The sequence below is a fragment of the Populus nigra genome, chromosome 11, assembly GCF_951802175.1.
Source record: "Populus nigra chromosome 11, ddPopNigr1.1, whole genome shotgun sequence".
Classification (NCBI taxonomy): Eukaryota; Viridiplantae; Streptophyta; class Magnoliopsida; order Malpighiales; family Salicaceae; genus Populus; species Populus nigra.
The window spans coordinates 4,715,591-4,787,679 of record NC_084862.1 but is presented as its reverse complement, the minus strand read 5'-3'; the positions used below and the strand labels follow the sequence as shown (position 1 = coordinate 4,787,679).

General features: G+C 35.5%; 3 protein-coding genes across 3 annotated transcripts; all 3 read left to right on the top strand.

Annotated features, from left to right (window-relative positions):
• Positions 1–14,040: 14,040 nt before the first annotated feature.
• On the top strand, positions 14,041–24,729 carry LOC133668673 (disease resistance protein RPV1-like). The gene is made up of 7 exons (XM_062088626.1): positions 14,041–14,411; positions 18,660–19,037; positions 19,416–19,935; positions 21,644–22,189; positions 22,300–22,599; positions 22,682–24,064; positions 24,157–24,729. The coding sequence occupies exons 1-7, from the start codon at positions 14,311–14,313 to the stop codon at positions 24,727–24,729; spliced, it is 3,801 nt and encodes a 1,266-aa protein (XP_061944610.1). The 5' UTR covers positions 14,041–14,310.
• Positions 24,730–27,398: 2,669 nt separating this feature from the next.
• LOC133706298 (disease resistance protein RUN1-like) lies at positions 27,399–28,036 on the top strand (the record flags this gene model as incomplete). The annotated part of the gene is made up of 1 exon (XM_062131805.1): positions 27,399–28,036. A coding segment is annotated over exon 1 (621 nt), but the record flags the coding sequence as incomplete, so codon positions are not given.
• A 12,849-nt stretch (positions 28,037–40,885) lies between these two features.
• On the top strand, positions 40,886–47,234 carry LOC133668318 (disease resistance-like protein DSC1). The gene is made up of 7 exons (XM_062088097.1): positions 40,886–41,551; positions 41,866–42,955; positions 43,069–43,368; positions 43,451–44,905; positions 44,995–45,618; positions 45,700–46,320; positions 46,491–47,234. Exons 1-7 carry the CDS (start codon positions 41,073–41,075, stop codon positions 47,058–47,060), a joined length of 5,139 nt encoding a protein of 1,712 aa, XP_061944081.1. The 5' UTR covers positions 40,886–41,072; the 3' UTR covers positions 47,061–47,234.
• Positions 47,235–72,089: the final 24,855 nt, after the last annotated feature.

The window sequence follows — 72,089 nt, the reverse complement described above, 5'->3', positions numbered from 1 at the left end:
CCTAGTTAATTTAAAAAATAACAAAGGGGCCATGCAGAAAAACTTTAATGCTTTTGGAAGCCATTGCTAAATTTTCCTGGTAGAGGGTGAAAAACATCACTGCAGTATTCCAATGAATAATGCTCATGGTCTAGAGCTATAGTATTTTTCCGTAGGGTTTTAGATCTTTTTAATCTAGTTCTTAGAGGAGATGCAAATTACTTCTCTCGCGGGTTGAAACCATAGTTATCAGACCCGATCCAGGAGTTGATTCAACTAAGAAGTCGGGTCTCGGGTTACATAGATTGATCAACCCAAATCAACTCGAATTTAAAAAAAAATTAAAATTTTAATATTTCATATAAAAAAATTAAGAAACAATCCATGTGAATATAAACTATTAATTTTTATTACATGTATACCACTATTTTTTATATATAAAATGAAGGCTATGGTGGAAATACAACTAAATACAAGTCATTTTTTGCCCTCACAAAAATTTTAATTTATTCTGCTATATATAGATCGAGAGATATATATGTATATATATACACACACATCAATCTTGTCCGTTACCCTATAGATAATAATGTTGTTGACTCCCGAAAATTATGTTCATAAAATTGTGAGATTTCAAGAACAAATTAATTCCAATTAAGAAAAAAAAATCTCAACTGAGTTTTGCCGATCTTAATAAAAGATCAAGATATAAGCTGCTGTGCGAAGATAATTAATATATTATTAAACAATAATCAAAGCATGGATGGGTATTGCGACACATTCTAATGGCTAAAATGTCACCGAACTGTCCACGTGTTGATAATCCAGTAGTATCTTTCTAAGCTTCGAGGTACTTAACTTTTCTTTCCATCCAATAAGAAAAGTCTCCACCATAATTTCGCATAATCCAGTAGTATCTTTGTGTTTTGCCAAAATTGCTATTGTCATACGGGCTGCCACTGCCCTCTATGTCTCTCCACTAATTTTTTTTTGTCAGCGCAAGCTTGTGATATTTGAGACTGTGACAAACCACCCCTGTTAAAAGAACCCGACACCCTCGTCGGACCAGACCTGAAGTACCCTTGCACTATGTCTGTCCACTGTCATAGATTCATGCATATCCTTGCTAGATGTTGCCTAGATGAAGGCAATTGAGTCTTCAAGATCATATGCACGCAAGGACACGAGGATATGATGATGGAAAAAGAGGAGAGGAGGAGAGGGTCAGATGGGGACATCTAAGTGGGCAGGGGGGGGCCTCCCAAATGAGTCTTATCATAAAAAAACATTACCTTAAATTTAATTTTTATTATATAAATAAAAATAATGAGATTTAAATATATAATTACTTGGTTATCAAAATTCTAATATCATATCAAATAATTATTTTAAATTAATAATTTAAATTATTAGGTGAAATTTTATAATATAATTTATATTATTTTTGTGATAGATTTTATTATCTAGTGTGAGAGAATGAATTTGTCATACATTACCTTACGATATAGCTAACTATTCAATATGCTCATCACGGAATGATTGTTAGCAATATCAAAACAAACAATATCACACCTACACCTACACCTACACCATGTGCTTAGTGGAACATGCACTCAATCTCCCACTTAGCACAAACTTAGCACAAAGTAGATGACGTAAACTTCACTCCCATTTTGTATGAAGATATGCTCAGTAAAGAGCTGTGGGTTTGTGTGTGAAAAACACAAAGATAATAGAAAGAGTAGAGAGAGCAGTAGAGAAAAAGCTTGAGTGAGTTGAGTTGAGAACAGAAGAATAAGGAGAGCAATAAAGAGAAAGAACTTGAGTAAGTTGAGTTGAGAAGAGTTTTTTCCACCTTCTTGTTTATATTGTTTTTTATTTATTAATATAAATCAGTAGTTTCATGAAGTAGATAAGTTACTGAACCATATAAATTTATATGTGTTTGATTTCTAGAATTTCCCAGCACTAACCTTTCCGATTGCTGCAATTTGATCATTAAAGTCACCAAGTAGGCGGACTCCGACCAACTCATAAACACCATAGAGAGGAAACCGTTGCCATTGTTGCTACTGATTCCATGCATTTAGTCTGTTTTGTTTTCATGTTTTCAGCAACAATATTAATAGTTACATGACAGCAACATTAACACTATATGAGTCTGATAAGTTTGTTTCATGAACGTATTAAATCTTCCATCTGTAATTCTTTTTGCTCAGCTAGTGACTGTTCCTGCAATGAAAGTAATAGCAAGCTAGCATTGGTAGCTAGTGATCAAATTAATTAAGATAGATCATATCCATCGTTAAGAGGTTGAGGAATTTTCTGATAAATACAAGTTGTGTGGGTTCATGTACTTTTAGACTTCAATTTCTCTTAATGAATGTTCAGCAGTTGAAGTGGGTTCTCTTTGTTTGTCTTTAGGAGAAAAAGGAGAGCACTTATTGATTTCGATTCTTAGTGATTGAGGGAGACACGATCTTGTAACTGTATGATATGGCATCTTCATCTGCTGTTGCTCATAAATGGAAGTATGATGTGTTCCTTAGTTTTAGAGGCAAGGATACGCGCAATAATTTTACCAGCCATCTCTATGATGCTTTGTGTCGTGAGAAAATCAAGACCTTCATTGATAAGGGGCTTGAAAGAGGAGAAGAAATTACCCCTGCCCTTCTGAAAACGATTGAAGAATCAAGAATTTCTGTAGTAATTTTCTCCGAGAACTATGCATCTTCTCCGTGGTGTTTGGATGAACTAGTGAAAATACTTGAATGCGAAGAGACTCATGGGCAGATTGTTTTACCGGTCTTCTATCATGTGGACCCATCTGATGTTGCTGAACAGACTGGGGGTTTTGGAAATGCATTTGCCGAGCTTGAAAGAAATTTGAAGGTGAAGATGGACAAGGTGCCAAGGTGGAGGGCTGACTTGACAAATGCAGCCAGGATATGTGGATGGGATTCACAGGTCACTAGGTAACTATATATTCTCATCTTCAACCTTTTTTTCTGGAATTATAGCAATTAAAATTTATTTATAGCATTTAAAATTTCTTGTGCATATTACAGTTTTTTTTCTCTCCTGTAAATCATCTGTGCTTCTTAGTTCACAGTACTTGTTCCTTGAAAAGGCACAAGTCTGGGTTTTTATTATCATTTGCTTATAATAATAATAAAAAATCACTCCCATACATTCACCAGTTTCTTATAGATTTTTTTATACATTTTTTTGCAGTCCAGAGTCCAAACTAGTAAGACAAGTTGTGCGAACTATCTGGAAAAGGTTAAATTGTGCATCCACAACTGGGTTGGGCCTATGCCAAACCGAGCACTCCTCCCTTTCTTTCTCTTCTCTCGGCCAGGCCCAACAAACCCAATCAAGCTACAAGGTGGCTCAGTTCATCAAGCTCATCCCAATTTATTATTCGAGAGAGAAAAGATAATTTATTATTCATGAGAGAGAAAAGATAGTGAGATATTTATTACTATTTATGAGTAATATTTTTTGTTAGATATTTTTCTAGATATTTTTTAAGATTATATAATTTTAGATTTTAAGAAAATAAAAGAGAATTTATTTGAATAATATTAAAAGACACTTAGCTAATCTCTCCACGCAGAGAATGTACAGAGAACGCAAATTTCTCTACAGAGAACACAAATCACTTATCTACATACAAAAAACATATAGTTTATGCTCATGATTTTTACATGCTTGTCACCAAATATATTTGGATAAAATATCATGTCTTTCATAGATAGTTTGTACGTTGAGTTGAGAGAGTCGTCTCCTTCGTTGGTGTAATTTTTATTTTCTTTCCTGTGAGTAAAATTAGTTGTTTTGTGGATGTAATCAATTTTCCGAACAACGTGTATTCTTATAAAAAAAATGGCGTGCCTTGGCTTTATCAAGCCGAGAGCTGCTAATTCTTTTTCAATGAACATTAACTATTGAAGTTGATTGTTTTTACCAGTACATTTTTGTACTGGTAAATTTGTGAAAAAATATTTCGGTCTCGTAAAACTTTAGATTAATGATGAAATCTCTACAAATACATATATTTGGTACTTCATCTGATAATATTCTCAGTAAATCATAAAATACCAAGTGGTATTGTATAATATAAATATATTAGAACTTCCATAATTCATTAGTGCCTTGAAAGAAATGCATTTGCTGAGCTTGAAAGAAATTTTAAACGGAAGATGGACAAGGTTTCAAGCTGGAGAGCTGACTTGTGCGGCCAATATTTCTGGATGGGATTCACAAGTCACTAGTTAACCTTTTCTCTCTATTCTATACCATTTGCAGGTTTCACTTGAATACATGAATATAAGTATTATTTGTGCCATTTTTAGCATGCCCATTTCCTAATATAGCTAAAATTATGCATAATGTTAAAATGGCTGATTTCCAATGGGTACGGAACTAGCTAGGGTTGGAAAATAAACAAGAACAATAAAGTTCCCTTACTTTGCACTTTTAAGAATTTTGAAAGAATGCAAGTTTCTTTATTTTTAGCTGCCGTGGAAATGATGGAGTTACCGTTCCACATTAAATTTCAAAACACTAATTAGACAAAGGGGCTAAATGTTTTTGAACACGGTAATAGAATCTGCCGTTGTTCTTTACTAAGAAAAGTTTTTTAAGAATCAACGCTTGCCAATTATCGAATTACTAGCTTTGTACATTGTTTAGTTAGGTGAAGTAACTCGATCCTTTTTGAGGTAACACATCAATTATATCAGAATTAAGTGTTTCTAGCATTATTCAGTATGCAAACCAAATTATACTTGCTCATCATGAAATGGTCATTTAGTATAGTCGCTTAAAAGGGGCAGTCCTTTGACATGTTCTTGAGCAATTTAATTAGTTTATGTTTTCCAGTTCAGGATAATAACTTTAAAAAGCATAACTTTATTTCACTTAAAGGTTATAATATCTCAGTTTGAGCTTTTAAAACTGAATCCCATGTTAATTTGAATCCACAGAAGGACTATTACTGTGATGGAACTTAATTGCCCAGTCTTGTGTCACCGCACGTCTTGTGGGTTTACTTGTAAAAAATTATAACTTTTAAATTATATATGTTCCTGGGACTTCTAAATGAGCCTTAAAAATGCTATGCACTGGTGAATTTCAAGAAACATTATAAATTTAAGAAATTTGAGTTAGTTGCTACAAGCGTGATGATCACAAAAATTCCAAATGAACTCTGAACAAAAAAATAAAAAATAAAAAGATACTGCATCATCTTCATTATTCTATTTACTTTTTTTTTGGATAACTTGTGTTTTACTAACGCTTGTTCCTTGTATTTGGTAGGCCTGAGTCCAAACTTGTAAGTGAAATTGTGCAATTCATTTTGAAAAAATTGAAACCACACATCATTAGGTGACTCTAAGGGCCTAGTTGGGATAGATTCACGCATTGAACGACTCAAAACACTTTTATGCATTAGATCATCTGAAGCTCGCATAATCGGAATATGGGGCATGGGTGGTATAGGTAAGACAACCATTGCTGAAGCTGTTTTCAACAGTATTTCAAGTCAATATGAAAGCTGCTGTTTTATTACCAATGTAAGAGAGAAATCGGAAGAATGTGGTGGCTTGATTCGCTTGCGAGAGGAATTCCTTTCCAGAGTATTAGAGCAGGAAAATCTACGTATTGACACTCCATGCATGGGATCCACTTTAATCAAGGAAAGGATCCGGCACAAAAAAGTCTTAACTGTTCTAGATGATGTGAATGATGTAGAACAAGTGGAATGTTTAATTGAAAGGCATGATATGTTTGGTCCAGGAAGTAGAATTCTTGTAACGTCCAGGGATAGACAAGTGCGTGAGAATGTGGCTGATGAAATATATGAGGTTGAGGAATTAAATTGCAGTGTAGCTCGTCAATTCTTCAGTCTGTCTGTCTTCAAAGGAAACCACATTCCAAAAGATTATATGGGCCTATCAATCAGGTCAGTAAATTATCCTAAAGAAACCCATTGGCTCTTAAAGTTTTGGGTTCTTTCCTATTTTTTTAATTTTTTTTTTCAATTTTATTTTTGATATTAAAATAAAATAATCTCAACTAATGAGACAAAACTCACTCACTGAAGCAAACTGATTGAAAAACCTAAACCAAACACAAACAAGCATCCTTAGGGCCATACATTTTTAGGGCATGTGGCATCTCTTAGACGACAAAAAATGTTGCCTTTATTGAGGGGAGATTGCCTATATTATCTTAGCACAAACTCCTATTAATGACAATCTAAAATCATATATATGTGGTAGGAAGAATGTACTTTGTACCCATAACTCTAGGCAACTTGTGAGAGCTTATATATAAAAAATATTAAACCTTAGGGTAAAGGATTCTAAACACTTCTTCTTTTGCTTCTTCATCTTTTTATACCAAAACCTCTATAGTTTCCATATCATAACTTTTTTAGACTCCTCTCATTATCTATCTTTGTTAACTTAAGTATCCTTAACCCGAAAACCCTAAAAAAGGACTTCTTCTTTTTGCTAGTCTGCTACATATTAATCATCATCTAACAAGAAAACTAATCTATCTTGCCTGTGAGACGTGAGATTATACCTTTTGTAAAGGTTTCATTAGAAAGCTATTTTAGTAGTTCTTAGGTTTTATCTCTTATTTTAGTAGAGTGCGCCATAACTTTGACAGCCTTCTTGTTGTCATCACTGTGATGCACATTCATAAAAGCCTTTAATTTTCTCAAAAACCAACAATGACGTCTTTAAGTTCACTTTAGACCCTATCAATTCAAGATACTCAACAGTGAAAGCATAGCTTTCCGACACAAGAACAACATAAACCCATATCACAAAATCACTTCCTCAATTCTGTTTTGATTTTTACGCCTTTGTAAAAAAGAACCATCTCTATAATTAGAAATAACCGAGGACCCAACACTTTTAAAATCAAATATTATGGGTTTTTATTTTAGTTAAACTACATTAGGTTTAAATTTTTGTTTTAAAAAGAAATAGAGAGAAAATAATTTTTTGAATGGAGAAAATGGGACAGAAGAGAAAGAGTGATATGTTATTTCTCATCTATTATATGTAAGGGAAATTTTGTCTTTTAATTATTTTTGAAGTTTTTGTTTTATGCATGATGTAAAATATAATTTCTCAAAGTAGAAAAGTAAAATCACAAACAAATTTTAAGATTTTTTTTTTCTGTAACTATCCCTAAATCTATATTTTGAAGTATATATAAGTTTAGATTGCAACTAAATTGCTAGACCACATTACGCCATAGGCCAGACCAAATTTCTTCTAAGATAAAAACCAAATGCTTAGGTGATGCTAGTGTTTATTTTTTACTAGAAAAATACAAGAAGAAATTTCTCAGTATAGTGGAAAAGAAAAATCACAAACAAATCTTAAGATTTTTTTTTCCCTGTAACTATCCCTAAATCTATATTTTGAATTATATGTTAGTTTACATTGCAACTAGATTGCTGGCTCACGTTATGCTATAGGTCAAACCAAATTTTTTCTAAGATAAAAACCAAATGTTAGGTGATGCTAGTGTTTTTTAAAAAAAAACTAGAAAAATACGAGATACAAGTTATTTACTTGGTTGGATTAATTTAATAATATAATTAAAAAAACATAAACAACAATAAATAAATGAACTAAAACCTTTTGACAATGACTAACTTCAAAAAATAAAGGATTAATAATATCATGGGAAAATATCCTCCTAATAATTTTAAAAGGTCTCAATTATCTTATTTGATAAAAAAAAAATTAAATGAGAATGAAATAATCCATAGATAGAAAAATAAAGAAAGAATAAAACCTCAATTCCTAAAAAATAAAATGTTGAAGGATGAAATTGAAAATGAATATTAATTTCAAAAAAGAAAAAAAAATAACCCAGGTCCACCCCGAGTCCGCTAGCTAAATTTGTGACCTCGTTAGACCAGGATAACCCTATAAAAAATAAATTGAATAAAACTACAAAGCACAATTCTCAGACCAACACAATGTCAAAAAATGAAACTTAAAAAAATTTAAAAAGAAAAAAAGACTTGAGTCAATCTAATAAACTTACAATCCAAGACATGAGATTAAGATAGCCTATAAAAAAAAAGTAAAAAAGATTATGAAGCCTAATCCCCAACAAACCCAATATTTAATGATGAAGATGGAAAAATCAATTGCAAGAAAGGGCAAAAAAAAAAAAAAATTCGAAATCAATTTGAGCTAATCTTCCAAACCTATAACCCAACTCTTGAGGTTGAGATTGTTTTATAGAAGACAAGCTCGAAAAAATCATGATGTAAAATTTTTAATAAACAAAATATTGAGGGATGAAATTAAAAAAAAATTCCATTAAAAAAAAGATGCAAAACAAAATAAATAAAAGTTAAAACAATAAAAACAAATTTACATAAAAATAAAATGAAACCAAATGCTGAGCAATGAAAATGAAAAAAAAATCGATTGAGAAAATAATTCAAAATAAAACAAATAGCAATCAAAAGAATGAGAATCAAATTTAATATAAAAATCAATTAAAACCAAACACCAAAGGATAAAATTGAAAGAAAAAATCAAATAAAAAAAGGATTCAAAGCAAAAAAATAGAAATAAAAATTTTATAAGACCAAATTTGATACAAAAACAAAATGATATGACACTTTTCAATTTTGATAGAGTTAGCTTGAATCCTAGGAAGCACTATAACATTTAACAGTTTTACCGACAGACATTTTCCATCGGCATAAGATTACCATTCTGTCAGTAAATATTTTACCGATTAATTCGCCTATGGAATACGTCTGTTGGAATAACGTTCGTCGGTAATTCCATATTCTTCCACTAATTTTTTCGGTAAAAAAAAAACCGATGGTAAATCACCGATAAAAAATGACGTTGATGATTGTGGCATATGCAGTAAATATTTTTCAACTTCTGGAAAATACTGACGGCATAATTCCGTTTGTAAATCCATTGGTTAGAATTTAAAAATATTTTTTAAAAATAAAATTGTGTAGAATAAATAATATAAAATTGTATAGAATAATAGTAAAAAAACCAATTAAGCAAATAAAATTGTATAAAATATTAAAAACATAAAAATAAAATAAAATAATATTCATCAAAATATTCATTACAATTTTAAAGTGTTTCAAAAAAAAAAAAGTGTGAACTATAACAATGGCGGAGCGAAAGGAAGAGGAGGAGGAGGTTGGTCGTTCCCAGGACCATATGACCAAAAAGAGGATGCACACGTACCACCCATCTGTGATCTCATGTCCATGACGATCTAACAGAGTTGTTCATAATCCGCCAAGAGTTGTTGATGTTGTTGTTTCAAGGCCACAATCTCCTCAGACTGGGCGCTTGATATTGATTGGGAGCCCGCAAGTTCTCAGCTATAGTGTTGGAGAGTCCATACACCCGATTTTTTTGGGTCCACTCGACGAATCTGCCTCCATCCACAAATCCGGATCAAAATCCGGGTGGGTCGAGGGATCGTGCCCGTATCTCTCCCTCAACCAGCTATTTATATATCTCCTGAAAATTAAAAAAGAAATCATTATATTCAATTCAATAAAATAATAACTTACAAAATAAAATGGTTGAACGAATATATCACGAAGTGTTGAGCGCGATTGTCGACGACCTGTTGCCCCCCCTTTGGCGGTCTCCACTCCGCATGTGCGTCTCCACAAACAGCTCCATTGGGCTCAGCTTATGTCTAAGAGACGTAGCCTGTAAGAAAAAAAAATGTTGCAAGTTAAATATATCTATAAATAATAACAAATTAATTAAAGATAGATTTTATTAAAATTAATCTTACCATCCGCTTTGCATGTGCACTGAACGGAACGAAGCCGCCGATGTGAGTGGTCATCGAACCATGAATTTAAATAAAAACATTCTATTATGCTCGCTATAATATTGCAATTCTACGACCTTTTTTAATTTACCATAATAGTTAACTTTAACCTCACTATAAGTCGATCTCTTAACACAAACACCGTGTTTATATGTCTTTCTTTCATGCAAGTATTTTTCAGTATGAAATGCATATTTATTGACAAAATACTTGTTCTAGCATTTAATTTTTTTTCAGGACCCAAACTTGGTAAAGACAATAAAATAGTAGCATGAAGATGAAAAGCATGGCTGCAAATTTAGAACCCATGACTTAGGGTTCCTTGGAAGGTTACACTGCTAATTGTACTTGGGTTTTTTGTGAAGGGGTGTGATCCTAAGTATATATAGATGAATCTATGACCAACCCGTGACTGGTCATTTATGATATGAAAGCGAAAACTAGGCATATATCATCAATTTGTGTACAAAAATATATAATATTATGGAGATTTGTTTTTTTGAAAATATCAATGTCCAAAAAAAAAATTTTTTTCACAGACTAACATAAAAAAATATTTGAAAAAATAGAACTTCATAGTTATGATAATGAGAAAAACACAATCCATTAAACTGCCGGTAACAACTCAACATATTTAAAATGTTTTTTGGGTTGTGCTAATTTATTTTTAAAAAAATTCTAGCAGCTCGAAGTCCAAGAGACTTTGTTTTGTGAAACGAGATAGGAGAATTTGGAACGTTGTTGGTCCTTTGCAAACTTCAATGCCCCATCCGTGACTGTGGTTCAGTTCAATCCGTGAACTTGTTTAGTTAATTTCAGAGCCCTAGTCAGTGGTCTGACAGATTTCCATATGGCTCTTCCTTTGTTCGTTTCCTTCAATTTCATATTTTCTGTCCATTTTCCCCGTTTTTTTAGCCACTTGCTTTTCTTCTTCGCATGTCTCAGTGTACATTTCTTGCTCTTATGGGTTATCATCTCTTTCTTTTATTATATTCTGTCATTTGATATTTGAAGGAAAATATAGCGATGAATTATATTGGGTTCACAGCCGGGCATAGTTTTTTGTATGCATACCTAATTATTTATGAACCTTTTATATAGAAGATGTATCGTTACAATATCTAGATTACAATACTTTTTATTTTTACACTTCCTGTATGGACACCTAATATCACCTTCACTAAAATTTCTTGGAATAGATGTTGTCAAATTAATAAAACTCTAAACCCCATTACAACCTCGATAAAATAATGATGATAACATGTATTAATTAACTATGTTAAGTAAATAATTTTGCAAAAATATTGGTTTAGGTCGAAATTATCCAACAAACTAATTAAAACTTCTCTTAAATATTCATTATCAATTATCAACGTCCATACAAATTTATACACATAAATTTACAGAAATTACAACTAGCATTGATAAAAATTAAAACAGACCCGTTAAACAAACTATTATTTATTTCATCACAACACATCTAATTCAGTAATTCGACATAAGTTTCAATAATTTACAAACAAATATAATTTTACAAAATTTAAAACAAATCATAACAAGTACAAAACTATACTTTCATACTACAAGTTTGTTTGAGAAAAAACAATAAAACATGTACATACCCTAACAAAATACATATACTAAAAAAACATTAAATAATAATAAAATTGACATTTTAATGTTAAAATTAAAAAAGATAGATTTACTTATAAAAAATGACAAAATGCACAATAAATCAGAATACAGATGTTGTGACTACAAAATATAAAGAAGGATGATTTGTGTTGAGAAGTGAGGGATGTTTTGGGGGTTGGTTACTTGCAGTTTGGGAGGGGAGAGTTTGTTTAGATGCATGGATGGGGAAGAAGAAGGAGAAACAAGGGAGAGGAGGGGAGGGTCAGCAACGTGGTGATATATTAACTTTTACCGATAGAATCACCGACATAATATTTTCATCGGTGATTCCCTCGGCAATTCTGTCAATGAAAGGGACAAGTCACTGCACGGAGATCCCGGTTTGAATCCCTCTATAATTCCGTCGGTAAAATCGCCCACAAAACCTTCCACGTCGTCACACTGTTTTTTATTTTCTTCAAAATTCTACATATTTCGTCTAGAATTCTGTTGGTATATACCGTCAGAATAATTCTGTCGGTATATACCAACGGTTTTACCGACTATTTTACATCCGTCGGTAAATATAACCACAAATTACCAACAGAAAAATTCCGTTGGTAATTCTATTGGTTTTAGTTGAATTTCTAGTAGTGAAGAGAAGAGAGAAAAGAGGAAGGAGAAAAAAAGGTTATCAATGCCACACTACTACTCTGCCATTATCACGTGTCGTCCTAATAGGAAGGTCTTGGCGCAAAGCTTTAAATGACATGACAGAAGCAAGCGTTTAAGTGCCAGGAGATGCTGCACACGCCATCAATTTATCCTACCTATTTATCGAGTTTTTATATTTGTTTTATTTTTAATTTTAGTCCCTAAACATTTAATAATTCTATATTAGCTAAATTTTGTTTTATTTGTCAAAACTGAGTATCAACTAAGCCCCTTAAATTTTCCTTAATTTTATAAGATCCCCTTGTTGATGCATCCAAAACAAACTACCAAGTCAAATCTTAAATAAAATCAATGTAAAGGTATCAAATTAAAAAAAAAAGTTGAGGGACCATAATAATAATAATAAAAAAGAACATGAACTTCCCCCCTAGCCATGCAAATCAAATCATAATTTTGAAAAAAAAGACGATATATTTCTTTAATCTTCAAATTTAGTTCTTGAAGTTATAATAATTTGAAATCAATAAAATTTGGATCATATTAGAAATGAACTGCAAAATGAAAGAACAAGGCGGTCACTCAGGTCCTAGTTCATTGGGATGGTCTCTCTCCTGCTGATGCGCCTTGAGAATTCACTGATGAATTGAAGCTGCAGTTTCCACGATTCAACCTTGAGGACAAGGTCGGCTTCAAGGAGAGGCAATTGTTACCAGCTGAAGAAGAAGAAATTAATCCTTCAAATTCAAACTGACACAGCCGTTGCAGCCTCCTACGCACCGTTTCATTTATGTCCTTAAAGTGCACCGTTTCAATGAGCTAAATAGGGTCTTTTTCTCTCAGCTGATTTACGCACCGTTTTGTTAAAGTTACTCCATCTCCTGAAATTTCTTGGGAACAATTCTAGAAAGGGGTTTCGGCTATATATGTAACGAACTTGCCTGGGAAAGGCATCAGAAAAGAAATGAAAAGTATATTATGGAATTCAGGAAACCCAACAAACTCCCTTGTCCTGCTACCCGTCCTCCTCAGCTTCAATGGCTGAGCACTAAGAGTCACTGCTCTTTCTCCATTTCCTACCAGCTAACTTACCCACTTCCACCACTGGATGCCATCCAGATAGCTTCAAATCAAGTGTTGCACCAGCCATCCATATTATGGGATTTCTCTCTGTTTTGATTTTTTGATTGAAAGATATGGAATCTAATGCCTGTGGCTTTTCTTTTGAGGGAGGGATGGGACTTGGAAGTGGTATTGGGAATTGTGTGCTTGTAATGCACTCTCCCATAGAGCAAATGAGAGACTTCTTTGAATCCTCTTCTGCCATTTTCAGATTTTTTTAGCTTATCTAATCTGTTTCTATCCATGAATTCCTTTCTTCTTCTTTATATATAATAGTATTTCTTCTTCTTTTTTCAGTGATTTGTTGTTTCGTGGGAGAGTTTGGGAAATGATGCCCAGATTCAAACAGAGGCGCCAGCTGTATGTGCTGATTAATCAATTGCACGGCAGTCTAATCCAAAAAAAATTAAACTCTGCCATGACAGGGTACCGTTGCCATTGACAAGCCCATTGGCCAATGTATTTGGTATTGACCCCAAAGTCTTCTCACATTCACCTATTTCTTGATCAAACCATCTTTCATTTAGATAACGATGAGCTCGGATTGTCTGTAAGAATTTACGTGAAGGAGAAGGATAAGGCAATAGACAAGAAAAATCGTCTCTTATCATCAACTGTTTTTATGATCTGTTGGTAAGTCTTTCTGGTTCACGCTGTCTTCTATATTTAAGATTATATATACGAGTTTGATAAGTTTGTTTCATGAACGTATTAATTCTTCCATCTGTAATTCGTTTTGCTCAGCTAGTGACTGATCTTGCAATGATAGTAATAGCAAGCTAGCATTGGTAGCAAGAGACGAGTGATCAAATTAAGATAGATCATATCAAATTAAGCTAGTATATATCCATCGTTAAGAGTTTGAGGAATTTTCAGACAAATATATGTTGTGTGGGTTCTTGTACTCTTAGACTTCAATTTCTCTTAATGAATGTTCAGCTGTTGAAGTGGGTGCTCTTTGTTTGTCTTTAGGAGAAAAAGGAGAGCACTTATTGATTTCGATTCTTAGTGATTGAGGATGACACGATCTTGTAACTGTCTGATATGGCATCTTCATCTGCTGTTCCTCATAAAAGGAAGTATGATGTGTTCCTTGGTTTTAGAGGCAAGGATGCGCGCAATAATTTTACCAGTCATCTCTATGATGCTTTTGTTGAATACTAAACTCAATCTAGAAGGTCAAGGAAGGCAACCACCGGCCAGCCAGCCACCAGCTATGACCGACCAGCCGCCAGCCACCAGCCGCAACCGCCAGCCGCCTTCACACCACCGTCCACAGCCGCCTTCACACTTGAAGGTTGAATTTTCTTGTTTTGAATTCGTGTATAAATAGCAAGCTGAGCTTATGCTATTATGTGTGGGAGAGTAGAGAGAATAGAGAGAAAGAGAGGGTGTGTATTGTTAAGCTTGTTATCTTTATTTTGCTCCTGTAAGCTTGTGTTCTTGAAATAAAACTTTGTGTTTTATCCCCTCTGAGTGTTTTAAAGCCACCACCAGTGGTTCCTCCCACCAACAATTGGTATCAGAGCCCCGTTCGTCAGAAAACAGAAGTATTTTCTGGGATAGCCGAATTTTCAAAGTTGTCAAAAACAAGTTTTGATCATTCCACCGTGTAGAGCTCATCCATACGAACTCACTGCCACAAAAATCAGCTCAATCGGACACCGGGGTGATCCACACGCGCCTCCTGAAGTTCCGGTAACTGTAGCCCAGTCGCACCCACGCGCTCCAGAGGAAGAAGACGAGTGACGTCCACGCGCGCCATATTTGAGCCGTTTAAGCCGCGCCGCGCCAAGCCGAGCCAAGCCTCAAGCCAAGCCTCCAGCCGAGCCGAAGAATATTCCCGAGAATATTCCCTTTTCAAGCCAAGCCGCTAAGCCGAGCCACTATTAGCCGAAGCCGAGCCGATAGAATATTCCACAGAATATTCCCGGTTCAACCCAGCGAACCGCCTGACGCCCAGAATTGGTTTTTGGACCGGTTCACCCATTGTCTGACCCGATTTCTACAAAGTCAGACCGGTTCCCGACTATTTCGACCATTCCGGATCGATCTACAGTGTCCGTTTTGCCAAATTCAACTCCCAGAAGGAGATATAGTCATTAAAAGAGCAAAATGACTACAGAAAGTACACAAACACTCATCCCGAAGCTGACCAAAGACAACTATGATAGTTGGTGCATCAGATTAAAGGCATTCCTTGGTTCACAAGAGTGTTTGGAGATTGTACACTATGGTTATGATGAACCAGAGTCCAAAGAAGAAGAAGAAGCTTTACAAGAGGCACAGAAGCAAGCCCTGAAAGTCAACAGAAAGAAGGACAACAAAGCAAAGACCATCATCTACCAAGGTCTTGATGAAGATACATTCGAGATCATAGCTTCCGCTGAAACATCAAAAGACATATGGGAGGCTCTCCAACAAAAGTACAAAGGTGCTGACAGAATCAAGAAGATTCGTCTTCAATCTTTGCGAGGTGAATTTGAGTTATTGCAAATGAAGTCCGCGGAATCTATTTCTGATTATCACACAAGGATTATGGTGATAGTCAATCAGATGAGGAGAAATGGAGAAGCCATCGTCGATTCTCGAATTACTGAGAAAATTTTGAGATCCCTAGATCCAAAATTTGATTTTGTTGTTGTCGCTATTGAAGAGTCCAAGGAAGTGGACAAGTTGACAGTTGATGAGCTTATGAGTTCTTTGCAAGCTCATGAGCAGAAGATTGTAAAGCGAAATGGAGATAAGGCCATCGAGCATGCCTTACAAGCAAAGCTGTCTCTCAAGGACAGATATGAGCAAGGGGAGACTTCAACAAGTGGATATACCACTCAAGCAGGAAGTCAACAATCCAGAGGAGGATTCCAGAGATTCCAAGGAAGAGGTTCTTGGAATACAAGCTTCAGAGGAAGAGGTGGCAGAAATACCACCAGAGGAGGCCAAAGACAACAAGCATTCACTCCTAGAGGAAGAGGAGGCGGTTACAATAACCGTGATAAGAGAAATATCCAGTGTTATAGGTGCAATCAATTTGGGCACTATAGCACTGAATGTAAAAGGAAAGCTCCGTTGGAGATACGTGAGCAAGCCAACTATGTAGAGAAGGATGACAGAGAAGAAGCTGCATTTCTTGTCCAACAAGAACTTAGCGAGAAACAGGAGAATATATGGTATCTAGATACTGGAGCCAGCAATCACATGTGTGGCTACCGAGAGTTATTTAGTGATCTAGATGAGACCAAGCAAGGTCTAGTTACTTTTGGAGATACCTCAAAGGTTCCATTCAAAGGTAAAGGCAGCATCCCAATCAAGTTGAAGAACGGCGATTCCAGCCACATCGCCAATGTCTATTATGTCCCAGCCATAAAGCAGAACCTGATCAGCTTAGGTCAACTTTTGGAGAGAGGATATACTTTTTACTCGAAGAATTGTCATCTGACAATTAGAGACAACAATTGGAGATTAATGGCCTATGTGAAAATGTCCAAGAATAGGATGTTTCCTTTGAACATCCAGTATGATGCAGCAAAGTGTTTGAGTGCCATCACCAACAGTGAAGAATGGCTCTGGCACCTGAGGCTTGGACATCTGAATTTCACAAGTCTGAAGATGCTAGCAAGCAAGAAGATGGTCAAAGGTTTGCCTCACATTGATCATCCAGATGAAGTCTGTGAGAGTTGTGTCCTTAGCAAACATCACAGATCCAGTTTTGCCAAAGAAGTCAACTGGAGAGCAAAGAGGCCACTGGAGTTAGTGCACACAGATGTGTGTGGCCCAATAACGCCTATGTCTACTGGACAAAATAGGTACTTCCTCACGTTTATTGATGATTTTAGTAGAAAGACGTGGATATACTTTCTGAAGAGGAAGTCAGAAGTATTCAATTGTTTTAAAGATTTTAAAGCAATTGTGGAGAAACAAAGTGGCTACATGATCAGAACCGTGAGATCTGATCAAGGTGGAGAATATACAGCAAATGACTTTGAAGCCTATTGTACACAATAAGGCATCAAACATCAGACAACACCAGCTTATACACCACAGCTGAATGGTGTAGCTGAAAGGAAGAATCGCACGATTCTTGACATGGCAAGAAGTCTGCTCAAAGCAAAGAAGTTGCCCAAGCAATACTGGGCTGAAGCTGTATCATGTGCAGTGTATCTACTGAATCGCTGCCCAACCAGAAGTTTGCAAGGAGTCATTCCAGAAGAAGTATGGAGTGGTCACAAACCAAGTGTTACTCATCTACGAGTCTTTGGTTGTGTGGCATATGCAAAGATCCCAGATGCAAGAAGGAGAAAGCTTGATGATAAAAGCGAGAAATGCATCTTTGTCGGATATGGTGAAAGAATGATGGGATACAAGCTGTATAATCCCATCACGAAGAAGGTGATTATGAGTAGAGATGTTATCTTTGAAGAAGATAAATCTTGGGAATGGAATGATGATAAAGAAGCAGGCAAATGGATCAACATTGATTTGATCCTTGAAGGTGAAGAAGTACCAACAGTACTTGTCGAAGAACCGATTGTGCCAGCAGCTGAACCACAAAGTCCAGTGATTATGCCAGCAGCTGAACCACAAAGTCCGGTACACAGATTCCCTGTATTCAACAGGAGGAACACACCAGGAGCATCATCATCAACACCAGCAGCAACATCCTCATCGTCAGAAGGACCAAGAAGGATGAGAAATCTTGACGAGTTGTACGATGCCACGCAAGTCATCGAAGATACAACTCTATTTTGTTTCTTTGCAGATAATGACCCACTTAGCTTCAACAAAGCTATCACAGAAGAGAAGATAGAAGCAATGGATGAAGAAATGCATGTCATTGAAAAGAATGATACCTAGAAGCTGACTTATCCACCAGAAAGCAAGAAAGCAATAGGTGTCAAAGGGGTCTATAAGATAAAGAAGAATGCAAAAGAAAAGGTGCAAAAAGACAAAGCCATTGAAGAGGGAAACATTTATCAGAATGAAGTTCATGCTTGGCATGACATCCCTCGATTGAGTTTAAAGGGGAGATTTGTTGAATACTAAACTCAATCTAGAAGGTCAAGGAAGGCAACCACCGGCCAGCCAGCCACCAGCTATGACCGACCAGCCGCCAGCCACCAGCCACAACCGCCAGCCGCCTTCACACCACCGTCCACAGCCGCCTTCACACTTGAAGGTTGAATTTTCTTGTTTTGAATTCGTGTATAAATAGCAAGCTGAGCTTATGCTATTATGTGTGGGAGAGTAGAGAGAATAGAGAGAAAGAGAGGGTGTTTATTGTTAAGCTTGTTATCTTTATTTTGCTCCTGTAAGCTTGTGTTCTTGAAATAAAACTTTGTGTTTTATCCCCTCTGAGTGTTTCAAAGCCACCACCAGTGGTTCCTCCCACCAACAGCTTTGTGTCGTAAGAAAATCAAGACCTTTATTGATGATAGGCTTGAAAGAGGAGAAGAAATTACCCCTGCCCTTCTGGAAACGATTGAAGAATCAAGAATTTCTGTGGTAATTTTCTCTAAGAACTATGCATCTTCTCCGTGGTGTTTGGATGAACTGGTTAAAATACTTGAATGCAAAGAGACTGATGGGCAGATTGTTTTACCGGTCTTCTATCAAGTGGACCCATCTGATGTTGATGAACAGACTGGGAGTTTTGGAAATGCATTTGCTGAGCTTGAAAAATTTTTTAAGGGGAAGATGGACAAGGTGCCAAGGTGGAGGGCTGACTTGACAAAAGCAGCCAGTATATCTGGATGGGATTCACAGGTTACTAGGTAACTACAGATTCTCATCTTCAACCTTTTTTTCTGGAATTATAGCAATTAAAATGTATTTATAGCAATTAAAATTTCTTGTGCATATTATAGTTTTTTTTTTTCTCCAGTAAATCATTTGTGCTTCTTAGTTCATAGTACTTGTTGCTTGAAAAGGCACAAGTCTGTTTTGTTTTTTAGTGGAAAACTTACCTCCATCAACAGCAATGGACTTGCACCTTAATGGTACAATATCGAAGTGGGAGATCTTGAGTTCAAAACCTCACCTTTGACAACATTTGCTTATAATAATAATAAAAAATCACCAGTTTCTTATAGATTTTTTTTTCGACGTAAAGATGGAATTTGAGTTAAAGATGCTTCTTTCATTTTTTGCAGTCCGGAGGCCAAACTAGTAACAGAAGTTGTGCAAACTATCTGGAAAAGGTTAAATCGTGCATCCCCAAGCAAATTAAGAGGTCTGGTTGGAGTAGATTCACGCATTGAGCAAATCAACAAATTACTATCAACTAATGTCCGCAAAATAGGAATTTGTATAGGCAAGACAACTATTGTGGAAGCTTTCTTCTATAGCATCTCAAGTCAATTTGAAGTCTGCCACTTTCTTCCGAACATAAGGAAGGAATCAGAAAAGGGTCGATTAAATGATCTACGAGATGAACTTCTTTCTAAATTACTGGAGGAAGAAAATCTTCACATTGGCACACCACATATAGGACCTACTATCATCCAGGATAGACTCCGCCGAAAGAAAGTTCTCCTTGTTTTGGATGATGTGAATGATGTACGACAATTCCAGCATTTAATTGAAGAGCGTTCGTTTGGTGAAGGAAGCGTTGTTGTTATCACATCAAGAGACAAGCAAGTACTTAAGAATGTAGTTGACGAAATATACGAGGTTAAGGAATTAAACTCCCACGAAGCTCTTCAACTCTTTAGCTTGAATGCTTTTAAGGGAAACCACCCTCCAAAAGCTTATATGGAGTTGTCAATCAAGGCAATAAACTATGCCAAAGGGAACCCATTGGCTCTTCAAGTTTTGGGTTCCTTCTTATTTGGCAGGGAAAGATATTTCTTGGAATCTCAATTAAATGAGATTGAAAGCTTTCCTGAGCTGAATATTTATGACTTGCTGAGAATAGGCTTTGATGCGCTACGTGATAATAACACGAAGAGTATATTTCTCGACATTGCATGTTTCTTTAGAGGGCATCGAGTTGATTTTGTAAAGCGGATACTAGATGGCTGCGGTTTCAAAACAGATATTGGATTTAGCATTCTCATTGACAGGTGTCTCATTAAAATTTCAGATGACAAGGTTGAAATGCATGATCTTTTGCAAGAAATGGCCCATGAAGTTGTTCGAAAAGAATCTCTTGACGAGCTCGGAAGACAGAGCAGATTGTGGAGTCCTAAAGATATTTATCAAGTTTTGACCAATAATCTGGTGAGATTCATATACACGAAAGTTTTCCTTTTCATATGCAATGCAATATGGTTGTTGAGCTCTACAGCCTTAAGTTTAAAATCTTGCTTAAACTTTGTTTCTCCTTCACGGTTTTCAGGGAACTGGAAAAGTTGAAGGGATATTCTTGGATGTTTCAAAAAGAAAAGAAATAGTGTTGAGCTCTACAGCCTTCGCAAGGATGTATAAACTTAGACTGCTAAAAATTTATAATTCTGAAGCTGGAGTTAAATGCAGAGTGCACCTTCCTCATGGCCTCGAGTCTCTTTCTCAAGAGTTGAGGTATCTCCATTGGGATGGATACCCTTTGACATCTTTGCCTAGCAATTTTTGTCCAGAGAACCTTGTTGAGCTTAACCTTACATTTGGCAAGCTTAAGCAACTGTGGAGAGGAGACCAGGTATTATAAAAGAACTCTATGCATGCGTAGTTCTTTCTTTAATTGAAATTAAGTGTGGTATGCAAGTGTAATTTCTTTGTGTTGATTTCATTTTGCTTCAGAATCTCGGCAATTTAAAAGATGTCAACCTCAGTAATTGTGAGCACATAACTGTCCTGCCAGACCTTTCAAAGGCCAGAAACCTTAATTAATTATAGCACTCGATAACATTATCTATACGAAAAAAATTTAATAGGTTAGGAAAATTGAGTTTAAAATTTGAGAGAAATCGGATCATTATTTTATAAGATAGATCCAAGTATGATATGAGTATCATCATACAAATAATAAAACTCTTTAAATCCTCTGTCGTGGAAATTGGAGATAATACGAAAAAAATTTAATAGGTTACTAAATTTTATAGTAAATTAAAATAAATGGTAGTGATAATACTCTCTCACTCTCATATATATATATATATATATCTGTTCAGTTTAGCTTCACGAAGATCCATTCGAATGTGACAATTATTAAATTTGTAAAAGACAAAGTCATTGCCTATGGGTTGAATCCAAAAGGCAAAAAAATACAGTGTTGACTTTTAGCTGATGCAAGGCAGAGTTGACTTTGCAAATTTTAAAAAAAGATAGGGTCCTTCCAATTATACTTGGAGGATGTGATTCGTTTGGTCCAGGAAGTAAAATTATCCTAACATCTAGAGATAAACAGGTTCTTAAGAAATATGCAGACAAAATATTTGAGGTTGAGGGACTGAATTACCGGGAAGCTCTTCATCTCTTTAGTTTGCATGCATTTAAGGATAACCAGCTCCCATACAATTATATGGAGCTGTCTGTGAGGGCAATAAATTACGCTAAAGGGAATCCATTAGCTCTTAAAGTCTTAGGTTCCTTTCTATTTGGCAGAACGACAAAAGAATGGGAAAGTGCATTGAACAAGGTTGAAAAACTAACTCGGCAAAAAGTTCATAGTGTGTTGAGAATAAGTTATGAAGCACTTGATAGTGAAGAGAAGAGTATATTTCTGGACATTGCATGTTTCTTTAGAGGGCATCGAGTTGATTTTGTAAAGCGGATACTAGATGGCTGCGGTTTCAAAACAGATATTGGATTTAGTGTTCTCATTGACACGTGTCTCATTAAACTTTCAGATGACAAGGTTGAAATGCATGATCTTTTGCAAGAAATGGCCCATGAAATTGTTCGTAAAGAATCTCTTGACGAGCTAGGAGGACAAAGCAGATTGTGGAGTCCTAAAGATGTACATCAAGTGTTGACCAATAATCTGGTGAGATTCATATACACGAAAGTTTTCCTTTTCATATGCAATGCAATATGGTTGTACTAGTAAGTTTAAAATCTTACTTAAAAATTTGTTTCTCCTTCACTGGTTTTCAGGGAACTGGAAAAGTTGAAGGGATATTCTTGGATGTTTCAAAAATAAGACAAATTGAATTGAGTTCTACAGCCTTGGAAAGGATGTATAAGCTTAGACTGCTAAAAATTTATAATTCTGAAGCTGGAGTTAAATGCAGAGTGCAACTTCCTCATGGCCTCAAGTCTCTTTCCGAAGAGTTGAGGTATCTCCATTGGGATGGATACCCTTTGACATATTTGCCTCGCAAGTTTTGTCCAGAGAACCTTGTTGAGCTTAACCTATCATCTAGCAAGGTTAAGCAGTTGTGGAGAGGAGACCAGGTATTTTAAAATAACTTTATGCATAGTTCTTTCTTTGAAATTTTGTGTGTAATTTCTTTCTGTTGATTTCATTTTGCTTCAGAATCTCGTCAATTTAAAAGATGTCAACCTCAGCAATTGTGAGCACATAACTTCCCTGCCAGACCTTTCAAAGGCCAGAAACCTTGAGAGATTGAATCTTCAATTCTGTACAAGTTTGGTTAAGGTTCCTTCATCTATACAGCTTCTGGACAAGCTTAATGATTTAGATTTGAGAGGCTGCACAAGCCTAATCAATCTGCCCAGCAGAATTAATTCAAGATGTCTGAAGAGTCTCAACCTTTCTGGTTGTTCAAATCTCAAGATGTGCCCAGAGACTGCAAGGAAACTGACATATTTAAATTTAAATGAGACTGCTGTTGAAGAGCTTCCCCAATCAATAGGGGAACTCAACGGACTTGTCGCGTTGAATTTGAAGAACTGCAAACTCTTGGTGAATCTTCCAGAAAACATATATTTGTTGAAATCTCTTCTAATCGTCGACATCTCTGGCTGCTCATCTATCAGCAGGTTTCCTGATTTTTCGAGGAATATAAGATACTTGTACTTGAATGGAACTGCAATAGAAGAACTGCCATCTTCAATTGGTGATCTAAGGAAACTCATTTATTTAGACTTTTCCGGTTGCTCAAGTATCACGGAGTTTCCAAAGGTTTCAAATAATATAAAGGAGCTGTATTTAGATGGGACAGCAATACGAGAGATTCCCTCTTCAATAGAATGTTTGTTTGAACTTGCTGAATTGCACCTGCGAAACTGCAAACAATTTGAGATTCTTCCAAGCAGCATCTGCAAGTTGAGAAAACTGTGGAGGCTTAATCTCTCAGGTTGCCTCCAATTTAGGAATTTTCCAGAAGTTTTGGAGCCGATGGTATGTTTGAGATATCTCTATTTAGAACAGACAAGTATAACAAAGTTGCCTTCACCGATTGGAAATCTGATGGGACTTGCCTGCTTGGAAGTGGGAAACTGCAAATATCTAGATCACATCGCATGTTTTGGTGACTTGCAATTGCCCAGGAGATGCATGGATTTAGATTGTTTGCGTAAGCTAAGTCTAGATGGTTGCAGTCTATCGCAAGTGCCGGACAGTCTTGGTCTTTTATCGTCACTAGAAGTGTTAGATCTAAGTGGAAACAATTTGAGGAGTATTCCTAGAAGCATCAATAAACTCTTGGAGTTGCAATATCTAGGATTAAGGAATTGCAAGAGACTTGAATCATTACCGGAGCTTCCACCACGGCTATCAAAGTTGGATGCAGACATTTGCGAGAGTTTGAATTATCTAGATTCAAGCTCATCAACTGTAGTTGAGGGGAACATTTTTGAATTCATTTTCACTAATTGCTTGAGCTTGTGTAGGATCAATCAAATCTTGCCGTTCTCATTAATGAAATTTCAACTTTATACCGAAAGGCTCCATCAGGTCTGTTTCTCAAACCTCTGATATACATCTTCTTTTTTTCTCTATTTGCCACCTTTCATTTTAAAAAGATGCTATTTGAATTGTGTTAGCAGCTGCCCGATGTTCCAGAAGGGGCATGTAGTTTCTGCCTCCCTCGAGGTGTCTCTCCGCAGTGGCATAGCCATAAAAGTTGGGGATCTACAGTAACATGTCAGCTGTCTTCACATTGGGCTAATAGCAAGTTCTTGGGTTTCTCTCTTTGCGCTGTCATTGCATTTCATTCTTTCGGCCATAGTTTCCAGGTTAAATGCACATATCACTTCCGCAATGAGCACGGTGATAGCCATGATCTCTATTGCTATCTCCATGGTTGGTATGATGAGAGGCGCATCTGCTCAGAGCACATATTTGTGGGATTTGATCCCTGTCTGGTTGTCAAAGACAAGGATATGTTTAGTAAATACAGTGAGGTCACAGTTGAATTCCAACCAGAAGATATGAACGGCATTCTCTTAGCATTAGATCTTTGTCAAGTACGCGAGTGTGGGGTTCGTCTACTGGATGCCAAAGATAAACATGGATTGGAAACAAGGTTCCAAGCCTATAGAGCAAGGTTCCAAGCCCTTAGGGCAAGATTGCAAGCCCAGAGAGCAAAGGATGCAAGCCCAGAGATCAGGTATATTTAATGTGACACTTGGGTTTCACGGTAGAAATAATTTAATAATTATTTTGACAAGGATATAGTGGTGCGAATTGCTGCCGAGTCCAAAATACAGTGTTCATTTCATGTACCAATCAAAGATTAATGCATTCTTCTTTCCTTTTTGCATAATTTAACAAACCTACTTATATTTGAGTGCAAGTACATATCTTTTTATATTAATGTTGTTGTTGTTAAAATTTAGACCTTGTAGTTTAGCAAAATTAATGATTTTTACTAGAATTGACAAAGGCTAATTAAGTCATTTGCTAATGAAATATACCTTTTTCTCATATATATATATATATATGTATATATATATATATGTATATTTGCATCCTATGTATTTAAATTTTTATTTTTATGTTTAAAAAAATTAAAAAAAATATATGAAATTAATAAAATAAGATTATGTTATTTATAGATTTAAAATCATAGGAATTAAATAATTATATTTTAATATGATGACAAGCTTTTATTTTCTTGCAAGCATTTTTTTTATTTTAATATTGTACTTTTCAATGTTAGCATAGAATGGAAATACCTTCATTATACTAATATGTTTCTATGTTTTCAATATATATTTATTATGTATTTCCATGATATTTTTTTTAGTATATCATTTTAACAAGTTATAATTAACTCTTTTTTTTATATAACCCGGGATGTCCGCGTCAGATTACACGCACCACGATTAATTCTCGGGTCCATTAAACATTCTGCAAGCCTAATGGGCAGATAAGACACCGCGAGAATAACATGCATGCACAAAAAGAATTGAATCCGGATGCAAAGAAAAGAAACAAGTTCCTATCCCGCTAGATCACGAGCTCTAGTTACAAATCACTTAGGAATCCTGGAAAGCGCTGATCTACTGAACTGACAATCTCTCTCTATGGACTATGAAAAGGAAAATGAAAATGATGAAGTTGAACTGACCCCCAAAGTCTTCTCCCATCTTTTATCAAGTAAATGAAGCTTCTTCTTCGCGTGTTTGGCTGACGGAAAACAAACTGCTCTTTTTTGCTCATCTCCTAGTCTTTTCCGTTCTCGACACTTGTATAGGATTAAGTGTTGTGATAGTTATTGTGGTTAAAAATAAATAAAAAATAATAATTTTAGTTGTGATTATAAAAAGTTATGTTTTTGATTAAAATTATTTCATAATAAAATAAATGAAAAATAGACTTTTATAAATGAAATAGAAGAAATTATTTAGCTAACTAAATGTTTTTATTTTTAAAATCTTTAATTTTGAAGTAATTTTAAAAATTTAAAACATACAACAAATTACAAATATTTCTGATAAAATGCTTTATCAAAAATAAATGTTTTTTTCATTTAAAAATTTTAAGCAAACAGTAAATGTTGCGAGTGTCGTAAAAGTTGTAAATACTTTTCATTTAAAAATATATTAAAATAATTTAATTTTTTTAAAACAAATATTTCTAATTTTAAACATACAAATATTTTAAGCAAACAATCTACGGGCCTGTTTGTTTGCGAATGTAGTAAATATTTCTTTTTAAAATGTTTTTCGTTTAGAAATGTATTAAAATAATATATATTTTTTTAAAATATTTTTAAAATATAAAAATATTCTCTTGAAAAAAAAAACTAAAAAGTTGAGACAAGACATTTAATTAGAACTTTTTTTAGCTCATCTTTTAATGGTTACATCTCATTTTTGTTTTATTTAAGTTTGCTTTATAACAAAAAAAAAAACAATCCAATTTTTATTTTTTTTTGGTTTCAAATTATTTTTTAAAAATAAAACTTATATAATAAATCAATCGCTACAAAATGAGTGATGCAAGGAGCATGCATAGACTAAATAACAATGTGAACAATATATTTTATATCATGATGAGTGCAACAAAATGCAAGACTTTCAACCAATTGACAATATAGTGAGGGATCATAAATTAATCTTAACATTAGTCTCAATCAATGTAATAATAGCTTAATTTAATGTTAGTCCGAGGAACACGAGACAAGAGATATGCATCATACATACATAACCAGTGATAAGTAGTAACCGCTATCATTTAAAGAAACTATCAAGCTTAAAAATTAAACAACATGGAATTGCTAAGTTATGTGATATCCTAAAAGTATATATATCATTTTAAAAAAAATTAGTTTATGTTTTCCAGTTCAGGATAATAACTTTAAAAAGCATAAATTTATTCCACTTAAAGGTTATAATATCTCAGTTTGAGCTTTTAAAACTGATTCCCATGTTAATTTGAATCCACAGAAGGACTATTGCTGTGATGGAACTTAATTGCCCAGTCTTGTGTCACCGCACTTCTTGTGGGTTTACTTGTGCAAAATTATAACTTCTAAATGAGCCTTAAAAATGCTATGCACTGGTGAATTTCAAGAAACATAATAAATTTAAGAAATTTGAGTTAGTTGCTACAAGCGTGATGATCACTAAAATTCCAAATGAACTCTTAACATTATCTTCATTATTCTATTTACTTTTTTTTCTGGATAACTTTTGTTTTACTTGCGCTTGATCCTTGTATTTGGTAGGCCTGAGTCTAAACTTGTAAGTGAAATTGTGCAATTCATTTTGAAAAAATTGAACCACACATCATTAGGTGACTCTAAGGGTCTAGTTGGGATAGATTCACGCATTAGCTCGCATAATCGGAATATGGGGCATGGGTGGTATAGGTAAGACAACCATTGCTGAAGCTGTTTTCAACAGTATTTCAAGTCAATATGAAAGCTGCTGTTTTATTACCAATGTAAGAGAGAAATCGGAAGAATGTGGTGGCTTGATTCGCTTGCGAGAGGAATTCCTTTCCAGAGCATTAGAACAGGAAAATCTCCGTATTGACACTCCACGCATGGGATCCACTTTAATCAAGGAAAGGATCCGGCACAAAAAAGTCTTAACTGTTCTAGATGATGTGAATGATGTAGAACAAGTGGAATGTTTAATTGAAAGGCATGATATGTTTGGTCCAGGAAGTAGAATTCTTGTAACGTCCAGAGATAGACAAGTGCTTAAGAATGTGGCTGATGAAATATATGAGGTTGAGGAATTAAATTGCAGTGAAGCTCGTCAACTCTTCAGTTTGTCTGTCTTCAAAGGAAACCACATTCCAAAAGATTATATGGGCCTATCAATCAGGGCAGTAAATTATGCTAAAGGAAACCCATTGGCTCTTAAAGTTTTGGGTTCCTTTCTATTTGACCTAAGGAAAGAGGACTGGGAAAATGCATTGAATAAACTTGAAAGAAATCCTCAGATGAAAATTTATAATATGTTGAAAGTAAGTTTTTTTTTTTAACCCGGGGTGTCCGGGCCAGCTTACGCGCACCACAACTAATTCCCGGACCCACTGAACACCTTGCAAGCCTAATAGACATGTAAGACACCGCGGGGGTGACAGGCGTGTACGCTAGAGCTCGAACCTAGGTGACAAAGGCAAGGAAACCTTGCCTCTGCCGCTGGGCTACAAGCCCTGGTGCGTTGAAAGTAAGTTTTGATGCACTTGGTGATGAAGAGAAGAACATATTTCTTGATATTGCGTGTTTCTTTAAAGGGAAGCAAATTGATTACGTGAAGAGAATACTGGATGGTTGTGGTTTCTCAACAAATATTGAAGTTTTTTTTTTCTTGCTGAAAGGTGCCTCATTACTATTTCAAATAGAAAGCTTGAAATGCATGATCTGTTGCAAGAAATGGCTTTTGAAAATTAAAGGATTTTAATATATTTTTAAGTAAAAGCAATTCTTTAAAAAACAGCTAATATCAAACTCTTAAACATTCCCTCAATTTATCCCCCTTTTTTTTTAATGTAATGTAATGTAATTTGCTGTAAAAATTCTGGCAGATTGTTAGAGAATCTAGGACAGCAATTTCGTCTTGTGTTTGTACCTGCGTTTCGTTAAAATTTGATTTTTTTTTGTTTTTTGTTAAAATTAAGTGCGATTTGTATTTTTTGGATCGTTTTAATGTGCTGATATCAAAAATGATTTTTAAAAAATAAAAAAACATTATTGATATGCATTTCGGCACAAAAAGCTATTTAAAAAGCACCTTCAACCACACTGTCAAACAATCTCGCAGTCTTCTTCGGTGAAAGAAGCAAAACAAAAAATGGCTTCCATGTAAACAAAACCAAAACATACATCCAAATCTCGAGGACATAAAAGAGGCAAAGGGACTTCCCTTTCAGCTAGTAAAAGACCGAAGAGATGGCTGAGGGCAAATGGGCAGCCATGGGATAAGCAAAGAAAGAGAGAGAAAAGCAATAAAGGAGAGTGGGTGGAATGGTGGGTTGTGTAATAAAGGAAGGTGTGAGGTGCTGCTGCTACTGCACACTGCAGAGGGGTTGAGAGTGACATAACTTCTGCTTTATAAGCTTTTCTTGAATCCCACTGCCCACGATCCACAGGAGGGTCCCCTCCCCTCCTGGCTCCTGTGATTCTCCATTTTCCTTGCAGAGTTACTGTGTTAACTCTTGCATGTCTAGGAACTTTTCTTCTTGAGATTGATTAATTTTGCTCTTGGAAACCAACTTCTTCCCTGTCGTTAAGTGGAGTGGTCTGGGCTGGCAATCCATTTTTTTAAAAAAAAATTAAGGGAAAAAAAGTTAAGATTTAATAATTTTAGGATTAAAATTTATAATTATTCTGGAAGAGAGAGCAAAAAAAAAAATTGCACGGGCCCCAGCCACCTTGCCGGCCATCCCTGGTTGTTTTGTTTGATAACTAATTTGAAATCCACTAGTTTATTTCAAGAAAAAGTGGTTACATTTCAAAAAGTAACAGCTGAAATGTGAATAAAGATATTTAGAGCCGTTTGAAATTGCAATAAATTTTATTTGAACGCTTTTTAAGCATATGTTTTCTTAAAAAAATAAATTAGTGTTTCAGTTTAGAGTTTTTTTAATAATTTTAATATGCTAATGTAAAAAATAAAATAAAAATTATTTTAATAAATTTTAAATTATTTTTTATTACATTTTTATTTTTTAAAATTATTTTTTTCAGTATTTTTAAATTCTTATATATTAATATTAAAAAAAATAAAAATAAAAAAATATATTATTTTAATATTTTTCCGAGCTAAATTTTTTTTTTAAAAATAACTGTTATAAAAAATAAAAAAAAATTATTTTTAATATTAATATATTAAAATAATTAAAAAAAACTGTTATCCACACAGTAAATAAAAGTAATGTCCGGAGATTTCTATGCGCATCTCGAGGAGTCCGGGCTAGTGGTCTGGAGTCTGAAGCGTCATGTTACATTCTATGATCCGTACAAGATAGCAGTCCCACCACTCCCTCCAAATTCAAGCCCACTACTTACGAAAGGGAAAAATCAAAAGGTTAAAAAAAGGGCCGAAAAGAAAGAAATTGATGGACAGAAACTGCAATCAATTATCTTGGTGTTTGAATGCAGGCGACACCCTAGACAGGGTTGGCATTGTACTTACCATCGGTGGTAGTTATTGGCTGAGAGGCGGGTGACAACCATTGTAGAGAAAAGTAGACATTATACTTCTAGATTGTTAGTTGATTATTAATTCTTTTTAAATTTTATTATATAAATATTAAAAGAATATTTTATTTTTTCAATGTGGAATAATTTTTTTTTTTAGTTTAAATATTACAATTTAAAATGATAACATACTAATATGGTATCTTTTTAATGTGGGATAAAAAACCTTTTGAAATAATCTTTTAAACTTTATTATTTATAACATGTATAACTTATATTCACATGAATTATTTCTTAATTTTTTCATATGAAATATTAAAATTTTAGTTTTTTTTTTCGGGTTGACTCAGGTCAACCCGTGTAACCCGGGACCTGACTTTTTGGTCGGCTTCGCCCTCGGGTCGGGTCCGATAACTATGGTAGCACTAGCAAGTGCATGGCGCCATGGTGACCTTTTGGAGTTCGTAAAAATACATTGTGATATGGGCTAATGCAAGGAATTTGCATGATACCAAGTCGAGGCGGTGACTCTGAGCGAGTCTGATTGGGTTGGCTGAAGTGGACTGGAGAGTTGTGCACTTGGGGCCAACCAGATTAGAGAGCAGTTCAGTTGAGCTAGCCCAAGTTTGCTAAACTGAAATTGAAGTATCATCAACAAAGAAAGTTAAGTTGTAATTTTCAGGGAAGAAAAAGAAAATAATGAGAAAAAATACATGCTAGAGGCACACGTCAAACCAATAGAAAAAGAACATGGCAATGCTCCCAACAACACGACATAAGGGTATTTTTGAATATCAAGAGACGCTGCCCAAAGGACTCAGGCGCCTCCCATACTCCCTTAGGTGTCGTACACTCTTGTCCATCTTTTTTTATTATTATTATTTAGCCAAACATAAGCAGGCCTTTCAGTTTGGGCCTATATTTATTTCCTAAACAAGGCTTTCCCTCGACTTAGCTTAGGGAATGCTTTTCCACGCTATGTTGTCAGCGATCTTATTTCTTTTAAAATAAAAAGAATGAAGGTATTATAAAATGTTTTAGTATTATTATTAAACATAAAAATATAATCATTTAAAAAAAATTATTAAGATAATATATCTCTTGTTTATCTTAATCAACACAATGTTTTAAATTGATTTTTTTATTGAAAACAAAAATATTTTATAATTGTTCAAGTAAGTCAACAAAAAAATATCAAAATATTATATTCATATTTTATGTGGTCAAAAACTAAAAAAAATCTTAAATGTGATAAAATTATTTTTAGAGTACATTTAAAAGTTTTAATTATAAAACACTGAGTTTAATTGAATCTTTATTAATAATTTATTATTATTATTATTATTTTAGATTAATGTGGATGTCAAGGTCAGCTTGCGCGCACCTCGACTAATCCCACGTGCCCTGAAGTTAACGACTATGTAAGCCTCCAGTGGCCCTGAGGTTTATGAGACTCGAACTAGTGATCTCTAAAGAGCAAACTCAGGGCTTGATCAGTTGGGTTACACCCCTCATGGTTATTATTATTATTATTATTATTTATTAACGTGAGTGTCCGAGCCAACTTGCGCGCACTGGAAAAAGAAAGAGCTCAGAAAGGGTTGAGCCCAACACGTACCCTAATATATTTATTTTCTTTGGATTAAAGGAGTAGATGATATATTGCTCTTCCCTTATTTTTTTTTTAAAAAAAGTTACAGACAACCTATTCTTTATAAAAAATAAAATATTAAGTGTTGTCATCCATTCTCTAACCGCAACCTGCATCCTATAATGCATGCCTTTGCCAGAGAACAACAAAAAAATTATTATAAACTAACTAAAAATATATATTAAGATTCTTTACTATATTCATATTAACAGTAAATTAACCATCATAAAAAGTCTTTGATAAGGGAATTGAGAAAAGTTTAGATACTTTTTTTTTTTTTTTTTTTTTGATTATCGTGGGTGTCCGGGCCAGCTTGCGCGCACCCCGACTAATCCCACGGGCCCTGAAGTTAACGACCATGTAAGCCTCCAGTGGCCATCATATGAGCAGCCATAGGGTTTGAACCTGAGACCTAAGAGGGAGCAAACCCCTTAGTCCCAAGCTCTTACCACTAGGCCACCACCTAGATGGTTGAAAAGTTTAGATACTTGATATATGATATAATTGACATAATCAAAAGTTAGGAGGGTATTTTTATTCAAAAGCATCATTTAGTTGAAAATTATTCCACCTATCTGAGTCGGATCCGGCCCCTTCACTGAACTAATTCATGTAGCGAATCCAAAAAATGATGATGTCAGCCTATTCTTGCTTTCCCGTCCCTTTATCTATTCCTTTGCATTGTCCGAGTCTTCTTTCATTCCCGCTAGTACCATTGAAGCAGGATAAAAAAAAGATGGCTGCTTTCCTATTGTTCCAGGCCAGTTCTTTTTTCGGGGCCGATGGAGTTGCCGTGCCAGTTGGAGTCTTAAAAGAAGCAAGCTCCCGCTTCTTCTGGAAGAAAACAGGGGCTCCCTAATCTTTTCCCCAGCAAGAGAAAAAGAGTGGAGGAGAACAATTATCTTGGTGTTTGAATGCAAGTGCCACACTAGATACGGTAGGCATTGTACTTACCATTGGTGTTGCCTGAGAGGCGGGTGATAGCCATTGAAGAGAAAAGTAGGCATTGCACTTCCAATTTAAGAGATAAATTTAGGAGGTTGGGCACCATAATAGAGAATTAGATGTGCACCGTGTAGCACTAGTAGGTGGCGTGTGACGCCATAGATGACTTTTTGGAGTCCGTAATAATACATTGTGATGTGGGCTGGGGCAAGGAATTTGCAAGATACCAAGGCTGTGACTTTGAGTGAGTTTGATTGGAGAGTTGTGTGTTTGGGGCCAAACTGATTGAAGAGCTGTTCGGTTGAGCCCGTCCAAGCTTACTAAACTGAAATTGAAATATCATTAACAAAAAAATCAAGCTTAAGAAGAAGAGAAAAAATAATAAAAAAATACATTAAATCAATAGAAAAAAGACATAACAACGCTCTCAATAACACGATATAAGAATATTTTTAGATATCAAGAGGCGCTGCTCAAAGGGCTCGGGCGCCTCTCACGCTCCCTTAAATGTCATACACTCCTACCAATTTTTTTTTTATTTAGTCAAATAAAATTTTTTTTCCAAGCTGACTTGATAATTACAAAATCAAATCATAGTGAAAAGACTAGAACACCCTTTGTCTTCATGATTAAATGTTTTTATTTAAAGGTATTTTGTTCATTTTGTATTTTAATTGTTTATTATTTTTTATATTTGATCAGATGACAAATTGCCCCTTAGCTTAAATTATAATAATGAAACAAATCATTTTTTAAAAATATGAAAATACCTCTTTTGCATCAGGTTTAGATTTTCTGCTTCCAATAGTGTTTTAGCTGTTTCACTGTGCAATTAATATGAAAAAAAAACTTATTTGTCCCTAATGGGGCCATGCAGAAAAACTTCAATGCTTTTGGAAGCCATGCAGAATATTAAATTATTCTTCTGATATCGTTTAACTTTATCATTATGTGTATTACACACATAATGATATCGTTTTTACGGTCACTAAAAATAATAGAAAATTATTCTAGTGGATTACACATAGTCCATTATATTAAAAACAAAAAAAAAAAAGAAGAAGAAGATCTGCAACATATCATCCCTTTATTTTTTATTTAAAAAAGGAAGCAAGGTCCCCTGAGAGATGGAGGGTGTGTGAGGGTCAGCCAGGGTCTTCTTAATTTGCCGTGTGGAAAATCATGCCATTTGATTCTGATGCGGCTAAGGAAATTACCACGAAATTACCACTCATAACTCTGCTAACCTTTTAACTTTAACAATTATAACATCGCTAGTAATATGAAATATTACCTCTTCTAAGCTTCAGTCCTCAGTACCTTACTCATCAGCTAACCTTTCCGATTGCTGCAATTTGATCATTGTGTTGCATTAAACTCAATTCAAGAAAGTCAAATATGGCAACCATCACCTGTATTCACCGCCAACGACTTCTGCATCCACCGCCAGCAACTTCTCAAACCGCCAACCACCAGCTGCATTCATACCACCGCCAACTAAAGATTTTTCTTACTTTCATTTTGTGTATAATTAGACAGTTAAGTTTATGTTATCATGTGTGAAAAGAAAAGAAAGAAACACTAGAGAGAAAGAGAGAGGATGTGTATTAAGAGTTTGTATTTATTGTGTAAGTTTTTTGTTGTTGAAATAAAACCGTGTGTTTTATCCCCTTTGAGTGTTTTAAAGCCACCACCAGTTGTTTCTCCAACCAACAATTGGTATCAAAGCCCCGTTCGTCAGAAAACAAAAGAGTTTTGGGATATACTTGAATTTTCAAAGTTGCCAAAAACACATTTTAATCATTCCACGGTGTAGGGTTCATCCATATGAACTCACTGTTGCAAAAATCATCTTCATCGGAGCAAGAGGTAGCCCACACGCGCCTTCTGAAACTTCGGTCACTATAGCCCACGCGCCCAGAGGTAGACGACGACTGAGCCACACGCGCGCCATATTCGAGCCGCGCCGAGCCGCCTAAGCTGCCGTTAGCCGAGCCAAGAGAATATTCCCCAGAATATTCCTGGTTCAACCCCAGCGAACCGCCCGAAGTACAAAATTGGTTTTTGGACTGGTTCACCCCATTTTTGACCCATTTTCAACAAAGTCAGACCGGTTTCCTACTGTTTTGAGCATTTCGGATCCATTTACAGTGTTCGTTTTGCCAAATTCAATTACCAGAAGGTGATATAGTCATTCAAAGAGCAAAATGACTACAGAAAATGCACAAACACTCATCCCGAAGCTAACCAAAGACAACTATGATAGTTGGTGTATCAGATTGAAGGCATTTCTTGGTTCACAAGAGTGTATAGAGATTGTACAATATGGTTATAACAAACCAGAGTCCAAAGAAGTAGAAGATGCTCTACAAGAGGCCAAGAAGTAAGTCCTCAAAGCCAATAGAAAGAAAGACAACAAAGCAAAGACCATCATCTATCAAGGTCTTGATGAAGCCATATTTGAAATTATTGCTTCCGCAGAAACATCAAAAGAGATATGAGAGGCTCTCCAACAAAAATACAAAGGTGTTGACATAATCAAGAAGATTCATCTCCAATCTTTGCGAGGTGAATTTGAATTATTACAAATAAAGTCCTCGGAATCTATTTCTGAGTATCACACAAGAATTATGGTGATAGTCAATTAGATGAGAAGAAATAGAGAAGCCTTTATAGATGCTCGAATTACTGAGAAAATTTTGAGATCCCTAGATCTAAAATTTGATTTTGTTGTTGTCGCTATTGAAGAGTCCAAAGAAGTGGACAAGTTGATGGTGGATGAGCTTATGAGTTCTTTGCAAGCTCATGAGCAAAAGATTATGAAATGAAATGGAGATAAGGCAATTGAGCATGCCTTACAATCAAAGTTGTCTCTCAAAGACAAATATGAGAAAAGGGGAGACTTCAATAAGTGGATATACCACTCAAGGAAGAAGTCAACAAAGATGAGGAGGATTTCAACAATTTCAAGGAAGAGGATCTTGGAATACAGGATTCAGAGGAAGAGGAGGTAGAAACACCACCAGAAGAGGCTGGGGACAACAATCATTTACTCCTAGAGGAAGAGGAGGCGGTTACAATAACCGTGACAAGAGAAATATCCAGTGTTATAGTTGCAATCAATTTGGGCACTATAACACTGAATGTCGAAGGAAAGCTCCATTAGAGGTACGTGAACAAGCCAACTATGCAGAGGAGGATGCCATCATCAGAGGATCAACTGCATTACTTGTCCAACAAGGACTTAGCGAGAAGCAAGAGAATATTTGGTACTTAGATTCTGGAGCCAGCAATCATATGTGTGGCCAACGGGATTTATTTGCTAATCTAAATGAGACCATACAAGGTCTAGTCATCTTTGGAGATACCTCAAAAGTTCCAGTAAAAGGTAAAGGCAACATCCCAATCAAGTTGAAGAACGGCGATCATAGCTACATTGCAGATGTTTACTATGTTCCAGCCATAAAGCACAACATGTTGAGTATAGGTCAACTTATGGAGAAAGGTTATACTTTTTACATGAAGAATTGTCATCTGACAGTCAAAGACTACAATGGGAGATTAATTGCCTATGTGAAGATGTCCAAGAATAGGATGTTTCCTTTAAACATTCAATATGATGCAGCAAAGTGTTTAAGTGCCATCACCAACAATGAAGAGTGGACCTGGCATCTAAGGCCTGGACATCTGAATTTTACAAGTCTAAAAATGCTAGCAAGCAAAACGATAGTCAAAGGTATGCCCCACATTGATCATCCAGATGAAGTCTGTGAGAGTTGTGTCCTCAGCAAACATCACAGATCCAATTTTGCCAAAAAAGTCAATTGGAAAGCAAATAAGCCACTGGAGTTAGTGCATACAGACGTGTGTAGTCCCATAAAGCCTATGTCAACTGGACAAAATAGGTACTTTAGCAGAAAGACATGGATATACTTTTTGAAGAGGAAGTCAGAAGTGTTGAATTGTTTTAAAGATTTTAAAACAATTGTTGAGAAGCAAAGTGGCTATAAAATCAGAACTGTGAGATCTGATCAAGGTGGAGAATACACTTCAAATGATTTTGAAGCCTTTTGTACACAACAAGGTATCAGACATCAGACAACACCAGCTTATACACTACAACTGAATGGTGTAGCTGAGAGAAAGAATCGAACGATTCTTGACATGGCAAGAAGTTTACTCAAAGCAAAGAAGCTGCCCAAACAATACTAGGTTGAAGTTGTATCATATGCAGTGTATCTACTGAATCGCTGCCCAACCAGAAGTTTGGAAGCTTTTACTCAAGAAGAAGCATAGAGTGGTTACAAACCAAGTGTTACTCATCTTTGAGTCTTTAGTTATGTGGCATATGCAAAGATCTCAGATGCAAGAAGGACCAAACTCGATGATAAAAGCGAGAAATGCATCTTTGTCGGATATGGTGATAGAAGGATGGGATACAAGTTGTATAATCCCATCACAAAGAAGGTAATTATAAGTAGAGATGTTATCTTTGACAAAGATAAAACTTGGCAATGAAATGATGATCAAGAAGCAGTCAAATGGATCAGCACTGATTTGATCCTTGAAGACGAAGAGGTAGTACCAACAGTACTTGCAGAAGGTCCAATATTACCAGCAAATGAGCCACAATGTCCGGTACACAGATACCCTATATTTAACAGGAGAAACACACCAGAATCATCATAAACACCACTATCAGCATCCTCATCAGAAGGACCAAGAAGGATGAGAAATCTAGAAGAGTTGTACGATGCCACTCAAGTCATAGAAGATACAACTCTATTTTGTTTCTTTGCAGATAATGACCCACTTAGCTTCAATGAAGCTGTCACAGAAGAGAAGTGGATATATGTAATGGATGAAGAAATACATGCCATTGAGAAGAATGATACCTGGAAGCTGACTAATCTACTAGAAAACAAGAAAGCAATATGTGTCAAATGGGTCTACAAGACAAAAAAGAATGCAAAAGGAGAAGTACAAAGATACAAAGCAAGATTAGTGGCAAAAGGCTATAAACAGAGAGAAGGCATTGACTATGAAGAAGTATTTGCTCTAGTAACCCGGCTAGAGACAATCAGACTAATGATCTCACAAGCTGCACAACATAGATGGAAAATCTATCAACTCGATGTGAAGTCATCATTTCTGAATGGCTTCCTAGAAGAAAAGATCTATGTTGAACAACCACTTGGATACATTGAAGCTGAAAATGAAAGCAAAGTATACAAGTTGAAGAAAGCTCTCTACGGTTTGAAGCAAGCTCTGCGTGCATGGAATACCAAAATTGACAGGTATTTTCAAGATAATGGATTTGAAAAATGTCCATATGAACACCCAATATATATGAAGAAAGAAGCAGATGGCAACATATTATTTGCGTGCCTATATGTTGATGATTTGATATTCACCGGCAATAATCCTACCATGTTTGAAGACTTCAAGAAAAGCATGGTACAAGAGTTTGAGATGACAGACATCGGTCTAATGACACATTTTCTTGGCTTAGAAGTGATGTAGAAAGAAGGGATTTTTGTATCCCAAAGCAGTTATGCCAAAGATATTCTTGAAAGATTCAAGATGAAAAGCTGCAATCCAGTATCAACTCCAGTTGAAAATGGACTGGAATTGAGGAAGAGTAAAGTTGGAAATGTTGATCCAACTTACTTCAAAAGCTTAGTAGGAAGCTTAAGGTACTTGACATGTACCAGACCGGATATACTCTACGGAGTTGGACTCATCAGCAGATATATGGAGACACCAGACCAGTCTCACTTGAATGCAGCTAAGAGAATTCATCGCTACATCAAAGGCATAATAAATGAAGCTATGTTTTATACCTCAAGTAAAAACTTCAACCTTGTTGGCTACTCGGATAGTGATTGGGGTAGAGATCTGGATGAAAGGAAAAGCACAACAAGATTTGTCTTTTTCATGGGAGATACATCTTTCACATGGTCATCTAAGAAGCAATCGATAGTAATGTTATCAAGTTGTGAAGCTGAGTATGTTGCTGCTAACTCAGCTGTATGCCATTTAATATGGTTAAGGAATATGCTGAAGCACTTGGGATTTCCTCAAGAAAATCCTACAGAGATTTATATTGATAATCAATCAGCGATTGCATTAGCCAAGAATCCAGTGTATCATAAAAGAAGTAAACACATTGATACACGTCATCACTTTATCCGAGAGCATGTGAAGAACAAAGAAGTTGAACTGATATCCTACAAGACAAATGATCAAGTTGCAGATATCTTTACAAAGCCATTGAAGGGGGAAATATTTATCAAATTAAAGTTCATGCTTGGCATGACATCCCTCGATTGAGTTTAAAGGGGGGTTTGTTGCATTAAACTCAATCCAAGAAAGTCAAAGACGACAACCACCACCTGCATTCACTGCCAGCGACTTCTACATTCACCGCCAACGACTTCTCAAACCGCCAGCCACCAGCCACCAGCCGCCAGCTGCATTCACACCACCGCCAATTAAAGATTTTTCTTACTTTCATTTTGTGTATAAATAGACAACTAAGTTTATGTTATCATGTGTGGAAAGAAAAGAAAGAAACACTAGAGAGAAAGAGAGAGGGTGTGTATTAAGAGTTTGTATTTATTGTGTAAGTTTTTTTTGTTGAAATAAAACTGTATGTTTTATCCCCTCTGAGTGTTTTAAAGCCACTACCAATGGTTTCTCCCACCAACACATTGAAGTCACCAAGTAGGCGGACTCCGACGAACTCATAAACACCATAGAGAGGTAACCTTTGCCATTGTTGCTACTGATTCAATGCATTTAGTCTTTTTTGTTTTCATGTTTTCAGCAACAATATTAATTGTTACATGACAGCAACATTAACACTATATGAGTTTGATAAGTTTGTTTCATGAACATATTAATTCTTCCATCTGTAATTCTTTTTGCTCAGCTCGTGACTGTTCTTGCAATAAAAGTAATAGCAAGCTAGCGTTGGTAGCATGTGACGAGTGATCAAATTAAGATAGATCATATCCTTCGTTAAAAATAATTCTAGTGTATTATTATATTAAAAGAAAAAAAATAAAGATCTGCGGCATATCATCCCTTATATTAAATTATTCTTGTGATATCGTTTAACTTTATCATTATGTGTATTACACATATAATGATATCATTTTTTCGGTCTCCAAGGGGCATAGTGTGATGACAAAGGGCTTGAGATTTGCATAACAGGTCTCGAGTTTGAGTCAGGGCGTGCACTTCTTGTAAGAGCCTGAGACAGCTGGGGTTTTACTCGCTCACCTGGACCCACAAAGAACACTTTCCGGGAGGTGAGGTTTCCTCGAATCTAAAAAAAAGATATCGTTTTTTCGGTCACTAAAAATAATAAAAAATTATTCTAGTGGATTACACATAGTACATTATATTAAAAAGAAGAAGAAGAAGAAGAAGATCTACAACATATCATCCCTTTATTTTTTATTTTTTTTTTTAAAAAGGAAGCAAGGTCCCCTGAGAGATGGAGGGAGTGTGAGGGCCAGCCAGTGTGAGTGGAAAATCATGCCATTTGACTCTGATGCGGCTAAGGAAATTACCACGAAATTACCACTCAATACTCAGCTAACCTTTTAACTTTGACAATTATATATAACATCGCTAGTTATATGAAATATTACCTCTGCTAACCTTCAGTCCTCAGTACTTTACTCATCAGCTAATTAACCTTTCCGATTGCTGCAATTTGATCATTAAAGTCACCAAGTAGGCGGACTCCGACCACCTCATTAACTCCATAGAGAGGTAACCTTTGCCATTGTTGCTACTGATTCCATGCATTTAGTCTTTTTTGTTTTCATGTTTTCAGCAACAATATTAATTGTTACATGACATCAACATTAACACTTTATGAGTTTGATGATAAGTTTGTTTCATGAACATATTAATTATTCCATCTTTAATTCTTTTTGCTCAGCTAGCGACTGTTCTAGCAATGAAAGTAAGAGCAAGCTAGCATTGGTAGCAAGTGACAAGTGACGAGTGACCAAATTAAGATAGATCATATCAAATTACGCTAGTATGTATCCATCGCTAAGCGTTTGCGGAATTTTCTGATAAATATATGTTGTGTGGGTTCTTGTACTTTTACACTTCAATTTCTCTTAATGAAAGTTCAGCTGTTGAAGTGGGTCCTCTTTTTATGTCTTTAGGAGAAAAAGGAGAGCACTTATTGATTTCGATTCTTAGTGATTGAGGAAGACACGATCTTGTAACTGTCTGAAATGGCATCTTCATCTGCTGTTGCTCATAAATGGAAGTATGATGTGTTCCTTAGTTTTAGAGGCGAGGATACGCGCAATAATTTTACAAGCCATCTCTATGATGCTTTGTGTCGTAAGAAAATCAAGACCTTCATTGATGATAGACTTGAAAGAGGAGAAGAAATTAACCGTGCCCTTCTGAAAACGATTGAAGAATCAAGAATTTCTGTAGTAATTTTCTCCAAGAACTATGCTTCTTCTCAGTGGTGTGTGGATGAACTGGTGAAAATACTTGAATGCAAAGAGACTTATGGCCAGATTGTTTTACCGGTCTTCTATCATGTAGACCCATCTGATGTTGCTGGACAGACTGGGGGTTTTGGAAAAGCATTTGCGGAGCTTGAAAGAAATTTTAAGGTGAAGATGGACAAGGTGCCAAGCTGGAGGACTGACTTGACAAATGCAGCCAATATATCTGGATGGGATTCACGGGTTACTAGGTAACTATAGATTCTCATCTTCAACTTTTTTATTTTTTTTCTGGAATTATAGCAATTAAAATTTCTTGTGCAAATTATAGTTTTTTTTTCTCCTGTAAATCATTTGTGCTTCTTAGTTCATAGTACTTGTTGCTTGAAAAGGCACAAGTGTGTTCTGTTTTTTAGCGGAAAACTAACTTCCATCAACAGCTAATGGACTTGCACCTTGATGGAAACCTCACTTTTGAAAAAATTTGCTTATAATAATAATAAAAAAATATCACTAAGAATCGAAACTCATTCCGGAGTAAAGATGCTTCTTTCATTTTTTGCAGTCCGGAGTCCAAACTCATAAGAGAAGTCGTGCAAACTATCTGGAAAAGGTTAAATCGTGCTTCCCCAAGCAAATTAAGAGGTCTCGTTGGAGTAGATTCACGCATTGAGCAAATCAACAGATTACTATCTATTGTGTCATCAGATGTCCGAAAAATAGGAATTTGGGGGATGGGTGGTATAGGCAAGACAACTATTGCGGAAGCTTTCTTCTATAGCATCTCAAGTCACTATGAAGGCTGCCACTTTCTTCCGAACTTAAGGCAGGAATCAGAAAAGGGTCGATTAAATGATCTACGAGATGAACTTCTTTCTAAATTACTGGAGGAAGAAAATCTTCGCGTTGGCACACCACATATAGGACCTACTTTCATCAGGGATAGACTCTGCCAAAAGAAAGTTCTCCTTGTTTTGGATGATGTGAATGATGTACGACAATTCCAGCATTTAATTGAAGTGCCTCTGATTGGTGCAGGAAGTGTTGTTGTTGTAACATCAAGAGACAAGCAAGTACTGAAGAATGTAGTTGATGAAATATACGAGGTTGAGGAATTAAACTCCCACGAAGCTCTTCAATTCTTTAGCTTGAATGCTTTTAAGGGAAACCACCCCCCAAAAGATTATATGGAGTTGTCAATCACGGCAATAAATTATGCCAAAGGGAACCCATTAGCTCTTCAAGTTTTGGGTTCCTACTTATTTGACAAAGGGAGACATTTTTGGGAATCTCAATTAAATGAGATTGAAAGCTTTCCTGAGCTGAATATTTATGACTTGCTGAGAATAGGCTTTGATGCACTACGTGATAATAGCACGAAGAGTATATTTCTCGACATTGCATGTTTCTTTAGAGGGCATCGAGTTGATTTTGTAAAGCGGATACTAGATGGCTGCGGTTTCAAAGCAGATATTGGATTTAGTGTTCTCATTGACAGGTGTCTCATTAAAATTTCAGATGACAAGGTTGAAATGCATGATCTTCTGCAAGAAATGGCCCATGAAGTTGTTCGAAAAGAATCTGTTGACGAGCTAGGAAGACAAAGCAGATTGTGGAGTCCTAAAGATGTATATCAAGTGTTGACCAATAATCTGGTGAGATTCATATACACGAAAGTTTTCCTTTTCATATGCAATGCAATATGGTTGTACTAGTAATTAGTTTAAAATCTTACTTAAAACTTCGTTTCTCTTTCACTGGTTTTCAGGGAACTGGAAAAGTTGAAGGGATATTCTTGGATGTTTCAAAAATAAGAGAAATTGAGTTGAGTTCTACAGCCTTGGAAAGGATGTATAAACTTAGACTGCTAAAAATTTATAATTCTGAAGCTGGAGTTAAATGCAGAGTGCACCTTCCTCATGGCCTCGAGTCTCTTTCCGAAGAGTTGAGGTATCTCCATTGGGATGGATGCCCTCTGACATCTTTACCTCGCAAGTTTTGTCCAGAGAACCTGGTTGAGCTTAACCTATCATCTAGCAAGGTTAAGCAATTGTGGAGAGGAGACCAGGTATTTTAAAATAACTTTATGCATAGTTCTTTCTTTGAAATTTTGTGTATAATTTCTTTCTGTTTATTTCATTTTGCTTCAGAATCTCGTCAATTTAAAAGATGTCAACCTCAGCAATTGTGAGCACATAACTTTCCTGCCAGACCTTTCAAAGGCCAGAAACCTTGAGAGATTGAATCTTCAATTCTGTACAAGTTTGGTTAGGTTTCCTTCAGCTGTTCAGCATCTGGACAAGCTTGTTGATTTAGATTTGAGAGGCTGCAAAAGACTAATCAATCTTCCCAGTAGAATTAATTCAAGTTGTCTGGAGACTCTGAACCTTTCTGGTTGTGCAAATCTCAAGAAGTGCCCAGAAACTGCAAGGAAACTGACATATTTAAATTTAAATGAGACTGCAGTTGAGGAGCTTCCCCAATCAATTGGGAATCTCAGTGGACTTGTTGCTTTGAATTTGAAGAACTGCAAGCTCCTGGTGAATCTTCCAGAAAACATATATTTGTTGAAATCTCTTCTAATCGCTGACATCTCTGGCTGCTCATCTATCAGCAGGCTTCCTGATTTTTCAAGGAATATAAGATACTTGTACTTGAATGGAACTGCAATAGAAGAACTGCCATCTTCAATTGGTGGTCTAAGGGAACTCATTTATTTAGATCTAGTTGGCTGCAACAGGCTAAAGAATCTGCCGAGTGCGGTTTCTAAGTTGGGATGCCTTGAAAAACTTGATCTTTCCGGTTGCTCAAGTATCACGGAGTTTCCAAAGGTTTCTAGAAATATTCGGGAACTGTATTTAGATGGGACAGCAATAAGAGAGATTCCTTCTTCAATTGAATGTTTGTGTGAACTTCATGAATTGCACCTGCGAAACTGCAAACAATTTGAGATTCTTCCAAGCAGCATCTGCAAGTTGAGAAAACTGAAGAGGCTTAATCTCTCAGGTTGCCACCAATTTAGGAATTTTCCAGAAGTTTTGCAGCCGATGGTATGTTTGAGATATCTCTATTTGGAACAGACACGCATAACAAAGTTGCCTTCACCGATTGGAAATCTGAAGGGACTTGCCTGCTTGGAAGTGGGTAACTGCAAATATCTAAATGACATCGAATGTTTTGTTGACTTGCAATTGCCCGAGAGATGCGTTGATTTAGATTGTTTGCGTAAGCTAAATCTAGATGGTTGCAATCTATCGGATGTGCCGGACAGTCTTGGTTGTCTATTGTCACTGGAAGTGTTAGATCTAAGTGGAAACGATTTTTGGAGTATACCTAAAAGCATCAATAAACTCTTTGAGTTGCAATATCTAGGATTAAGGAATTGCATGAGACTTCAATCATTACCGGAGCTTCCACCACGGCTATCAAAGTTGGATGTAGACAATTGCAAGAGTTTGAGAACAGTATCACGCTCATCAACTGCAGTTGAGGGGAACATTTTTGAATTCATTTTCACTAATTGCTTGAGTTTGCCTATGATCAATCAAATCTTGGAGTACTCATTATTAAAATTTCAACTTTATACCAAAAGGTTATACCATCAGGTCTGTTTCTCAAACCTCTGATATACATATTTTTTTCTTTATTTGCCACCTTTCATTTTAAAAAGATGTTATTTGAATTGTGTTAACAGCTGCCCGATGTTCCAGAAGGGGCATGTAGTTTCTGCCTCCCTGGAGATGCGACTCCGGAGTGGTTTAGCCATCAAAGTTGGGGATCTATAGTAACATTCCAGCTATCTTCACATTGGGCTAATAGCGAGTTCTTGGGTTTCTCTCTTTGCGCTGTCATTGCATTTGGTTCTGTCGGTCATAGTTTGCAAGTTAAATGCACATATCACTTCCACAATAAGCATGGTGATAGCCGTGACCTCGATTGCTATCTCCATGGTTGGTATGATGAGAAGCGCACCGACTCAGCACACATATTCGTGGGATTTGATCCCTGTGTGATTGCCAAAAAAGATTATATGTTTAGTGAATATAGTGAGGTCTCAATTAAATTCCAACCGGAAGATATGAACGGAAATCTCTTACCATTAGATCTTTGTCGAGTACACGAGTGTGGGGTCCGTCTACTATATGAAGATGGGATACATCGCTTTGATTTGATCAGGTCAGGCTACTTTTGTTTTTACCCTGTGAATGGTGATGAATTGGAAGCAATGTTCCAGGCCAAGAGAGCAAGGTTCCAAGGCATAAGATGGGAGGATTATTCTGTCAAGCGTAGGACCTATGAATTCTTGGCGGACCTTCAGGTCTGTTTCTTAAATCTCTGATATACTTTTTTCTTTCCTTCATCTTATTTTAAAAATATGCTATTTGAATTGTGGTAACAGCTACTCGGGGTTCTAGCCGAGCCATCTAGTTTCTGGCTCCCTGGAGATACAACTTCGGATTGGTTTAGCCATCAAAGTTCAGGATCTACAGTAACATTCCAGCTATCTTCACATTGGGCTAATAACGAATTCTTGGGTTTCTCTCTTTGCGCTGTCATTGCATATGGTTATCGTCCTTTTAACTATAGATTGCGAGTTAAATGCGCATATCACTTCCGCAATAAGCACGGTGATAGCCATGATCTCTATTGCTATCTCCATCGTTGTTCTAGTTTGACGCCTCTTTGCGCAGAACCCATAATTGTTGGATTTGATCCCTGTTTGGTTGCCAAAGAAGATTATATGTTTAATGAATATAGTGAGGTCTCAGTTGAATTCCAACTGGAAGATGAGAACCACAATCTCTTACCATTAGATCTTTGTCAAGTGATTGAGTGTGGGGTCCGCATACTGCATGCCAATGAGATATATCGCTTTGATTTCATCATGCAGAGATACTCTCGTTGTCATCCTCAGGATCGAGATGGATTGGAAGCAATGTTCCAAGCCAAGAGAGTAAGGTTCCAAGACGATAGATGGAAGGATTATTGGCGAACCTACGAATTCTTGGCGAACCTTCAGGTCTGTTTCTTAAACCTCTGATACACTTTTTTCTTTCCTTCATCTCATTTTTAAAAGATGTTATTTGAATTGTCTTGGCTGACCTTCAGGTCTGTTTCTTAAACCTCTGATATACTTTTTTCTTTCCTTCATCTCATTTTTAAAAGATGTTATTTGAATTGTGTTAACAGCTGCGTGATGTTCGAGCCAAGCCATCTAGTTTCTGGATCCCTGGAGATACGACTCCGGAGTGGTGTAGCCATCAAAGTTGGGGATCTACAGTAACATTCCAGCTATCATCACATTGGGCTAATAGCAAGTTCTTGGGTTTCTTTCTTTGCGCTGTCATAGCATATCGTTCTTTCCGCCATAGTTTGGAAGTTAGATGCACATATCACTTACACAATAAGCATGGTGATAGTCGTGATCTCTGTTGCTATCTCCATGATTGGTATGATGAGAAGAGCATCGACTCAGCACACATACTCGTGGGATTTGATCCCTGTCTGGTTGCCAAAGAAGATTATATGTTTAGTGAATATAATGAGGTCTCAATTGAATTCCAACTGGAAGATAAGAACCGCAATCTCTTACCATTAGATTTTTGTCAAGTGATTGAGTGTGGAGTCCGCCTACTTCATGCCAATGAGATAAATGGCTTTGATTTCATCATTCAGAGATACTCTCGTTGTTATCCTCAAGATCGAGATGAATTGGAAGCAATGTTCCAAGCCAAGAGAGAGAGAGGTTACAAGGCATGAGACGTGATATGATTATTTTGGCTATGTTTGTCCCCGGAGCATTAGATGACAAAAAGAGAAGGTATAATTAATATGACACTTGGGTTTTAAGTAGAAAACTTTAATATATTATTATTGTTGTTGATCCTTCCTAGTTTAGCTTAGCAAAACTAATGATTTTTTTTTTTTGCTAGAATTGACAAAGATTAATTAAGTCATTTGATAATACCTTCTTTTATATATATATATATATATATATATATATATATTTGCATATCATGAATGTATCTATATATGAAATATATTAATATATCCATATAAGAAATATTGTAGGTATATTTTTATGTTGTAACCTTACCATTATTATTGTATATTACTCTACACACACACACACACACACATATATATATATATATATATAGAAAGTTCGTTAACCAATAAATTAAACCTCCCAATTATTTTTAACTCCTATACTTAAAATTTTATTTTTAAAATTTTCAAATAAATTTAAAAAAGATATGAAATTAATAAAATAAGATTATGTTATTTATAGATTTAAAATTATAGAGATTAAATAATTATATTTTAATATGACACCAAGCTTTTATTTTCTTGCAAGCATGTGTATATATATATATATATATATATATATATATATATATATATATATATATATATATATGTTGTACTTTTGAATGCTAGCATAGAATGGAAGTCCCGTCATTTCGTAGAACAATTGTAGTGTATTGAAGTATTGTAATTAATAGTTGAAATTTACAATATATTATAAAAAGTCAAATACCTGTTTTTTTTTTAGATATTGTTTTAAATGGTAAATAGCTTAATATATCATTATACCAATATGTCTCTACTTTTTCAAATATGTTTATTATGTATTTCCATGATATCTTTTTTTTTTAATATATCATTTTAACAAGTTTTACCAATCAACTTGGTAGAATTTCATTTTGTTACGAAATGATAAAGAAATAGAAGATCAAATACTTTTAGTGTGATGAATGAATAAATAACAAGCCTTTAAATAGACTGTACATTAACCAAGAAATAGCAACAGAATAATAATAATATCTCCACTAACTAAAACATGGATTGAACTCCTATAGAATAGGTATTTCCTGTGGAATAGGTCTTCCACTACTTATGAACAGCAAATGTAGGACTGTGATTCAAAATATGAATGCTCCATTTCACAACTTCTAGTAAGAAATTCTTCGGAACTCTCATATTTATCAACATGCATTTCACTATATTCAGAATGGTTTGATTTTTTCTCTTTGATATTCTATTTTGTTGTGGTGTGTATGCTGCAGTCAAGTGTTTTTGAATTCCATGTTCATCACAAAAGTCTTGAAACTCTTTTGAACAAAATTCTCCACCACGATTTGTACACAGAATTTTAATGGTTCTTTCTACTTCATTATCAACATGTGTCTTGAAGTTTTTGCATGCATTAAAAGGTTCAAACTTATCCTGCAAAAAATAAACCCATGTCTTTCGACGACAGTCATCGATGAAGATGATGAAGCATCATTTACCTCCATTTGATGATGGGTTTATTGGTCCATAAAGATCAGAGTGTACTGAAGTTATCAACATGTGTCTTGAAGTTTTTGCATGCATTAAAAGCTTCAAACTTATCCTGCAAAAAATAAACCCATGTCTTTCGACGGCAGTCATCGATGAAGATGATGAAGCATCATTTACCTCCATTTGATGATGGGTTTATTGGTCCATAAAGATCAGAGTGTACTGGCTCCAAAACCTTCTTTGCTCTCCATGATTTTCTTTGTGGAAATTCTTTACAATGTTGTTTGCCAACAACACAGTTTTCACACACCTTGTTGAAATGAATGATATTGGCAAGATCAATCACCATGTTTTTCTGATAAAGTGTCTTTAAACCATTGAAATTCAAATGGCCATAGCGATAGTGCCACAACCATGTTAAATCAATTTCCCTAGCTATAAGACAATGTGGAAGAGTCTGAATTTGCAGCGGAAAGAATATGTTTGGTGTCATTTTAGCATGAGCAACCAGACCGCTTGTAGGATCATAAACTTCACAATCACCATTCTTGATTGTAGTCACGTATCCCTTCTCTTGTAGCTATCTCAAGCTTAATAAATTGCTTTTCAAATCAGGAATATAAAAAACATTTGAGATAGTCTTAATTGTATCTTTTTTAGTTCTGATTTGAATATCACCCTTTCCCATAACATTAACTTTAAAATGATCACTAAAACGCATAGTAGTATGAAAGTCTTCATTTAGATGAGAAAAGAAAGACTTAGTACCACACATATAATTACTATAGCCGGTATCTAAATACCAAACATCTGGCTCACATTTGTTATCCATCGTATGCAACGCCATCAACAAAGTTTCTTCTTCTTTGTTCTCTGCAAAGTTCGATTTCTGCCACTTTTCTTTGTTATGAGGCAATTTGGTATAGTATTCAGATTGATAATGACCAAGTTTGTGACAACTGTAGCTCTCCACATTAGTTCTGCCAAATGGTTGTTCACGTCCTCTTCCTCTGCCTCCATCTTTGTTGTCTCGATTTCCTCTGCCTCTACATCTTCTTCTCATGTGTGAGGATTCATTAAAGGTAGAAGCCTTTAAAGCATGCTCCTCTGTGATAGTGCTTCGTCTCATCTTCTGCTCATGTACTAATAATGAATTCTAAAGTTCATCAAGAGAAAGAGCTTCTATATCCTTAGATTCTTAGATTGAGCAAACAACATAATCATACTTCGATGAAAAGGAACGTAGAATCTTTTCAACAATTACAGTATCGTCCATTTTTTCACCATGAAACTGCATTTTGTTTGATATCCCCATCGTCTTTGCATAATATTCGGTGACTAATTCTTCATCCTTCATTTGTAAAGTCTCAAAATCTCTCCTGAGAGCTTGAAGTTGTGAACATTTCACCCTTGAAGAGCCTTGATATTTCTTCTTCATAGAATCCCATATTTGCTTGGAAGTATCTTTTCTAAGAATTGTTTTCATGATAGAATGATCAATGGCTTGAAATAAATAATTCTTTGCCTATAAATCTTTTAATTTCAAGCTACTTAGCTCAACCAATTGTGCTTTTGCTAAAATGATCCCATTTTCTGGTTCTGCTATCCCAGAATCAACCACCTGCCAGTACTCCTTTGATCATAAGAAATTTTCCATTAACATGCTCCAATGATCACAGTAACCATTGAAATTAGGGATTGCTGCTCTCACAAAATTTGTCCATGAAGCCATTGTATTTCTATTTTTGCAAAATAGAGAACAGTTAATAAAAGAAAGTTGCTACTTTTGTGGACTATTTGTGGACACTGTTTTGAGACTCTCAAACTTTTTCTCTTCTATTTGTGGCTTTGATACCACTATTATGAAATGATAAAGAAATAGAAGATCAAATACTCTTAGTGTAATGAATGAATAAACAACAATCCTTTAAATAGGCTGTATAGTAACCAAGAAAGAGCAACAGAATAACAATAATATCTCCACTAACTAAAATGTGGATTGAACTCCTATAGAAAAGGTATTTCCTATGAAATAGGTCTTCCACTACTTATTGTTCTTACACTATACAAGAGCATGACTTTATTTCTTTGAAAAAATGAAATTTTTATTTCTAAAATCTTCAAATCTTAAGTAATTTTGAAATTTTTATTTCTTAAAATATATAAACAATTTTAAGCAAATATTTCTATAAAATGCTTTATCAGAAATAAATATTTTTTCATTTAAAAATATAAAATTTTTAAGTAAATAGTAAAGGTTGCGAGTGTAGGGTTTGTTTGCGAATGTAGTAAAAATTATTTTTTAAAATATTTTTCATTTAAAAATGTATTGAAATAATTTATTTTTTTTAAACAAATATTTCTAATTTTAAACATATAAACATGTTAAGCAAACAATCTATGGTCTATTTGCGCGCATAGTAAAGATTGTTTTTTAAAATGTTTTTTTGTTTAAAATGTATTGAAATAATAAATATTTTTTAAAAATTTATTTTTTATATTAGCATGTCAAAAAAATTTGAAAACAAAAATTTGAAAAAAATAAATAAAATTAATTTTTTTCAAATTTTAAAATACTAAACATTATCTTGAAAAGTTGGGGCAAGCCATCTAATTAGAAGTTTTTTTAGCTCGACTTTCAATGGTTACATCTCATTCTTTTTATTCAGTTTTGCATTATTTGTATGGGTATTTGATATTCTCATCTTGACAACATTTACAATCACACATGTGAGTTTTTAATAGTGATTAGCTGGTTTAAAAAAATATTCTTGGTTGCTTTTGAGATTTGAAAGAAACTTGGATATACGACAATTCATCGTTATTTTTTATTACCTTGAGTTAATATTTGATGCTTTAAATTAAGAAAATCAATTAATAATATAATTTTATAATTATATTATTAAATTTGGCTCTAGATTTTATTAAAGTTTAAGTTAAGAGAGAGACCAATGACATTTGACATTTGTTTTCAGATTTTAGAAAGTATTTTTGAGTAGATATATATGTTAACAAATGATAATATTTTTTTGAATAATCTGAAAATAATTAAATATATTAAAAAATTAAATTTTATACAATTTTTTTTTTTAAAGATATGTGTCTCCTTCGCCAGTAAACTATTTGACCAATAATCAGGACTTGTCTAGTTCAACCTTTTAGCCCCAACATAGCTAAGCTACACCACTTTACCTCAGTGATAGATCGATGGGTTTGATGTATATAAATGGGGCAATTTGTATGTTATCAGAGAAATATAGTATAATTCAACCTTATAATACTCAGATAATTTTTTTATTAAATTAAAAAAAGAATTATAGTTCTCCATTATATGAAAGCAAATGCGCAATGCCATAACATGGGCTATGCTTATGAAATAAATAAATAAAAGGAGTTTGTATCTAGAAAAACTTTTGCATGATATCTATCCATTGTCAAATTTGTAAGCAGAAATATGACAAGAGTCGAGCCAAGGTTAGGTAATTGATTTTGTGATGGTATATGCTTATTTGCTTTGATATATACTTAGTTTTCTTAGCATATATCTTCATGAGTATTATTTAATCATATGTTTATTATTTTGTAATATTCTCATGAATCAATAATTAATTGTTAGAAAATACAATAGCCACATATATTTATTATAACTCCTAAAAATGAGCTTAATTTGTTTTTTCCAATTTTTATATAAGCATAGTTAACAAATCAAGACTTTCATAGATAATGATCTTGAAAGGGGTGAAGAAATTGAATCTACACGTTGAGAACAATTGAAGAGTCAAGAATTTCAGTAGTGATATTTCTCAGAAAACTATGCATCTTCTCCGTGGTGTGTGGATGAACTGGTGAAGATACTAGAATGCAAGAGAACATGTGGGCAGATTGTTTTACCAGTTCTTTTTATCATGTAGACCCATCTGATGTACATGAACAGAGAGGGAGCTTTGGAAATGCATTTGCTGAACTTGAAAGAAATCTTAATGGAAGATGGACAAGGCTTCAAGCTGGAGAGCTGACTCGACATATGTGGCCAATATTTCTAGAGAGCTAAATGGTGTAAATCATTGTGGATTATAATAGCATAATTATGTCTTTAATCTTCAAACTTTTAGATGATTAAGAAATTGTTTGGTATTGTGGTGATAGTTGTTTTTTATAATATTTTTTTATTTTTTAAAATTTATTTTTAATACCAGTATATTAAAAAAAATACAGTTAAAGCTGATGATCACAAGCCAAAAACCATCGTGGCTAAAATCTGGTGTTGCTGCTAAGGATTGATCTAATGTTGCTCAGAAGGAACAAGTTGAGGTAAGTGATTTGATCTAGTAAGGCTCCAATGGCAATGGTTATTGTGCATACTAGACCAGAAGCAAACACAAATAAAACACAAATAAGTAGATTTACGTGGTTTTTCAAATCAGGTATGTCTACGGAGGCAGCAGATTATATATTATTAGAGGAATGATACAAACGCTCTACTCAACCCCAATACAATCCCAAAAACCCAGTGTTTTACTTCATACTCAGTGTTTCTCTCAAATCTGCTTTTTCTCACTCTCACAGTGGCACTGTCTTCCTGTCTTCTCTTGCTCTGTCTATCTCCATTTATAGGAGAAAAAGAGCCTTGGCAGCAACCAACAAATACCAAACAACTGCTAACTATTATAATAAATATTGTGGCTAACTTTAGTGTATATGTTATAAGTGATGGTGGTTGAAAAATATTGACATAAATTTGCTACAAATCTCCATCTTGGCAAGATTTTTCCATCCAATCCTCGTGATCAATCAATGCTGCCTCTAATGCGCCATATGGTGCTACACCCTGAAGGTGCTCAACACCGAGAGATGTTGACCAAGTCCAAATAATGTTGGAACTTGATCATTAAGACACACTTTGTGATCATGTCAGCTAGATTATCTACAGTACCAATCTTCTATAGCAGAATATCCCCTTCATCCATAATTTCTTGAACAAAAAGAAATTAGACATCAATGTGCTTTACCAGACAAATTGCAGTTTGACTATCACAATGGACATCCACGTGCTCTTAAACAATTCCCAAGTCTTCAATCAACCCATGTAACCAAATAGCTTCCTTAAAAGTTTCCATTACTGCCATGTACTCTACCTCAATTGTTGGCAAAGTTACAATTGATTGTAATGTTGACCTCTAACTTACAGGCCCTTTAACAAGTGTAAACACATAGTCTGTTATGGAACAATGCTTGTCTAAATCACCAACATAGTCCGAGTCCACATAACCATTTATTCGAGTCTATCATCCCTTTCAAACTTTAAACCAATATCAGTTGTGCCATGAATGTAATGTAGAATCCACTTAACTGTCTGCTACTAACCCTTTCCTGGATCATGCATATACCTACTCACCATACTGACAGCATATGAAATATCTAGTCTCGTACAAACCATTGCATACATTAATGTAGCACTGCTTTTGCATATGGAATTTGAGCCATAAGTTTGTGCTCTTCCTCTATGCGTGGAGACATTGAAGCACTCAACTTAAAATGAGGAGCTAAAGGTGTGCTTACAAGCTTGGTCTTACCATCTACCCTAAATCTCTATAGAATTTTCTTCAAGTATTGGGTTTATGTCAAACAAAATATACACAGTTGTCAAACTGACTTCGTGTGTATCCATGTTTTATCATGAACTTATCAAATCATTTATACCGCTGGCGAGGAGATTGTTTCAATCCGTATAATGACTTCTTCACTTTGAAACCATCTAGCTAAGACATGTAAATTTTCTCATCTAAATCTCCATGTAGGAATGCAGTTTTCATATCAAGTTAGGCTAACTCAAGATCAAATTGTGCAACCAGGGCTAGCAGAATACAAACTAATGAATGCTTAACAACTGGAGAGAATACCTCATTATAATCTATCTTCTCCTTCTCAGCATAGCCTTTTGCTACTATTCTTGCTTTGAATCGGATGTTGTCTTTTCCAGAATTACTTTCCTTCTTGGCATATACCCATTTGCAACCAATTGTCTTATTTCCCTTAGGGAGTTATACCAAATCCCAAGTCTGATTCTTATACAGAGATTTCATCTCTTAATTCATTGCCTCCTTTTATTTTGCACTTTTTACAATCTATACTGCTTCTTTGTAGGTGTAGGGGATTCCATCTTTAATCACCGAAAGTGCATAAGCCACCATGTTACAATACAGAGCAGGTTTCTTGATAACTCATTTTTGTTTACTCGTTGTAATAAATTCTTGTTGATGTGTGGTTGCTGGAGTTGGGGCATCCTCTTCATCTGATCTTTCATCTGAATCTCCTTCAGTAGGGATTGTCTGAATAGTCTTTATAGGAATGGTTGAAGTCTCAAACTCCACCTGTTGTGCATTACCAGACTGTTTTTCCTTCTCTTGTGATTTCTCTTGTTATAGCATACCAGACTCATCAAAAGTGACATCTCTACTTAAAATCACTTTCTTTGATTCAAAACATAAAGTTTGTAACCTTTTACTCCTCCACTAAAGCCTAAAATATAGCTTTCTTGGCTCTATGATCTAGCTTGGACTCGGTAACATGATAATATGCTGAGCATCCAAATATATACATAGAGACATAATCATTTGCAAGAGAGCTTGACCATACCTCCAAGGGTGTTCTTCCATTTAATGCTGCTAAAGGTAATCAATTAACAATATGACGAGCCTAGCTTAATACCTCACCCCAGAACACTTTGCTTAGTCCTGAATGTGATAGCATACATCAGACTTTCTCTACCAATATGTGGTTCATGCGTTCTGCTACTCCATTTTGTTGTGGTGTTTTGTGAATAGTAAAATGTCTCTTGATCCCTTCATTCTAGCAAACTTCCAAGAAAGGATTTGAAGTGTACTCACCACCATTATCTGACCGAAGAGTATTAACTCTCCTTCCAGTTTGAGTCTCCACCATTTTCTTCCATTTCAGAAAGATATCAAGGATTTCATCTTTGTGTTTCATGATATATACCCATACTCGTCTTGAAAAATCATCAATAAAAGTAACAAACCAACAATTACCTCTAATAGATTCTTTCTTTGAAAGTCCCCGTACGTTTGTGTGAATATAATCTAGAATCCCTTTTGTGTTGTGTACTGCAGTGCCAAATTTGACCTTTGTATGTTTTCCAAAAACACAATGCTCACAGAACCCATGCTTCCCAGTTTTGGTGCCTTTTAATAGACCTTGCTTGACCAATCCTTACAAAGCCTTTTTATTAGTATGCCCTAAGCGCATGTGTCAAAGTCTGGAATTATCTACTTCATCATCTTTTAAGCTTTTGGAGATAACTGTTGTACCAATAACTGTAGATCCATCCAGGAAATATAAGTTTCCTTTCCTCGTGCCTCTTAAGACAACTAATGCACCATAGATTGCTCTCAGGACTCCACCATGCATGATAATCTTGTAACCACTAGATTCTAGGACTCCAAGTAAGAAGAGATTTTTCTTCAAGTTAGGTATATACCGTATCTCTGTTAGTGTTTTGACTGCCCTATTATGCATCTTCAGATGGATAGTCCCAATTCTTTTTATCTCACAAACATCATCATTACCCATCAACACAAGTCTTCTATCGAACTCCTCGAGTCTCGAGAACAAGTGCTTATTAGGAGACATGTGATAAGAACATCCAGAAACAAGAACCCATTCACCATAATGGTTTTCTGGTGATGAGACCATGAATGCAGAGTCTTATTCATCTTCATCTCGTGCAACGTTCATAGTTGGTTCATCTTTTTCCTTATTGCCCTTGATTGGACAAGCTTTCTTCCAGTGCCCTTTTTTATGACTAAAGGCACACTCATCTTTTGCAAGATATCGTATGTTTGATGATTCTTCTTTGGATTTTGAGCGAGATCTCCCTCGTCCTCGAAATCTTCTGGGGTTTGTTCTGCCTCTAACTGTCAATGCTTCTTACATTGACTCCTTATGAACAATTTAGTCCTTCTTCTGGTACTCATTGTTCACCAAAGCATTGGACACATTAATGAATGTAATCTTTTCTTTACCATACAGTAAAGTGGTGACGAGATGTTCATATATGTCAGGCAATGAATTCAATAACAACAGGGCTTTATCTTCACCATCGATTCCCACATCCAAATTCTTCAAATCAGCTATCATTTTATTGAAATCATTCAAATGCTCATTCATGGAAGTACCTTTCTTATGCTAAAAATGGAAGATCCTTTTCTTCAAGTAAAGACGATTCTCTATACTCTTCTTCATAAACTTATCCTCCAATACTTGCCATAATTCCTTTATGGAGTTTTATTTTGAAAAGGCGTACTTCTGATACTTTACAAGACAAAGTCGGATGAAACTGCAGGCCAATCGATTTATCCTTTCTCAGCTTTTATCATCCAAATCCTTCGGTTTATCTTCTAGTGCGAAATTCAAATTCATTTGGACAAGCATATCCATAACTTCACATTTTTACATGCCAAAATTACCTTTCCCATCAAACTTCTCTACCTCAAATTTGGTACTCAATACCGGGATGTATTGTAGAGGTATACTAGCATTCCCCACTGATCTTTCTTCAAGAATATTAGCCATTAGGACCTTTAATGGACTCCTCAAATTGTTAAAACACACTTTTATGCTCAAAAGAGCCTAAACAATAACTTTAGCGTGCTGTTTCACAAAATAGACACCACGGTTGCATCCGAAATGATTGAAAATGCTAGGAACAAGCTTGACTCGACCAAAAACAAGTCAAAAATCATTAAGATTGCCCAAAAAACCAATTTGACCGAGTTGACTAAGGGAAGGAATATTCTGTCTTTGATAAAGAATATTTTTTCACTGTCAAGGGAATATTCTCTTACTGTTAACGAAGTATTCATATTCTGCCAAGAGAATATTATGTCACTGTTAGATGACGTGTTTGATGACAGGGCAACGTGGACCCATCTGGCATAGTCTTCTCAGGCCAGGATTCCTGCACTGGCTGGTTTTCCTGGTGAATTTCTATAGAAACTTCGGCGAGCTCTCAAGGGGTCGTTTCAACTCTAATTTTTATGATCTTTATATCACCAAACTCGTATCGACGAGAGGAATCTCTACATGTGATCAAAATCTAGATCGGAGGACTTTGAAAATTCTGCCACTTGAACCGAGAGATGAAGAAACATGTTCTTCATTGTTCTAGCTTCCCTAACGCTTTAATACTAATTTGTTGTGCATACACAAACACAAATAAAACACAAATAAGCAGGTTTACGTGGTTCCCCAAATCGGGTACGTCCACGAAAACAGCAGATTATATATTATTAGAGGAATGATACAAACACTACTCAACCCCGGTACAATCCTAAAAACCCAGTGTTTCACTCTTACACTCGATGTTTCTCTCAAATCTACTCTTCCTCACTCTCATAGTTGCATTGTCTTCCTGTCTTCTTTTGCTCTGTCTTTGTCTTCATTTATAGGAGAAATGAGAGCCTTGACAACAACCAACAAATACCAAATAACTGCTAACTACATAATAAATATTGCGGCTGACTTTAGTGTATCTATTATGTTATAAGTGATGGTGGTTGAAAAATGTTGATAAAAATTTGCTACAATGGCACCTTGTTCTGTTGCTCATTCTCAATAGTTTCAGAGGCTGAGGACACCCATGATGCTTTTCCTCTTCCAAATTCAATTTTGGCCTGCGGCAATCAGGATTTCAGCTCAGGAATTCATTTTTTTGTATGAAAGCAAGAGATGGATAATGAGATGTAGAAGCACTTCTGGCAAAGGGTCATCAAATAGATGGCCTTCCCGCTACTTGTCGGTCAAAGCTCCGAGGATTGAAAGTCCTCGTTGTTATGATGTTCCAAATTCAAGTTGCGGAGATTTACGAAGAAGGTTAGTGCTATTGTTGGACTGATTTTTTGGTGGGAAATGTTCTCCATTTTAGATAATGAAAGCAACCTTCGGAGCTTACCTATGGATTCAAAAGTAAAGAAAAAGAAATATATAGACGGTGTAGAGAGAACGTATTTTTAAGATCGTGATAATTGATTTCTTGTCTTCACTTAAGAGATAGGGGTTGTCGTGCGAGTTCAGTTGAGAATTGCTAGAAAGACAAAAAGAAATAAACACGTGCGGGTTTGAAGATTTATAAAATTTTACAAGCAAATATATGCAAGTGTAAACTATCCAAATTGCGAATAAATAAATCTCTCTATTTATTGATACTCTTATATTATATATTTGCAACCAATCATTCTGTTGCAATAGGATATAAAATATCATGTCTTCCGTAAATAGTTTGTAAGTTAAGTTGAGAGAGTATTCTCTTTTATTAGTGTAATTTTTTATTTTCTTTCTTGTGAGTATAATTAGTTGTTTTGTGGGTGTAGTCAATTTTCCGAACCACGAGTATTCTTAATTTTGAGCTTTGATCATAGATCCTAATACTTAGTTCTTTGATAAAACACTTTGTTATGAGAAATTTAAACAACACTTTGATTATCCTAACAAAGCCATCACAACCACAATTACTCAGAGCATATATCTGTAAAAGCCTGATATTCTACTTCTATAGCAGGGCGAGATGTAAATATATTTATCTTTTTTTTCTATGAAATTATTGAACGCTCGAGGAAGAAACCATATCCATTAGTTGAGTGATGATTAGTGGGATCATTAAGCCAACTTGCATTAGAATAAGTGACCAACTCAAGAGATGATTGTGCTAAAAAAAAGTAGCTCATGTAATAAAGTATCCTTGATGTAGTTAAAAGCCTATTTATTTTTGTATTTTAAAAGTATTTTTTAAAAAAATTGATTTTTTTAATTTTTTGCTTTAAATTAATTTTTAGTGCTTTTAGATCATTTTGATATGTCGATGTCAAAACTATTTTTAAAATATTTTATTTCAATACATTTCTAAACAAAAAAATTTATTATCACAATATCAATTAGACTCTAAAAATATAAAATTTAGCCTCAAAATGAGTGGTCCTCAAATTGTTAAACTAACTAACAATGCGAACAATATATTTTATACGAAGATGACTGCAATAAAATGCAAGACTTTCAACCAATTGACAAAACAGTGTATGATCATGTCACTTGTAGACTGAGGAATTCTTTAAGTTATGTGATAACCTAAAAGTAATCTTAAAAAGCTTGTTGGAGACCATATATACAAAGGTAGACGAAGATGACAAACTTTCATTAACTAGTAGTCTCCAATATGAGGTAAGAAGATTGATCAAAGAAAATGTCTCTTTGAGTCAATGTTATACTCTTAAATAAAACCTTTTGCCATAATTAAAAGCTGATTTTAAATGGAAGATGGACAAGGCTTCAAGCTGGAGAGCTGACTTAATTTTAAAAACTGGTGTTGCTGCTAAGGATTGATCTCATGTTGCTAAGGAACAAGTTGAGGTAAGTGATTGTTTTGGCCTATTCTTGGTGTTTAATTTAAAACTTTAGGATAAAAAATTACTTCTTTTTGTTTGGTTGCATGACTTTTGCCAACGACTTTTTCTTAGAAATGATAATCCTAAGGATATATAGTGATTCCTAAAGTTATATTAAGTTTTATCATTGCAGCTGTTGTGCTTTTATGTTTAAAAATACAAAAACTAAATTATAAAATTAAATGATACCGAATTTATTGGAATTGCCTATTAAAATAACCATTATTTTAATACCAATTGAAAAAAAATATCATTCTCTGTTAAAACTTGATATATATATATATATACACACACATACTTTACCTATTGAAACACTTACCATAATAATTAATTATTTCGAAAAGCCAAAAAAAGCACAATCCATTTTATAATAATAAGGTACTTTAATTCCTGCACCTCTCTTGCTCCATTTCTGATCTGAGAAGTTTGGAAAATATCATCATCATGTTTGCTTATTATACCAAAAAATTGTCTTATCATGTAATTTAATAAATTATTCCATAAATGATTATTATATATAGCTATAGATAGCTAAGTATAATCTTGATAAAGAAAAAAATTGTTGTCTCAGAGAAAAAAATTTGTTTACTTTAAGAATAATCATTCATTAATGAATTACTTTAGGGAGCCCATCCATTGACAATTGAAAAAATAAAAATAAAAATCATAAGCCATGACAGGATACCATTGTCATTGACAAGTACAGAAGCCAATAACCCAGAGTCTTCTCCCGCTCACATATTTCTTGATCAAACCATCTCTGATCATTTAGGTAACGATGAGCTCGGATTGTCTGTAAGAATTTACTTGAAGGAGTAGAAGAAGGCAATAGACAAGAAAAATCGTCTCTTATCATCAACAATATTCAGCTTCTTCTTCGTCTTGTTTGACAATGGAAAACACATGTCAACTGTTCTTATGATCTGTTGGTAAGTCTTTCTGGATCATGCGTCTTCTTTATTTAAGATTATATATAAAAGTTTGATAAGTTTGTTTCATGAACATGTTATGTTGGAAGAGAAGAATAGGATGTAGTAGCTAATTTATAAGAACAAAGCTATAGAACAAGAAGAAGAATGAGAGGAGTGATATTTTATTAGGAGTTTTCTCAAAAGATACACCTTTATATCTCTTCTCTATATCTCTCTATACTTGTGTATAATGCTTAAGATTACAAGTCTATTTATAGGCCTTAAGTTCTAGATAATCAAGAAATTAAACTATTAAAAAAACCCTAATCTAATAAGAAATCTAACATTCTAATAAACTTTTTTTTTGAAAGAAGTCAATATATTGACAGGGCTAACCAGAAGATAGCAAAAAACAAGATACACAAAAGAAAAGCATAAAAGAAAAGAAAAGAGAATCACAAAAAGAAAAGCAAACACAAAAAGAAAGAAAAAGAAAGCCAACAGATACATAACCGAAAAAGAACATTAGAACTGAAGGTGTTGATGTGCTGCGCTTAAAGCCTTGATTTGGTGTTAGATCATGTAACAGCCCGGCCTAACTTGCCATATATTGTCCACTTTGGGCCTTACTGTCCTCACGGTTTTGTTTCTAGTGATGCAAGCTCACATCTGAGCCTGATGCCCCAAAACGCGTGTGACAAGTTAGCAACCAGCACTGTTAATAAGGCCAGCTACCAGTCCCTCATCCGCCAATGTGGGATATGACAATCCACCCCCTTTAAGGAGCTCGATGACCCCATCAGCACAACCGGACAACCAGTGAGGTCGGCTTTGATACCAAATATAACAGCTCGGCCCAACTTGCCATATATTGTCCGCTTTGGGCCTTACCGCCCTCACGGTTTTGTTCCTGGTGACGTGAGCCCACATATGAGCTTGACACCCCAAAACGCGTATGACAAGTTAGTAACCAACACTCTTAATAAGGCCAGCTACCAATCCCTCACCCACTGATATGGGATATGACAGACCAATCTATAATACCTTCAGGCCCCATAATTAAATCAGTACCAATAGCTATGAAGAATTTATCTGTAGACTTGAGCCAATTTGAGAGGTGATAAATAATTAAGGAGAAACTATCTTTGAAGGTTGCAGTTCCATCATTAAAGATTACCTTGTTCCTCATAAGCCATATACTCCAGCAAACACAATAAGAAAGCATAGACCAAGCCTTACGCTAGAATTTTCCAAACATTAGGTTGGGCCACTGATGTAATAGATCATCCACACAGCAGGGAAGACAACCACTAATACCTCACCGATCAAAGAATTTTATCCATAATTTCCACACTGGTCTATAATGGAGGAGAAGATGATTTGAAGTCTCAATCTTATTTTCACAAAAAATACAAAAGGCCTGATCAAATGGGATTATATTACAGTAAAGTAAGAATTTCTTAGTGTATAATCTATTATGAACAATTAGCCAAAGAAAAGATTGAACCTTAGAAGGAACCCTTTTTTGCCATATCGAAGCCTTAAAAGTTTTAAGCTCTAGATTCACAATTCTGTCAATAAGTAAAGAACAAGTTTTAACTATATAATCTCTATCTGCTGATGAGGACCAAACTTTCTTATATGAGGTTATTGCCTTTAGCCGAAAGCTTTCTAGAGATGAGAGAAGGTAGATGACATATTTAGTTTTGAAGAGGAACAATTGTCTCTTTCAAGCTAGCTCCCACTTCTATTTCCCTTGCTCCTAAATTCTCATATCAGTAATTGTGGCATTTAGATTAGTGGAGAGAATATAGAGTCGTGGGTAAATGACTTTCAATTGAGAGCTATTAAGCCAAACATCAGACCAGAACCGAGTTAGAGAGCCATTTCCCACTATAAATCTGCAGTTATTGGCTAAAGCTGAAGAGACAGAGTCTGATGAAGTCATAAGGGATATGATGTCCCTCCAGATACAAGACAATCTTCCACTAAAAAAAGGAAAACCATTTTCAAACACCGTCTTGAATTTGTTACATATCATCTTCTTCCATAGCTTATTACCAGGAAGAGAGAGCCTCCAAATCCACTTGAAAAGCATTGCTTTATTCTTGGCTATCAATGACTCAATCCCAAGGCCACCCTTATCCTTATCTTGAATAATCACACTCCATTGAACTTTATAAAATTTTCTCATTTTGATAGTTCCGAACCATAAGAATTTATGTTGGATGGACGTAAGTAAACGAAACACATCTTTTAGCATAAGAAAGATGGACATGAAGTACAAAGGAAGGGAGTTCAACACACTTTTGATAAGGCAAATACGACCAGCCATACTTAACATTCTCCCTTTCCACGAAGTGAGTTTCTTTCAAAACTTATCAATAACGGGTTTCCATGTTGAAATCCTTCTAGGATTAGACCCCAAAGGCATCCCTAGGTAATTACAAGGAAGTGAATCATGCCTGCAGTAAATTGATTTTGCAAACTCATCCAAGCAAGAGTCGTAACATTGATTCCTACAAGAGAGCTCTTAAAAAAATTAATGTGCAAGCTTAAGCATAGGGCAAACCACCTTAAGACTCTTTTAACTAACAAGAAGGCATGCAAACTAGCTGGCATAAAGACAAGAGTGTCATCTGCATATTGTAGGTGACTTAAAAAGTTGTTAAAGCCAAAATCAATTCCCCGAAAGATGTTCAAAGTTACCGCACGTTGAAAGAGAACAAATAGACCTGCAACAACAATATTAAAAAAAAGGGCAATAGGGAATCACCTTGCCTAATACCACGCCCCATTTTAAACTCTAGGAAAGGAGAGCCATTGACTAAGACTGAAACCTGACTAGTAGACAAGCAGGAGGAAATCAACCCTCTCTATTTAGCACCAAAACCCATGTAAGTCATCACCTCATCAATGTAAACCCATAGAACTGAATCAAAAGCTTTTTGAAAATCAACCTTGAATATGAGACCCGATCTTCGACTTCTTTTTAGATCATAAACCACTTTATTAGCTACCATAAAACCATCAACAATGTGTTTGTCTACAATAAAAGCAGTCTGATTGTCACTAATCAAGCTGCCTATTACTTCTTTTAGTCTGCTAGACAAAATCTTCTCAATAATCTTGTAAATACCATGGATCAAACTAATGGGGCGTTACTCTTTGAATTCCAAAGTAACCTTTTTCGACAACAATGTGATATAGGAGAGATTAACCCCTTTCGGTATAGACCTTATTCTAAAAAATTCAGTGATCAGGTCCAATAAGTCTTCTGCAATAAAATCCTATGTGAGCTTATAAAATTTAAAATTGAAACCTTCTAGACCAGGACTCTTAGAACCATCACAATCCCACACACATCTTTTAATTTCATCCAAGGTAACATCTCTCTCTAGCTAAAGAGACAACTTTGAATTTAACCTTTTAAAACCTATAGGACCCATCTTTGCTTTCTTCCCAATTGGAGCTTTATACATATTATAAAAATAATCAACTGCAGCGGATTTGATTTCTGGTAAAGATCAAAGTTCAGTTCCCTTTATGATTGATCATCATAATTTGAGATTTAGCTCTTCTGAAGTTAGTTATCAAATGAAAAAACCTAGCATTACAGTCCCCTAGCTTGCACCACAACTGTCTAGATCTCTGCCTCCACTTGCATTCAACTCTGTTATTATAGGTTCATTTGTCCCTTATAAGAGATTCAAGCTTGAGGTGATTTGAGGGACATAGAGTATCAACCTCCTCTTTTCTCTATAGATCATCAATTTAGGAAATCACAATATGAAGCTTATGCTCCTGATCACCAAAATCATCTTTGTTCCATCGCTGAAGTTGAGCTGCTACAAAGCTAAGCTTCTTAATGAATCTGAAGCGACCTGGGAATGCAGTACACCCATCAAACCAAAGGCCTCTAATAATGTTTTTGAAGTTAGGAAATTGAAGCCAACAGTCCAAAAATTTAAAAGGACGACCACTCTCTAGGAGTCAACCAGACACTAGCAAGGAGCAATGATCTAACATTTCTTTAGGTAATCGATGGAGCATTACATTGGAGAACTGAAAAAGAAAGGAGTAATTTGAGAAAGCATGACCTAGTTTTCTCATCAAACAATTCCTGAACCAAGTGTAGTAAACTCCTGCTAATTAATACTTAATAAGGTGATAATAATCTAGAAAATTCCTAAAAGCTGAAGAGCTCTTGATGTGAAGATAGCCACTACTTCTATTAATCTGATTTCAAGTCTCATTAAAATCTCTCACCATCAACCACGGATAGGAAAGGCATATCTGAGGATACATAAGTTGTTCCAAAGATCCCATTTTTCTGACATTGAACAAGGGGCATAAACACCTACAATAGCACATATAAAACCACTTTGCATAGTTGACTGTATAGACCAATCCACTCGTAACCATATTCAACAGATGAAACCTGAAATTTTGTATCATCCCAAAGAGCAATCATACCCCCTCTACTTCCTTCAGCCTCGTTACAAGCCCAATTAACATTGTTATTGTTCCAAACACGAAAGATGAAAGAGTCTGTGTAGGTCTTAATTTTTATTTCTAGAAGAAAGCACACATCAATATTATGAATATAAATAAGCCTACCCACAACCTGTAATTTTCCAGCCCTACCCAGTCCATATAAGTTCCAAAAAAGAACTTTCATAAAGAAAATAGAAAAAATCCTAACCAAAGCAAAGGAAACAAAGGACTTACTGGACAACCTTCCAGTCAGCCTCCTCTTGTCGAAGCTATTTCTGAATATCTCCTTCAAAAGCATAAAGGTTGGAATTAAGGGCGGAGCCAAGAATTTTTTTCCCTAGGCTTAACAATAAAATCTTAATCTAAATATATTATTTAAAATATTAAAAAAATAAATTTAAAAGTACATAAAATTAAAGTGAAAGTAAACTTAAATTTATTATTGAAATTACACCCTTTGATGTTTTGTGAAATAAAATTCATCTATAATTGAATCTGAATCGATATTGTTAATAAGCTCTCGTTCAATGTAAATCGTCATAAAATATGCTAAGAAGTCCTCTTTTATTTTATTATGAAACACATTTTTAACATGCTTTATAGCTAAAGATTCTCACTTTTTGGTTATAGTGAAAACATGAAAAGTCAAAATAAGACGATTCAGCCTGTTAATCAAATGATTGTGTTGCGACTTATTTGTTTCGATTAATCATTGATATAATTTGAAAATGGTAGACATGTTCTAAAAGCTCTCATGATAAATCACATCAATATGATAATGCTCTAGCAAACATCTTAAATAATGCATCTTTTATTTATTGAAATCTTCAAAATAAAAATTATCAACAAGCTTGCAAATAACATCAATTTTAAATGATTTAAAGTTGTCCTTAGGTTCTAAAGCAAAGCTAAGTACAATAAGTTTCATTTTCCTATCATTGAATCTAGAATTCAACTCTTCAAACTGAAAATCTATTGTGAGTTAAATATATTATAATGATAGTGTTAGTAAACTGTCATAAATCCTTGTTGCTGATATGAACGACCTATAACCTTTTATATGAAGCATTTATACGAGGTGCGTCAATCTTATTGTGTGTAAACAAATTGCACATATGCAAGGAGAATATCAAATCTAGCATCTTTTAAAGTTTGAAGCAATGCTTTAGTAGTTGAGATAAGATTGAGTTGAATTTGTGTGATAGATAGTACCATGCAATAAATGAAAAAAAGGAAAAGTATTTTGTTTTTGTTAAATTTTATGAGTTGAATATGTAGAGAAACAAAAAGTAATCTAGTATGAGGAGGGATATGATTTTCAACTTTGGCTCTCTTAACTAAAAAAGATATAGATTTTAATTAAAAAAAGTTAATTTTATGGACAAAACATGTTTTTCTTGAGTTAATTTAATTAAATATAACTTGGAATAATTTAATATTAGTGTAAAGTTTTTTTTAATAAAATCTTAACTTGGGTTATAGCCCACCCAAGTCTTCAATATACCTCCGCCCTTGGTTGAAATTATCCCCAATAAGCGAAGCTTCCCCAATCTGGACCATACCTTGAACTTCTCGATCTTCTGAACTCACAGTAGCTTCTTCATCTCCTGATTGTATGGATACTGCTATACTAAGATGTTTATGAGAGTCCCCAACATTTTGAAAATGATGTCTATTTCTAATGTGAACATCTGAGTCGCCTGTAGATTCTTTCGTGTCATTCGCTTCTCTGTAAAGTCCCATGAATTGTTAAAAGTTTTGTCTTTCTTCGTCTTGAGCAAAATTTCACTTGATTGTTGTCCTGTTAAGTAAGATCTCTAGAGTTGGTATACACGGTAGAGCCCAACTTTAAAGGTTGGCTTGCTTTATCTGTTTAGGCCATGTATCTTGAATTCTCATGGGCCAAGTCATAATTGAAGTAAGAAAAAGAGAAGATATTGTCGAAGGAGTTAGAGCAGTAAGTACCCAAATTAAGCTGAGCTTCTAACATAAGGGGGTGTCCCGTAGTAACTTGACCTAGGTCCACCAAATGATGAGCTTGAACTTGGAGTCTTGCACCCTGCTTACATATGCAACATTGATGCTAGTAGTGCTGATGTGATGATTTAAGTTTTGAGTATATCCTGAATTTTCAGGGAAAAGATCTATAGATATTGTTGGGAAGTGGACTTGCCCCCTAGTTGTTGCAGTGCATTTACGATGACAAGAGAGTTGTGGTCTTGGAGCCTAGTCAGAGCAGAATAGGTAGCCTCCCTATGAGTTGGATCACCAGCTAGATGTGGTTTAGTAGTTGCCGCATCATCACAATTTGAAATAAATTTCATTTTCTCCCCCATATCAAGCCCCACGTCATGAGTAGTTTCAACTAGAATATTTGCTATTGTTCCATTAGAACTAGATTGAGAGCCACAGGTTGTGTACGATGTACCTATCTTCCAAAACTAAGTTACTATGAAAGGTGTCCATGGAGTAGCAAATTGAGTTAGCCATGAGACAATGAAGACTATCAATTTCATCAATACGAATGGTATGATCTTCCCTGTCAACGTGCAAGATGATTGTCTTCCTTATATCTTCATCACTTCTTGTACCAAGCAATAAGGGTAAAGATACAAAGGGCTTAACGTCTAAGCGTAAAGATACAAAGGGCTTAACGTCTAAGGCCTAAACGTTCAAAGCCAATAATATATCTGGTAGATTTGAGAAGTGTTGCTAGATAGTTTCTGTTCCATCCAACTATTGGCAATCCTTGTATGGAGATCCACGCTAACCTATCGATAGCACAATCCGTAGAAAGCCATCGCCTTGTATCATCAAAATATTTGTCCCAATAAGGCAAGTCAGCCTCAAAAGCATGCATCATGGAGGGATGATCTTCAAATAGGAGCAGAACCTGTGAAGCACCAGAAACCTCATTCCTGCTGATTGAATATCACAGCTAATAAGGTCATCTTGAATCTTTCCATGGTATGCACTTGCAGATATGGATGCAAGCAAACAATTGTTCAACCATGATATTGTTGGGGATTTCTCCCCATGCGGAATGGTGGCGTTCATGATCATTGCTCAAAGGAGGCTAAGCACACTAACACAATATTTAACGTGGTTCGACAAATCGCCTACATCCACGGGAGAGATTGATATTATTAGAGATAGAGAAAGAATACAACACACGGAGGAGGATCACATCCACTCAACTCCCATCTCTCATTGCTACATAAGGCAGCAGTTGCATACAGCAGCGGGGCTGCTGGTGGCAGCCCTTCTCTTTCTTTCTCTCTTCTTTTCTCTTTTGTTCTTGCTCTCTCTCACACTCTCTCATTTTATGCTGCACTCTTGGTGTCTATTTATAGGCTTCAATGATAGCTGCTCTTGCTTCTTTGTCAACAATGGTGGCTGCCAAACTTACCAAACTTTGACATTAGTCAATGGTTGGTGGCTGCCACCAACAAGCCACCATTATAGCCTCCTTCTTTGATAATGTCAAGAGGCTGCAAATGTTGTCACATAAGTGGCAATATCTCAACAATCACCCCCTTTGCCATTTATATGGGCAATTGTCTTCTTGCTTCTTCAGCACATGCTTGCATCTTACAGCTCTTCCAAGCTTACCATTCTGAGAGCATCTTTGACCAAGTTTACCTTTCCATCCTAAACCTTTCAATCACAGAGTAACCAAAGCACACCTTTTCTCACATAAAAGGATCACTACAACTAGATGGTCTGTCACATCACATCTAAAGAGTGTTAACGCTTGTCTCTGGGATGACATTCCCCTTCGAGCATATCAACCATGCTCGGTCTGGAATGATTTATCAAGCCTCACATTAAGGCTTACAACACCCCTTCAAACGAAAATTCCTATTTCTAAGTGTGACAATCATAGAGTATTTCAATGTGATCATGAGCTCATCACTCTTCCAAGAGTTTACTCATCCCGAAGTTGCATCTGCCCTCTGTTCCACTCTAGGAACCACGCCTTACTTCTCCGTGAGTCTCTTGCTCTTAGTTCTAAGAGTCCAGGTAGCTCTCCACCTTTAACCATGGGGGCAGCCCATTAAAGGTCGATCCATATTTGTCTTGATACTCATCATAGCCACTCCATTCGCTATACACCTATCCACTCATATCTAGCCATTACATTGGCTTTGGGGCGTTCTGAACTGGGCTTCTTTCATGGCCCTCACACTTTCTATCTAAGGTGTCTCAACTCATCGTCATGTGGCAGTTTGACCTTGGACTCATATTGTGGCCCGCACACCTTCTATCTAAGGTGTCTCTACTCGTCGTGGAGTGGTCTTATCCTCTTTCATCTGGGATGACTCCAGTGGCTCCAAGATTCTCTACCACCATATGGACTATAGGAGAGTCACTGCCACTGATCACATAGGAAGAGAAAGTTGCGATATACTCCTCGCAATCCTCCATCTTGATTTCTATGTTTGGAGCTTCTGCGCCTTTCTGCTTGACAGCTCCACCTACACCAACTCTCTTTTGGTGTCTTCGCCTTTCATCATAGGCGGTTGCACCCCCTCAATAAGATGCCTCTGCAACAGCTCATCTTTCCATCCTTGCACGCATTGGAAAGGTCTTCGCCTATTGTCTTCATCAAGAGCACAAGAGACTTCCTATGGTACATTCTTTTCACACAGTCTCTACTCTGAGCTTCATCTTGGAAAACTTCTTCTCCTTGCACCTGTTGCCTCATTACAGTACCTCGTTGAATCACGGGTACTTCTGCACAATCTCCATGTGCCCTCGTGCAATTTCTGTTCTCCAGATTTCTCCCTATTCTTTGCTTATGTTTGACAGTAGCTCATCCTGTCATAACACCTATCCAATCAAAATAGGGTGCCAATCTTTATCTCCTTTGCTGTAGTTCACTTCCATTATTAGGGTCTTCATCAATTCTCCCATCGAGAAATCATAGTCACCAAATCTAACTTCTTTGGAGAAATCACCACTCCATCAAATCCATGAACATACGGAACCCAACTATTCCTTTATACCGTCATCTTGCTAGTCTTCAATTGTTTAATTATAAACTGTTATATATACAAAAATAGTATGTATGGATAATCCTTCAACTAAGCAAGTTCCCAGGAAAGATTGGAGGGGTCACACTAGTCCCGCTTAATACCCAATCTCCTAGACAAAACTTCTTATGCCATATTTATCCATCGTACTGTCTTTCCATATAGACAACCATTTGCTAGCTTTGTTGCGGCTTTCCTTTACAAGTGATCTGGGGTATCTTGGTTTTATACCTGATTTCTCAACATCTGGCGAGACTACCAGTGCTTAGATTTGTCAAGATTGGTCTTCGTCAATTTTCACTCTCCACCTTAAATCGTCCACATGATCGGGTGTCCAGAGTGTCCTAATTTTGCCTTCATTCGGCAAATAAAAAATCTCCCTATTTAGCTGTTCAACACATGTAATTGGGTAAACATGTGCACCTTCTTCTTCATCATCACCATCGACCACCGTAATGACCTTAAGATGCCTTCTGATTTGGCAATCTCTCTTAATAATTCACCACCACCATTTCTAGTCTTAATCTCAATGATCAGACCATACCGTTGCATCCGGAATGATCAAATTAGCTGGAAACAAGTCTGAAATCATCCAAATTGCATTTCACACGGCTAAGATTTGATCCAAACAATTCTAGCCTGATGAACGACCCAAATTCAATCTCAGATCCAGTTGCACATAGGATCAGCTACACTGGATCCTACCCTTGGCTCGCAGGCCAACTCGGCTCCTCTTGGCTCCGCTCAACTCAGCCCGGCTCGCGGTTGATGACGTGGCAGGTGGGTCCTACTGTGCTGACGTGTCAACTGACTAGGTGCTGACATGGCATGCCAATTGTACATGCTGATGTCACAATTACATCATGCTGATGTCATCATTATTTGAGTCAATCACGTGGATCGAATCATCTGGTATTCGGGTCGGGTCAGCCCATTTGGGCGAAGAAGACGCGTGGCGTCGCGTGGGCGCATGGGTAGCCTCCTCGTTGGCACGTGTTGGCGCGTGCGGCCATGTTTGATGTCAGAATTGTATGCTATTTTCACCAGTGGCTTCGTCTTTTCCTCCTCTACATAGTGGTATGGTCAAAACACCATTTTGACAACTTTCATTTTTGAGCAAAAATCAAACACCACTTTAAATCATAAGCTTTGATACCAATTGTTGGGGATTTCTCTCCATGCGGAACGGTGGTGTTCATGATCATTGCTCAAAGGAGGATAAGCACACTAACACAATATTTAACGTGGTTCGACAAATCGCCTAAATCTACGGGAGAGATCGATATTATTAGAGATAGAGAAAGAATACAGCACACGGAGGAGGATCACATCCACTCAACTCCCATCTCTCATTGCTACATAGGGCAGTAGCTGCATACAGCAGCAAGGCTGCTGGTGGCAGCCCTTCTCTTTCTTTCTCTCTTCTTCTCTCTTTTGTTCTTGCTCTTTGTCACACTCTCTCATTTTGTGTTGCACTCTTGGTGTCTATTTATATGCTTCAATGATAGCTCCTCTTGCTCCTTTATCAATAATGATGGCTGCCAAACTTACCAAACTTACCAAACTTTGACATTAGTCAATGGTTGGTGGCTGCCACCAACA

Excerpts from the sequence above, each read along its gene's own strand:
- LOC133668318 (XM_062088097.1), top strand. The coding sequence starts at position 41,073 with ATGGCATCTTCATCTGCTGTTGCTCATAAATGGAAGTATGATGTGTTC. Across the intron at positions 45,619-45,699 it reads AATTCTTGGCGGACCTTCAG|CTACTCGGGGTTCTAGCCGA; the intron begins GTCTGTTTCTTA and ends TTGTGGTAACAG. Across the intron at positions 46,321-46,490 it reads AATTCTTGGCGAACCTTCAG|CTGCGTGATGTTCGAGCCAA; the intron begins GTCTGTTTCTTA and ends TTGTGTTAACAG.
- LOC133668673 (XM_062088626.1), top strand. The coding sequence starts at position 14,311 with ATGGCATCTTCATCTGCTGTTCCTCATAAAAGGAAGTATGATGTGTTC. Across the intron at positions 19,038-19,415 it reads TGGGATTCACAGGTTACTAG|TCCGGAGGCCAAACTAGTAA; the intron begins GTAACTACAGAT and ends CATTTTTTGCAG. Across the intron at positions 22,190-22,299 it reads AAGTGTTGACCAATAATCTG|GGAACTGGAAAAGTTGAAGG; the intron begins GTGAGATTCATA and ends ACTGGTTTTCAG.